The sequence below is a fragment of the Oncorhynchus tshawytscha genome, linkage group LG28 (genome assembly GCF_018296145.1).
Source record: "Oncorhynchus tshawytscha isolate Ot180627B linkage group LG28, Otsh_v2.0, whole genome shotgun sequence".
In the NCBI taxonomy this organism is placed as follows: domain Eukaryota; kingdom Metazoa; phylum Chordata; class Actinopteri; order Salmoniformes; family Salmonidae; genus Oncorhynchus; species Oncorhynchus tshawytscha.
The window spans coordinates 6,378,101-6,434,707 of NC_056456.1; the positions used below are offsets into that span (position 1 = coordinate 6,378,101).

Below are 56,607 nucleotides of genomic sequence, written 5' to 3' on the forward strand. Positions count from 1 at the left end.
GATACTAATTCTATTCATGGTAACGATGGGGGAAAGGACTGAACTGTTTGTGAAGTTCACTAAACGGTTTAAAAATCAAAATTCAAAGAAATTAATGTATGCATGCATGAACTAAGTTTCATTGATGTTGAGCTCAGTCAAAGAAATCTTCCGTAAAAGGAGGGTCTGAGGCATAAATAGGATGTACATAAAATCAGATACAAAAAATACGACTATTATCTCAATGTGCATCCCAAATTGTTACTGGGAATTCTGCAGACCCCTCTGACCATCTAGTCCTCAGAATTCATTCATCCTGTCCCATATTCTGTCCTCTCCCTGGCCATGACCCGGGTTGCCTAGGAAACAGCGGGGACCTCACCATGCAAGGGAACAGGCCTGAGCTCTTCAGTGCCACCTTGTGGACAAGATAGATTTCATCCTAGGGACTGGTGAAGTGGCAACTAATCTGAATACAGTATGAGCTCTATTTGTATTTCTTGTGACAACACCCATAGAAGGAAATAGAATTCACTCAAGCAAATGTACCTCCCCTTTTCCAGAAATTAAAAGGACCCTACAACTACACATGCATTGTCCTATTCAGGACATTGTGGAATTGGTAAATAAAGTGTCTTAGTTAGAAGACATTACTTCAGTTATAAAAGCAACCGTAGCAATTAGGTACTGTTATAACACCTTTATTAATTTGAGCTTAAGAATATACACAAAAAATGAAATACAACTCCAAAAAAGAAAAGAAATAAACAAACCCAATCCCCCAATGCTCAGAGTACCACGATTTTTTCGTTCAAGGCGATCTGTGCTTGAGTCAGATTCGATAGATAGGTCACCATCAACAGGTCCTGCAAATAGTAAAAGGTATACATTTACACAAACGTCATGAGGACTAGGGACAAATACAGTATGTTTTAGAGCTGTTCAACTGAATCAATTCTACAGCTCAGGTGCTGTACGTACTGAGTGTCTCAGAGTCGGAGTGCTGATTTTAGAACAGCTCCACGCAGTCCATGTAATCGTATTCATTCATTGTGATCTAAAAGCCTAAACTGATGCTAAAATCAGCACTCGTACTCTGAGACACTTGATAAAAACAGGCCCATATCCAAAGGAGGCATACTCACGTTGATGTTGGAGTTGAGCATGGTCTCAAAGTCCTCTGCTGTGATCTTAGGAACTTTGTTGACCAGATCCATCAGGTAACGCCCAACACTGTTATCGGCTGTCTGTTTACCAGACTGAAACAGCCACAGAGAGAAAAGTATTTCAGAAAACTAAGCTATGTAAACGTCACTGTAAACACTACCCAGAGCTGTCTATAACATATCATGCAGCTGACATCTACACACAGATCACTCCAATAGCAATGCAAACAGAGACTACTGACTGAGAACCCGAGCACTACGGGCCCTAGTCAAAAGTAGTGCACAACATAGGGAATAGGGTGCAATGTGGCATCCCCATTTATAGGCTCTGTGTATGTACTCACCAACACATCCTCTATGTAGGTCAGTACCGTGGCCAGCATGTCCTGAACCCGGCCAGCAGCCCCGCCAACCTGGCAGAGGTCAGAGGTCAGTCCATTGGTGGTGTTAGGAGCATCTCTCGTCCTCTCGAGAAGGTCAACTGAAATATAAAGACCATTATTTACCATTTATCAAGGGGTGTTCCATTCCACCTCCAATGTAACATATGACATAAAAAATAAACTATGTCCAAGAAAGGCACAAATTGGGACATAGAAAAGTTAAATGGACAGAAAACATGGCAAAGAGAGAACATTCTTACTGCCTATCCTCTCGGTGTCGTAATACTTGTATTTCACACTCAGAGGGGTGAACATCACACCGACTGTCTTTCCCAGCACACCCATCTGGGCACTGTCAGAGGAAACAAAGCAACGGAATAATAATTATTAATTTAATGTATAAAGCAGGGATCCCCTTTGTGAAAGCAAATTCATCAGGAACCCCCTCAATCAGAACAACTCAAGTGATATAAAAAATATCATAAAGGAGTTTTACGATGACCCTGTGCAGTGCATTTTTTTCAAACCCATTTCCTGAAATTCTACACATTTTGTCATGGGTAGAGATGTTTTGTTGTTGCAGCTTTCACATTAATATCCAGCAATTCTACACATTTTGCCATGAGGACAAGAGAAAACATTGCAGTTTTAAAGCTTAAATGGGAGAATATATTAATTATTGAGTTGAAATATATATAATTGGTGGAGTACTGTGGATACCAATACCCTTGTGAGCCTCCCAGACCATGTTGAAATTAATTGCGTCAGCAATAGCTTCTATTGGACAAACAAGTAATGAGACAGCAGTGCGACTGGTTGTGAGGGAAGTCACTGACCTGAGGTAGGCGCGGATGTTCATCTTGCCACTCTGCAGGGCCGTGTCCATGGTCAGGTGAATGGGGTTTGTGGCCTCTCGGCTGTAATACTCATGGATCAGCACAGAGTGTTCCGTAATCTCAAAGCCAGTGGCATACCTGATGAAGGAGAATGGTTTCACTTTGGAGCAGAGTTCTAACTCCAGCATAGGCTTTTGGACACAGAACCACATTTTATTTTAGGGAATGTACCTATTCCATTAGATTGAATACATTACATTGGGTCATTAATTGTTAGTACTGGCATGAGACAAAAGCTTCACTGGATGGGAGTAGGAAAACATTGGCCTACTCACCATCCGACGATGACCTCGCTGGGTGACACCCTCTTATGGAGCTCATACATGTTCTTGGCGAACTCCATGTCAACAGCAACCTGTCACCATCACAAAGAATAGAAGTGACACTTCTAGTTTCACATGTACCAACTTTACTAATTTCTATGTTACAGAGATCGATAGATAGCATCCGTTTCTACTCACCTCATCTTCAGACTCATTGTGGGGGACAGAGAAACAGTTGGTGACCTCAACAGAGTGCTTGTCAATGGTACCTTAGTGACACAAGAATGCAACAAGTTATCATACTATTGTGTTTATGGGGACAAATAAGTTCAACTACTTCAAGTCCTTCTGTTCACCTGACTTAGAATTCCTCACAATCAAATGTCAACTGCATTATCTACCAAGAGAATTCTCTTCCGATTATAATCACACCCTAAATTCTATCAGCATATCGATTGTGCTACCAGGGCCGGTAAAAACCCTGGATCATTGTTATATGCGTCGCGGAAGTTAGAATAAGGCCCTCCCCACCCTCCTTTTGGAAAAGCTGAACATGACTCCATTTTGTTGCTCCCTGCCTTTAGACAGAGACTAAAACAGGAAGCTCCCGCGCTCAGGTCTGTTCAACGCTGGTCCGACCAATCTGATTCCACGCTTAAAGATTGAAGCAATCACGTGGATTGGGATATGTTCCGCATTGCGTCAAACAACAACATTGATGAATACGCTGATTCGGTGAGCAAGTTTATTAGCAAGTGCATCGGCGATGTCGTACCCAGAGCAACTATTAAAACATTCCCAAACCAGAAACTGTGGATTAATGGCAGCATTCGCCCGAACCACTGCTTTCAAACAGGGCAAGGTGACCAGAAACATGACCGAAAACAAACCGTGTAGCTATTCCCTCCGCAAGGCAAACAAACAAGCTAAGCGTCAGTATAGATACAAAGTAGTCCCAATTCAACGGCTCGGACAATAGTAGTATGTGGCTGGGTCTACAGTCAATCACTGATTACAAAAAGAAAACCAGCCACGTCACGGACCAGGATGTCTTGCTCCCAGACAGACTAAACAGCTTCTTTGCTCGCTTTGAGGACAGAGCCACTGATACGGCCCGCTACCAAAACCTGCGGACTCTCCTTCACTGCAGCCGACGTGAGTAAAACATTTAAACGTGTTAACACCCGCAAGGCTGCAGGCCCAGATGGGATCCCCAGCCGCGTCCTCAGAGCATGCGCAGACCAGCTGGCTGGTGTGTTTACGGACATATTCAATCAATCCTTATCCCAGTCTGCTGTTCCCACATGCTTCAAGAGGGCCAGCATTGTTCATGTTCCCAAGAAAGCTAAGGTAACTGAGCTAAACGACTACCCCGTAGCACTCACTTCCGTCATCATGAAGTGCTTTGAGAGACTAGTCAAGGACCATATCACCTCCACCCTACCTGACACCCTAGACCCACTCCAATTTGCCAATAGGTCCAAACGACACAATCGCACACTATCCTAACCCATCTGGACAAGAGGAATGCCTATGTGAGAATGCTGTTCATCGACTACAGCTCAGCATTTAACACCATAGTACCCTCCAAACTCATCATCGCCCTGTGCAACTGGGTCCTGGACTTCCTGACGGGCCGCCCCCCCAGGTGGTGAGGGTAGTTAACAACATCTCCACCCCACTGATCCTCAACACTGGGGCCCCACAAGGGTGCATTATGAGCCCTCTCCTGTACGCCCATGACTGCGTGGCCATGCACGCCTCCAACTCAATCATCAAGTTTGCAGACGACACTACAGTGGTAGGCTTGATTACCAACAACGACGAGACAGCCTACAGGGAGGTGAGGGCCCTCGGTGTGTCAGGAAAATAACCTCACACTCAACGTCAACAAAACAAGGAGATGATCGTGGTCTTCAGGAAACAGCAGAGGGAGCACCCCCCCTATCCACACCGATGGAACAGTAGTGGAGAGGGTAGTAAGTTAAGGTTCTCAGCGTATACATCACGGACAAACTGAATTGGTCCACCCACACAGACAGCGTGGTGAAGGCGGCGCAGCAGCGCCTCTTCAACCTCAGGAGGCTGAATAAATTTGGCTTGTCACCAAAAGCACTCAAACTTTTACAGATGCACAATCGAGAGCATCCTGTCGGGCTGTATCACCGCCTGGTACGGAAACTGCTCCACCCACAACCGTAAGGCTCTCCAGAGGGTAGTGAGGTCTGCACAACGCATCACCGGGGGAAAACTACCTGCCCTCCAGGACACCTACACCACCCGATGTCACAGGAAGGCCGTAAAGATCATCAAGGACAACAACCACCCAAGCAACTGCCTGTTCACCCCGCTATCATCCAGAAGGCGAGGTCAGTACAGGTGCATCAAAGCAGGGACCGAGAGACTGAAAAACAGCTTCAATCTCAAGGCCATCAGACTGTTAAACAGCCACCACTAACATTGAGTGGCTGTAGCCAACATACTGACTCAACACCAGCCACTTCAATATTGGAAAAATTGCTGTAAAATTTGTATCACTTAATATGTTTACATACCCTACATTACTCATCGCATATGTATATACTGTGCTCGATACCATCTACGGCATCTTGCCTATGCCGTTCTGTACCATCACTCATTCATATATCTTATCTAAGGTAGTTGTGAAATTGTTAGGTTAGATTACTCATTGGTTATTACTGCATTGTCGGAACTACAAGCACAAGCATTTCGCTACACTCGCATTAACATCTGCTAACCATGTGTATGTGACAAAAAAAATGTGATTACTAACTAGCTAGCAACGTTTCAACTAAAAAACATTTGTAGCATAGAGAAGCTAAAACATTAGAATAAATGAGCTTTGGTAGCTAGTTAGGGAGCTATAATTGTCAAGATGTGAGACTGACAGGCACTAGCTAGCGAGACATGCCGCTGTAGCTAGCAACTAGCTAGCGAGACATGCCGCTGTAGCTAGAAACTAGCTAGCGAGACATGCCGCTGTAGCTAGAAACTAGCTAGCGAGACATGCCGCTGTAGCTAGAAACTAGCTAGCGAGACATTCCGCTGTAGCTAGAAACTAGCTAGCGAGTACCTAGGTATCTGGCTAGACTCAATGCCATACAACACTCCTTCCGTGGCCTCCAACTGCTCTTAAACGCTAGTAAAACCAAATGCATGCTTTTCAACTGTTCGCTGCCAGCACCCGCACGTCCGACTAGCATCACCACCCTGGATGGTTCCGACCTAGAATATGTGGACATCTATAAGTACCTAGGTGTCTGGCTAGACTGTAAACTCTCCTTCCAGACTCATATCAAACATCTCCAATCTAAAATCAAATCTAGAGTCAGCTTTCTATTCCGCAACAAAGCCTCCTTCACTCACGCCGCCAAACTTACCCTAGTAAAACTGACTATCCTACCGATCCTCGACTTCGGCGATGTCATCTACAAAATTGCTTCCAACACTCTACTCAGCAAACTGGATGCAGTTTATCACAGTGCCATCCGTTTTGTCACTAAAGCACCTTATACCACCCACCACTGCGACTTGTATGCTCTAGTCGGCTGGCCCTCGCTACATATTCGTCGCCAGACCCACTGGCTCCAGGTCATCTACAAGTCCATGCTAGGTAAAGCTCCGCCTTATCTCAGTTCACTGGTCACGATGGCAACACCCATCCGTAGCACGCGCTCCAGCAAGTGCATCTCACTGATCATCCCTAAAGCCAACACCTCATTTGGCCGCCTTTTGTTCCAGTTCTCTGCTGCCTGTGACTGGAACGAATTGCAAAAATCGCTGAAGTTGGAGACTTTTATCTCCCTCACCAACTTCAAACATCTGCTATCTGAGCAGCTAACCGATCGCTGCAGCTGTACATAGTCTATCGGTAAATAGCCCACCCATTTTTACCTACCTCATCCCCATACTGTTTATATTTATTTACTTTTCTGCTCTTTTGCACACCAATATCTCTACCTGTACATGACCATCTGATAATTTATCACTCCAGTGTTAATCTGCAAAATTGTAATCATTCGCCTACCTCATGCCTTTTGCACACAATGTATATAGACTCTTTTTTTTCTTCTACTGTGTTATTGACTTGTTAATTGTTTACTCCATGTGTAACTCTGTGTTGTCTGTTCACACTGCTATGCTTTATTTTGGCCAGGTCGCAGTTGCAAATGAGAACTTGTTCTCAACTAGCCTACCTGGTTAAATAAAGGTGAAATAAAAATAATTTAAAAAATAAAATTAAAAAACCTGCCGCTGTAGCTAGAAACTAGCTAGCGAGACATGCCGCTGTAGCTAGAAACTAGCTTGCGAGACATGCCGCTGTAGCTAGAAACTAGCTAGCGAGACATACCACAATTGGCTAGCGAGACATACCGCTGTAGCTAGCAACTAGCTAGCGAGATATACCGCTGTAGCTAGAAACTAGCTAGCGAGATATACCGCTGTAGCTAGAAACTAGCTAGCGAGATATACCGCTGTAGCTAGAAACTAGCTAGCGAGATATACCGCTGTAGCTTGAAACTAGCTAGCGAGATATACCGCTGTAGCTAGAAACTAGCTAGCGAGATATACCGCTGTAGCTAGAAACTAGCTAGCGAGACATACCGCTGTAGCTAGACACTAGCTAGCGAGACATACCGCTGTAGCTAGAAACTAGCTAGCGAGACATACCGCTGTAGCTAGCAAGACATACCGCTGTAGCTAGCAACTAGCTAGCGAGATATACCGCTGTAGCTAGACACTAGCTAGCGAGATATACCGCTGTAGCTAGACACTAGCTAGCGAGACATACCGCTGTAGCCAGAAACTAGCTAGCGAGACATGCCGGATTCACTGCGCTTCGAATACATTTTCTTTATAGCTACGTTTCGGAATAAATGTAATGTACCAAGCAAGGTTCCAATCACACGACTCGCTCCCTCATTTCTCCGTTCGTATGAGTCACCGATGGAGGCGAGAACGACAGGGTGAATTTTCACCACTGGTCCGTACACCGACATCTTGAGAAATAAAATAAAATATTACACTTACGGTAGTTTTATATGCAAGTATTGAAAGGTGCGTCACCTGCTGCATTGGAGTTCGCATTGCACATAGAGGCGACGCAATATGAAAAAACACTTAATTAAAGTAGTAGACTATAATACATGTGATTAACAATTAAATGCATCGGAAGACCAATTAATTTAGAAAAATACTATCGATTCGTTTATTTTAAATGATGCTAGGCAATGTGGCTGTCCAGGAGAAAAACATAGTTTGTTTCACATTAAATTGATATGAATTCATTAATTTCCTAAACGTCATCCTCCACAACACGAACACCCGTATGGTCTTCTGCAAGCCTATTGAAGAATAGTGACGGTGATGACGACAGCATCCCCTCGACCGTCACGTCCATGATCTAACACCTGCACAGTTTAAGTGCTTAATACAACTCTATCGGACGCGGATCGTTGGTGCTGCTTGCACTGTCTATACCCAATGATCTGTATAGACGAACTGCCACCATCTTAAAATCTTTGAAAACAAAGTAGGAAAATACAATAATTGGCTATTTGTCAATACTAAAGGGATTTTTCTATAATTAGCCCGCTTCCAATTGAGGATAACATCTAAAAAATAAAAAACAGTCGTTTGGTTGGGGTTGCCTTTGTTTCCTGGTGAGAGAGGAAAGACTGAACTGATGCTTCGTCGAACACCCGATCATCAGAGTTGATGGTAAACATAAAAAATGGGTAGAATTGAACCTAAGCGGACGATCTCCGAGGCTCACTATTGGACCATCGACTCATCTATCTGTAAGGTCCTTATAAATAAAGCGATGGGATAAAATATATGATTATATCTTGAAGGTAGCGCTTTAGGCATCCATTTTAACATGAAACACGATGATTATTCATATTAGAATGACATTTGCCTGATTGCTGTTTTGTGTTCTTATAGCTATGTATTACAGAATACATTAAAAGTGGCATTGTACATTTTCTGAGTAAGAATAGCCTTCTTACTCCGTCAAAATATTCCTGTAATTCATTGTGTCCCATAACAGACAGACATCTATGACACACACAGACACACACACACACTCCCCTCCCCATTATAGTATTACCTATTCCATAAATATAGATTATTAGACTGAAAGTAATGGGATAGGTTGAGTAGATAACGTAGATAAGGACAGACATCCCAGTATGCAAAATGACGTTGAAAATACTTATTTTCCAGACATTGAAGTTACGCTCATTTTAGGTTCTGAGTGGAAGGTGAAAATACGCATTTTCCGGATGTTGAAAATACGTATTTTCTGGATGTTGAAATGAGGTTAATTTTTGGTTCAGAATGAAAGTTGAAAAGACGTTAATTTACAAACATTGAAAATACTTATTTTTTGGTCATTGATTCTATGGCCAAATTTCAACTGCACACACATTCTCAATGAAGTAAACATTATAGCCCAATAAGAATGTTTAAATCCATGACGAAAGAGGAGCCAATTGAAGATTGTAATGTAAAATATTAATTATTGCTCCTGTTTGTTAGCTTATTCTAAAGCTTTAAAACTTGCCACGATTGTGTTCAAAGGAGTCTAACCTAACAAATAAACCAACAGACCACGGACTAACAACATTCTGAGTAACGGTTAACAAAAAAATATTGCTATGACTGTGATATGTTGTTTGTTCAATGCACTGAGTCGCTCTGGAGTGTCTGCTGAATGACCAAAATGTCAATGTGAAAACAGAAAAAATCTGTCCTAATCATAAACATCTAGTGTTTCACAAATGTAAATAGCACAGTACAGTTCAGTACAGTAGAGCACAGTGCGGTACAGTAAAGTAGAGTTTTATCTAGTATAGTAGAGCAGTACAGTAGAGTTTAATTCAATACAGTACAGTAGAGTTTAATTCAGTACAGTATAGTACAGTACAGTTTAGTTCAGTAGAGTACATTCGACTAAAGTAGTGTACAATACAGCACATTATACCGTACTATACTCTAATATGCTCTACTGTACTGAGCACAGTAGAGTAGACGTCTATGATTGGTTCATATTTTGTCCGGTTTAAAAAATAAATAAAAAAGACGGCCGGTCTGGACAGGACCAAAATAAGATGCCCAAAAGACATCGGCGTTGGTCAGTACTTATGGGTTGGGTATTGAGGACAATTTAGTGAGGGACATATTCTGCTCCCCAAATGGCACCCTCCCCAAATGGCACCCTAGCTCCTTTTTACCCTAGCTCATAGGGAATAGGGTGCCATTTGGGATACAGTTAATCAGTATAGTGAAGGACATCAGTTCTGCTCAACACTAGCCCTACAGTCCCTTTAGAATTTTTTTACTGAAAGCAGAGCACTTTAAATACCCCACTATTCTATGATCTCACAATAATAATTTGAATCAATTTCCCCATCCTTGTTTTGTTTCCCAGGACCTTGACAGACAGAACCCGATTGATTAAACAGTCAATAACCATCAGACAGAGTCTGCCATAGGAATACATCGAGGACCCAGGAACACAAACACACACACACACCATCATTCCTGATGGCGCTTGAGAACTCTGTTTTCACCTTGAGCCCCGAGTCCCTCTCTCCCCCCGTGGTGGAGAAAGGGAAGGTGCAGGTGGAAGAGGCTTCCGAGGTGATGGTGTCCACCGGAGTGTTTCATGTGTCCGAGGAACTGGGCCATGTGGTTACGACAGATACCGCCCATCCCTCCGCTAACAGATCGTGGAAGTCCAAGCTGGCAGAGAGGCAGGCAAATGCAGCATCTGATGAGTATGTTAAGAAGCTGCCTCGGGTGATGGAGAAGGAGAGGGGCAGATTTGGCTGGGGTGAGTAGTAGTGCTGTTAACTTTAATTGTGTCCCATATGGCACCCTATTGGCATCCCATAGGGCTCTGGTCAAAAGTAGTGCACTATATAGGGAATACGGTGCCACAGTAGTCTGCAGATAGGGGGTTATTGACTATGCACTCTACTATTTTTCTCTCCCTCCCCCCTTCACACTTACACATTGCGTATTGGCCGAACATGTGTATTTTCTCCCTCCCTATTCTCCTTCCACAGTTTCACCTCCTCCTCCAGCATCTCTTCCTCCTACTCCTGTGCAAAATGGCTGTTCCTTTGGTTTCTCCCTCAGTGATTTGGATATTCTCACAACAACCCCTCTGTCTTCTTATTACTAAGTCCCTTTAGTTCTACTGTCGATATGTCAATGTAGTCTTTCTCATCTATCTGACTCTCTCTCTGTCGCTCTCTCTTTCTCTCTGTCTCTTCTCTCTCCAGCTAAGAGACGTAAGAGGCAGCGCTATGTGGAGAAGAATGGCAGATGTAACGTGTCGCATGGCAACATGAGGGAGACGTACCGTTATCTGACAGATATCTTCACCACCCTGGTGGACCTCAACTGGCGCTGCTCTCTCTTCGTCTTCGTTATGGCCTACGCCATCACCTGGCTCTTCTTTGGAGCCATCTGGTACCTGATAGCTTACCTCAGGTGAGAGAGACAGAAAGCAGGCTAGGACAGCACTCATACGGAGCATGCCAGGGGACACTTGGGATGCGTCCCAAATGACACTCTATTCCCTATTATCCGCTCAGACTCACACACTTTTTAGTATGAGTCCCAAATGGCACCCTATTCTCTAAACACCCTATTCCCCTATGGGCCCTGGCCAAAAGTAGTGCACTAGGGAGGAGGGTGCCATTTCAGACACATCCATGGTATCTCTGTCTGAGAAAATCACTCTAGATCAGGGGTCCCCAATTACATTCAGCTGTGGGCCGATTTGTCTTTGAGCGGACAGTCTGGAGCCCAGAACATAGTGATAAATCATTTGAACACTGCAAATTTACCGCAAGAATCCCAAACAGATAAAGTATTTGACAAAAACAGTATAATTTCAAACCTTGATTACATTGGGAAACAATCACATACAGTATGCATTTAGGCGTACAGTCTTTTATGTCCAACAATGAAAATTATGAAAAATAATAATTCCATTTTGCTCTGAAAACTTGAGGGCCAAATAAAATCACTGCCTATTGGGAAACCCTGCTCTAGATGATGCAATGTCTTCTCTGTAAAGCAAGTGGAAGTATATTAGTCAATGGATAGTTTTTTCACATCCTACATTTTTGTCACCTCTTTGCTTCTCCCTCTCTCTCCCCTTCACTCTCCCTCCTGCCTCCCACCCAGAGGGGATCTAGATCATCTGGAGGATGAGACATGGACACCGTGCGTCAACAACGTGAACGGATTCATCTCGGCCTTCCTCTTCTCCATCGAGACAGAGACCACCATCGGTTACGGCTACCGTGTCATCACTGACCAGTGTCCAGTGGGCACCATGCTGCTCCTGCTCCAGGCCATACTGGGATCTATGGTCAACGCCTTCATGGTGAGACTCATGGACTGCATCTCAAAGGGCACCCTAATCCCTATATAGTGCTCTACTTTTGACCAGAACCCTATATAGTACAATAATTTTGACCAGAGCCCTATGTAGTGCACAAATTTTGACCAGATCCCTGAGGCTTCCCCTCAAAACATTTGAAGAAAAAAAGAAACAATTATTTATGTGTCGTTTCTCTTTGTTTCATGATTTTCATTCAATTCACAAGAGGCTGAATGTATCTCATCAGATAAAGCATCCAAGCGAGCGAAGCAGCGCCCCTCTGTCTCTGTATTTGTAGCCCATCTATTTGAAGCTGTTTGGTCAAAAAGGGTAGAACATTGTTGCTGCCCATTTTTTTATATATTTTTTTATTTCACCTTTATTTAACCAGGAAGGCCAGTTGAAAACAAGTTCTCATTTACAACTGCGACCTGGCCAAGATAAAGCAAGGCAGTGCGACAAAAAACAAAAACACGGAGTTACACATAAACAAATGTACAGTCAATAACACAATAGAAAATCAGTGTGTGCAAATGTAGAAGAGTAGGGATGTAAGGCAATAAATAGGCCATAGAGGCGAAATAATGACAATTTAGCATTAACACTGGAGTGATAGATGTGCAGATGATGATGTGCAAGTAGAGATACTGGTGTGCAAAAGAGCAAGAGGGTAAATAACAATATGGGGATGAGGTAGTTGGGTGTGCTATTTACAGATGGGCTGTGTACAGGTGCAATGATTGGTAAGCTGCTCTGACAGCTGATGCTTAAAGTTAGTGAGGGAGATATAAGACTCCAGCTTCAGTGATTTTTGCAATTCGTTCCAGTCATTGGCAGCAGAGAACTGGAAGGAAAGGCAGCCAAAGTAAGTGTTGGCTTTGGGGATGACCAGTGAAATATACCTTCTGGAGCGCGTGCTACGGGTGGGTGTTGCTATGGTGACCAGTATGCTGAGGTAAGGCAGGCTTTACCTAGCATAGACTTGTAGATGACCTGGAGCCAGTGGGTTTGGCGACGAGTATGTAGTGAGGGCCAGCCAACGAGAGCATACAGGTTGCAGTGGTGGGTAGTATATGGGGCTTTTGTGACAAAACAGATGGCACTGTGATAGACTAGATCCAGTTTGCTGAGTAGAGTGTTAGAGGCTATTTTGTAAATTACATCGCCGACGTCAAGGATTGGTAGGATAGTCAGTTTTACGAGGGTGTTTGGCAGCATGAGTGAAGGAGGCTTTTTTACAAAATAGGAAGCCGATTCTAGATTTAATTTTGTATTGGAGATGCTTAATGTGAGTCTGGAAGGAGAGTTTACAGTCTAACCAGACACCTAGGTATTTGTAGTTGTCCACATATTCTAAGTCAGAACCGTCCAGAGTAGTGATGCAAGTCGAGCAGGAGGGTGTGGGCAGCAATCGGTTGAAGAGCATGCACTTATTCATTTAAAAGCAATTGGAGGCCTCGGAAGTAGTGTTGTATGGCATTGAAGCTCGTTTGGAGGTTTGTTAACACAGTGTCCAAAGAAGGGCCAGAAGTATACAGAATGGTGTCGTCTGCGTAGAGGTGGATCAGAGAATCACCGGCAGCAAGAGCGACATCATTGATGTATACAGAGAAAAGAGTCGGCCTGAGAATTGAACCCTGTGGCACACCCATAGAGACTGCTAGAGATCCGTACAACAGGCCCTCCGATTTGACACACTGAACTCTATCTGAGAAGTAGTTGGTGAACCAGGCGAGGCAGCCATTTGAGAAGCCAAGGCTATTGAGTCAGCCGATAAGAATGCGGTGATTGACAGAGTCGAAAGCCTTGGCCAGGTAGATGAAGATGGCTGCACAGTACTGTCTTTTATCGATGGCGGTTATGATATTGTTTAGGACCTTGATCGTGGCTGAGGTGCACCCATGACCAGCTCAGAAACCAGATTGGATAGTGGAGAAGGTACGGTGGGATTCGAAATGGTCGGTGATCTGTTTGTTAACTTGACTTTCGAAGATTTTAGAAAAGCAGAGCAGGATGGATATAGGTCTATAAGTTTTGGTCTAGAGTGTTTCCCCCTTTGAAGAAGGGGATGACCGCGGCAGCTTTCCAATCTTTGGGTATCTCAGACGATACGAACAAGAAGTTGAATAGGCTAGTAATAGGGGTTGCAACAATTACGGCGGATAATTTTAGAAAGAGAGGGTCCAGATTGTCTAGCCCAGCTGATTTGTAGGGATCCAGATTTTGCAGCTCTTTCAGAACATTAGCTGTCTGGATTTGGGTGAAGGAGAAGCTGTGGGGTGGGGCTTGGGCAAGTTGCTGCAGGGGGTGCTGAGATGTTGGCCGGGGTAGGGATAGCCAGGTGGAAAGCATGACAGCATAACAAAAGCATGAAAGCATAACATTGAATGCAAGGGAAGCCAATGAGCATTTGGTGTCCCTTGATAAAAAAATAAAAAAAATAATAGCCAATCAGAGTTAAGCTAAACTGAATGAGCTCAACTGTGAATGGTCCTGGAACAAAAAAAGTGTCAAGGGAAGCCAGTTTGGATTTGGCTTCACACCAGTCACATCAAAAGCAAAATGTCATTGACAGAAACACTTGAAACACACATCTCGTTGTGTTGCTGTCCTCTGGTGGCTAGCTACCTAGCTAACATGGTCCCTTTCCTAAATTAGCCATGAGTTAGGGATTTGGACTTGTGGAGTTATAATTAATTCTCCGTTCTGGCCAATGATTATAACGTTGGTTACCCCTGGCCTGAGAGGATGGAAATTCATTATGTAACTAGATGTAGAAGGCTAATGTTAGCTAGCTGGCTCATCGTTGCCCATGAAAGAAAGCTAGGCTAGCGAGCAAGCATGTAGACTAGGACAACAAAAACTAAAACCGTGTACTGTATGACAGAGTCATAGACCGTTTCATCAACATGAAATGGAGGAGGATGGCATTGGCGTTTCTCTACAATTAGAGTGAGTCAACGTGTTTTTCTACTTGCACGAACACACACACACAGAAATCAGAAACATGGACAGCCACATCATATTTAGCTTACGTTAATTAGACTAAATTGTTTTTGGTATCTTTTAGCTGTTATTGTATAAGACAAAGTAAATGATGTTGAAGATGAAATGGTGCTGGTATAATGGATGCAACTTCTGTTTTCTTTGTGACTTGTGGGAATTCCCTATTGTTCTAAATCAATAGTTGTTTAACAGTCCTAAAATGTCAGGAACATTAACTTGCTTGACCATGCTGTAGGTCATGTAACTGTTTGTCACGTGCAATATGCTTTGTGGACTCCACTGGACAGAGGTTGCTCTCCGGTTTTGTGATGAAACAAAGGTATGGTTGACTTCATTCTTCCACGGTGTCTTCTTATTTTCTTAGCCTTAGGCTTATATATCACAGTGGCAAGGCATATGAACTAACAGGTTATAGAGTAAACAATGCAATTATCACAACACGTAGGTTGTGTGTGGGGGGTGTGTGTACTAAACTAACATATGGAATTGTTTTAAGATGGTTATACCATGGATCGTGTTATATTTTATCAAAATTATTTCCGATTTTTATCAAAAATATTTAAGAAAATATTGAACTTTGCCTTCACTACTATAGCCCATAGATACGCATTGAATAACACATTCATAAATAGTCAAAAAGACAGTCAAAGTATAATAAGGAATAAGGTTTTGAAATGTCTGTCTGATATCTAGGAGATATTAGCAAGCTCAGAAAATATTTTATTTTTTTGGACACATATTTAACCCCTTATTTTGGTGGTACAAAACTACCTCCATACTTCCATTCATTTGTATGGGTTTCCTTCAAAATGGAGAACAACATCGTGTTCGTGAGAGTCTCCCCTTTCCATAGTGGGTCATATTAGTTTGTAGCTCAAAAAGTTTGGACGCTACAGACAGAAGTTGGCACATCAGCGTTACCGACTTAAGACGAGTCCTGTGACACTTGTGGGCGTCGTAGAGCAAAACGGATAACACCATGTCTCATTGTCTGACAAACACAGCTGAAGCTGGGTCACCTTCCACTGCAGAAGGCCGACATAGGCAGATGCTGTGGATTGAGACACAGCCCATGCAAAAAACCTGATACAGTATCTCTAGCTTAAACTGACGGATTATGAAGGATTTGTTTTTGTTATGTTACTTAGATTGACTCACGTGCATTAATAGACTCTTAAGGTTGAATTTCAAATCATTTCTGGGTAACAATTAAGTACCTTACTGTGATTGTTTTAAATCAAAATGCTCAAAAAGAAACCAAAATAGCTTCTTAGCAAAAGATACATTTCTCAAGCTAGAATGTTGCTAGGACTGTCTGGGAGTGGTCTTATTGGGGAGGGAAAATTAAAACTAGCTGTTATTGGGAGAGAGTTTTGGAACTCTCTTTTTTATTGGTCTATTAACTGATTTACCGCCTGGTTATGACACCAGGCAGACCAAAACTTCATCCCACCAAAACAGGCTGAAATTTTAGTCTGTCTTTTCAAAGAGCATTATCATAATGTTTACAATTTCATAGTATTATTCCAAACTCAGAGTCAGTGGTGTAGTGGAAGGTTTACGCAGGTATATGCCGTAGACCCACTTTTTTTGTGGGCATTACGTATACCCATTTTTTAATCCCCACGATGCGTATCCAAGTAGTGTAGTGGAGGTATATGCAGCATCAACGAATAAGGCTGATGGAACAGATCACAATGTTTTGCTTAAAATGTGGATAAATTATTATTTCTTCACATTTTAAGCACAGCAATTTGCACACGGAGGTAGGCCTTTGTGCAAATGTTCCAAAATACAATGTGCAGGAAAATGCGCGCTATCATGGACAGAGATGGGAATATCATTAAAAATATAGAAAGAGCGGAGATCTAAAGATGCAACAACTATCATGGACAGAGATGGGAATATCATTAAAAATATAGAAAGAGCAGAGATCTAAAGATGCAACAACTATCATGGACAGAGATGGGAATATCATAAAAAATATAGAAAGAGCAGAGATCTAAAGATGCAACAACTATCATGGACAGAGATGGGAATATCTTTAAAAATATAGAAAGAGCAGAGATCTAAAGATGCAACAACTATCATGGGCTGCTAATCTGACAAGGATAATGCCTTTGGATGCTAGACAAGGAAAGAAAGTTGATTTGAAAACCAATAGAACAAGAGCACATATGAGGAAATATTTATAAAATAATTGCTTCCACGTTTCTATGGTTGAATTTTGGCTATAGGCTACTTTGTAACAAGAAGTAAAACATGCCTCATAATATGAGGTAAAACGCCCAGGTTTCAAACAATTAAGGAACAGAAGAAATATAGCGATGCTAACAGTAAGCCTAACCATCTTCTGGTAGATGGAAAGGCTTTTCCAAAAACCTTCTCAATTAAATGTTAAAGGGAAACTTAAAATGTTAACTTCATATGTGAAAATGGCGCATTTCTATGCTTTGTAGTAAAAAAAGATAGAGGACAATAAGTGTTTTCAATGAGATCATCAAACAATTAGGAGATAATTAGGAGGAAATTAGTAGGCAATGCCTACTCATAATTGGTTAAAATCACACGACTCACACCGATGATGTCATTGGAAACACACCTTTCTCTATCTTTTTTTACTACAAAACATAGAAACGCGCAATTTTCACCTACAGTACCTTATGTTGATGTTGGGGTGGTGCTGGCAGAATCATATTGTGATTGTTTGCATCAAACCAGTGACCATGTGTTTTGCAAACTCCCTCTCATGTGCGCTACAGAAACACAGCAAACCAAACAACAGTGCTACATGCCTGCACAGTTGAATTAAATGGTAGGCCTAACTACAATCAAAAATGTACATTTCTTAGATTTTCCCAGACCTCAAAAGTGGTCTCCTGATGTGGTTTAAACATTGTTGTGGACAAAGAACATCCTATTTAGTTTTTTTTCTATATTACAAAGTGTAACATTGAAAGCGAAAACCTTAAAAAATTTGAAAATCTGTGAGTATCTGACTCAGTTGATAGTCTCTATTTCAATAGTAGACCACTATTAGCCTACAAAATCAGTGGAGGCTGTTGAGGTTGGATGGCTAATAATAATGTCTGGAACGGAGCAAATGGAATGGCATCAAACACATGTAAACCATGTGTTTGACGTATTTGATACCATTACACTTATTCTGATCCAACCATTCCTCCCCAATTAAGGTGCCACCAACCTCCTGTTGCCTACTTGCACAGTATTGCTTGGGTTGGCCTGGCTGTGAAAGACCAATATGGGATTTATCATTTTAGGTCATTCAGAGTGTATGTCACTATTTGTCATTTTTTTTATTTTTCACACAGGGCACCTTTCCTTCACTGGACTGGCCGTTTGGGGTTTTTGGGGCAAAATTTGAGAAGTATACCCACGTCTCCAGGCACCACTGCACCACTGCTCATAGTGTGGAAATATACATTGAGTGAACAGAACAGTAGAAACACCTTCCTAATATTGAGTTGCACCCCCTTTTGCAGCCTCAATTTGTTGGGGCATGGACTACAAGCCTTCAAAGGTGTTCCACAGGGATGCTGGCCCATTTTGACTCCAATGCTTCCCACAGTTGTGTTAAGTTGGCTGGATGTCCTTTGGGTGGTGGACCATTCTTGATACACACGGGAAACTGTTGAGCATGAAAAATACAGCAGCATTGCAGTTCTTTACTAACTCAAACCAGTGCGCCTGGCACCTATAGCCATACCCCGTTCAAAGGCACTTAAATATTTTGTCTTGCCCATTCACCTTCTGAATAGCACACTATTACAATCCGTGTCTCAGTTGTCTCGAGCCTTAAAAATCCTTCTTTAACCGGTCTCCTTCCCTTCATCTACACTGATTGAAGAGGATTTAACAGGCGACATCAATAAGTGATCATAGCTTTCACCTGGATTCACCTGGTCCGTCTATGTCATGGAAAGAGCATGTGCTACTAATGTTTTGTACACTCAGTGTATATAAAACACAGGAAATCACTTTTTGACTGCACTGGACCTTTAAGTAATCTTTTTCTTCATCTTTTGATCAGGTGGGCTGTATGTTTGTGAAGATCTCTCAGCCCAATAAGCGAGCAGAGACCCTGGTTTTTTCTAAGAATGCAGTGATCTCTCTGAGAGATGACAAACTGTGTTTGATGTTCCGGGTGGGGGACCTGCGCAGCTCCCACATTGTAGGGGCCAACATGAGGGCCAAACTCATCAAGTCTAAACAGACTCAGGAAGGTGAGGCTAACATACCATCCATCGCCATACAAGGTCTGCATCCCAAATGGCACCCTATTCCCTATATAGTGCACTACTTTTGGTCAAAAGTAGTGCACTGTATGGGGAATAGGGTACCATTTGGGATGCAGGTATATCTTTTCACATAATCTGTTTCTGTATATTATGGAAGCTTTTGGAAAGTATTCAGACCCCTTTACTTTTTAAATTTTGTTACGTTACAGCGTTATTCTAAAATTGATTAAATTATATATTTTTTCTCATTATTCTACACACAATAGCCCATAATGACAAAGTAAAAACAGGTTTTAGAAATGTTTGAACATTTATTGAAATGAAAAAAACTGAAATACCTTATTTAAGTAAGTATTCAAACCATTTGCTATAAGACTCAAAATTGAGCTCAGGTGCATCCTGTTTCCTTTGATCATCCTTGAGATGTTTCTACGATTTGATTGGAGTCCACCTGTGGTCAATTCAATTGATTGGACATGATTTGGAAAGGCACACACCTGTCTATATAAGGTTCCACAGTTGACAATGCATGTCAGAGCAAAAACCAAGCCATGAGGTCGAAGGAATTATCCGTAGAGCTCCGAGACAGTATTGTGTCGAGGCACAGATCTGGGGAAGGGTTCCAAAACAATTCTGCAGCATTGAAGGTCCCCAAGAACACAGTGGCCTTCATCATTCTTAAATGGAAGTAGTTTGGAACCACAAAGACTCTTCCTAGAGCTGGCCGCCTGGCCAAACTGAGCAATCTGGGGTGAAGGGCCTTTGTCAAGGAGTTGACCAAGAACCAGATGGTCACTCTGACAGGGCTCCAGAGTTCATCTGTGGAGATGGGAGAACCTTCCAGAAGGACAACCATCACTGCAGCACTCCACCAATCAGGCCTTTATGGTAGAGTGGCCAGGCAGAAGCCACTCCTCATTACAAGTCACATGACAGCCCGCTTGGAGTTTGTCAAAAGGCACCTAAAGGACTCACAGACCATGAGAAACAAGATTATCTGGTCTGATGAAACCAAGATTGAACTCTTTGCCAAGCGTCACATCTGGAGGAAACCTGGCACTGCTCATCACCTGGCCAATGCCATCTCTATGGTGAAGCCTGGTGGTGGCAGCATCATTCTGTGGGGATGTTTTTCAGCTGCAGGGACTTGGAGACTAGTCAGGATCGATAGAAAGATGACCAGAGAAAAGTAAAGAGAGATCCTTGATGAAAATCTGTTCCAGAGCGGTCAGGACCTCAGACTGGGGCGAAGGTTCACCTTCTAACAGGACATCGACCCTAAGCACACAGCCAAGACAACGCAGGAGTGGCTTCAGGACAAGATAGAGGAAATCTGCAGAGAAGAATTGGATAAACTCCCCAAATCCAGGTGTGCCAAGCTTGTAGCGTCATAGTCAAGAAGACTCGAGGCTGTAATCGCTGCCAAAGGTGCAACAAATTATTGAGTAACGGGTTTGAATACTTATGTAAATGTGATATTTACATAAGAATTAGCAAAATGTTATAAAAAAGTTTTTACAATCCTGTCTCAGAGCTCCGCTGGGAATTCCTTCGACCTCATGGCTTGGTTTTTGCTGCACTGTCAACTTTGGGAACTTATGTAATGTTTTCAACCTCGTGTTGCGTTTCAGGGTCACGACTAGTCATAAACCTTGGCTGCAGCGTGTTTTATACCCCAGGGTAGGAAGGGCATTCCCATCTTTATGACACGTTCTCTGGGTTCCCTGGGGCGTAGCTAGTTACGAGGCAAGGTATTATAAATTGCTATGATCTCGTTTAGACAACTAAAATCAGTCTTATCGTCACTAAAACATTCTCTTTTATCTGGATATTTTCTACACAACAAAGTTTGTAAACATCACATACACATTATGAAAACTCTTCAAGTTAGAATGTTTTCGTTATAAGGTCTTCATTTAACTTTTAATAACATAACAAAATCAACATTCATTTTCATATTACATCTATCATTGTCACCACCATTTTGGCTGATGAAATATAACGTCACAAAGTTCATTTATTGCATGTTACAGTTCTGAGGTAGATTCTCCATAAGGCCCAAACAGACATTCCAGTCCCAAACAGTCGTGTCCCCCCCCCCTCATCAAGGCAAAGGGTGGCTACTTTGAAGAATCTCAAATCTCAAATATATTTTGATTTGTTTAACACTTTTTTGTTTTGTACATGATTCCATTTGTGTAATTTCATAGTTTTGATGTCTTCACTATTATTCTACAATGTAGAAAATAGTCAAATTTAATAAAAACCCTTGAATGAGTAGTTGTGTCCAAACTTTTTACTGGTACAGTATATGCATATTTCCTGGTCACAGATTAATCCTAGTCCTGGACTGAAAACCTAGACCTGAAGGTCTTATAAGTCACTTCTCACCTGCTCTCTCGTGCTCCCTCTCTCCTCATCTCGCCCTGCCTCTCCATTTCTCCCCCTCTCGCCCGCCTCTCCAGGTGAGTTTATCCCTCTGGACCAGACAGACATCAGTGTCGGTTTTGAGACAGGGGACGACCGCCTGTTCCTGGTGTCTCCACTGGTCATCTCCCACGAGATTGACCACCACTCGCCCTTCTGGGACATGTCTCAAGGCCAGCTGGAGAAAGACGACTTCGAAATGGTCGTCATCCTGGAGGGAATGGTGGAGGCCACTGGTTAGTCCATGATCATGTTCTCATGATCTATTATGAGACTGTGGTATAGTGTGGTGCACACACAGAGATCCTGCAGACACACACACACACACACACACACACACACACACACACACACACACACACACACACACACACACACACACACACACAGTGAATTATATGATACCTATGGGTGCACCATGCTTTGAAAGTGGAAGTGACTTCACCGCCCACTGAGAAAATATTTGCTTAGTCATCATAGTAGCTGAAGGTGAGCTGCCAGGGAAGGTTAATACAGTATGTGTTCTCACTATGGGGGTGTGTGTGTGTGTGTCTGTGTGTGTGTGTGTGTGTGTGTGTGTGTGTGTGTGTGTGTGTGTGTGTGTGTGTGTGTGTGTGCGCCCCAGGTATGACGTGCCAGGCGCGGAGCTCTTACCTGGCAGATGAGGTCCAGTGGGGTCACAGGTTCAGCCCTATGATGTCACTGGCCGAAGGGTTCTTTGACATCGACTATGGCGCCTTCCATCAAACCTTAGAGGTAAGAACACACAAACACACGACACTCCAGAAAGAGGAAAGGCTGAAAGCAGCAAGGGCCGCGGTGTGTTGGGGCTCCCGAGTGGTGCAGCGGTCTAAGGCACTGCATCTCAGTGCATGAGGCGTCACCATAGTCCCGGGTTCGTATCCAGGCTGAATCACATCTGGCCGTGATTGGGAGTTCCATAGGGCGGCGCACAATTGGCCCAGTGTCGTCTGAGTTTGGCCAGGATAGGCCATCATTGTTAATAAGAATTTGTTCTTGACTGACTTGCCTAGTTAAATAAAGGTTAAATAAATAAATAAGTGTTAGCGATCACATGCTGGATGCGGTGGCGATTCAACATGTGGAAATAAACCGCTGCTTTTAATCATGTACCTGGCTATGTGCATCACTACCACTAGAACAAAACAATACAGTTTAACCGTTTGCCCCTCTGGTGTGTTTCCTCTTTTACTCTTGTCATGTCACAAATTATTTTACCCTGATTTTGAAAGTCTTCTTTCAAGTTGTGTCTGATAACTGCAGCTCATACCTATTTTTCCCTTAGGTGGACACACCCTCCTGCTCAGCGCACGAACTCTCATTGGCTGCGGCCCGATTGGAGGCTCATCTGTATTGGTCGATCTCCAGTAAACTGGATGAAGAGAAATGGGAAGGATCTTCTCTGACCAACCAATCAGGAAAGCAGCTAGACAATGGAAAAGGAGGGGTTGTTGGTCCCACATTTATTGTCGGAGAGATCACTAGAATACAAGAGCAGTCAGGACCAGGAGAGTTGAATGGTTGTGTCACCACCGACCAGTCAGAATCGGAGGCCTAAAGTAGATCTGGTAGAGTTCCAAAATGGCACCCTATCCCCTATACAGTGCATTACTTTTGACCAAAGCCCTGTACTATATAGGGAATAGGCTGCCATTTGGGACATACTTTCAATCAATGTCATGACAGGAGGACCCACAACTACAGTACTGTAAATGATTTTTAGCTAATGTATAATATACAGCCATAGAACATTTGTTCCCAAGGGAGAGATGGGTGGTTTAGAAAGGCTCATTGTTACTTCATTGCTTTGTTTAATAACACTGACTAGAAATGACAAATTATATCAATTACATTTTGTCTTTATGATATTTAATTCTTACCATGAGCATCTGTGCTACACTAGAATTATATTATATCTTCTATTGTTATTGCTCTAATCACCTCTGCCAATATACATGATATTAATTAATACACTGTTATTTCAAAGAATGAAGTATTGACAATTCTTAGTCAGGAAATAGGATGTTCAGCCAGGTAGGATACTGAAATGTTCAGAGACACAGAAAGAGCAGCTTGTTTTGGAACATTCTGGAATGTTCAGAGGCAGAAAGAGAAGCATGTCATGTGTTGGCTGAATGGGAGAGACAATGTTTAAAAAGGAAAGATGTATTACAGACAATGGGATAGTGTGATAGAAGAGACCACGTATGTTTTTCACTTTAACGTGTATAGAGGATACAAAGGAATAGATTGAAATGGTATCTCTAAATCTGTATCTCAAAAACAAAACAAGGATTGTTTTAAAAGATATATAGACGTGTACATTAAGAATGGATGACGTTAAAACAACCTCCGTTTTGTGACTCTAATAGATGTAAAATAATTTCTGTGTTCACTTAAATGTTCACATCACAAGTACTTTAGCTTTTCACTGACCCCATCCCAATAGGGTGAGTAGTGGAAGTAGTCATCTGACAAGTTTTGAGATAAAACCAAGCATTTGCTCTCTTGGGAATGTTTCAGTGCGCTTAAGTGGCACAATGAAATATCTTCTTTCGCCAGCCTCATAGGATTTAAGCACAACAATGTCCTGCTCAGCTCAGCCCAACCTCCTGCTTCTGCTGCTGTGTACATTTGTGAGCATTTTTAATATTGAAAAATTCATTCTATAAGAATTAATAAACTATATTCCACACCAACTTTCTTCATCTTTGCCCCTCACTTTTATCAATGTGGTCTTTATTGTACTTTTTCACTGTTAATCCTTTGGGGTATACTGTTTCACTGAACAATTTCACTTCTGTCTATCCATTTGTCCAACAATTTGTTTTGTGTGAGACAATCTGGGTTAGAGACTATTGGCAATACTTGACAAATCAGATGTTGCCAGTTCACTCAATGTGGCACAGCATCTGTGAGAAGAGACTAGTGTACCAGTTCACCAATCCCTAGGATGAAATCCCTATCTTGTCCTCACGATGGAACTGAAGAGCTCAGGCCTGTTGACTGGCACAGTGAGGGGTCCCCGCTGTTTCTTAGGCAACAGGGTCATGTTCAGGGAGATGGTCATCACTAGTTACCACAGCCACAAAGTTAGAATTATGGCAAAACACCACCTATTTGTACAATTTCTATTCTTAAAATATGATTTGAAAACGAACCCTAACCACACTGCTAACCTTAAATTAAGTCCAAAAAGTTTTTGTTTTCATTAAGTTTTATGATATAGCCAATGTTGACATTGTGGCTGTAGTAGCAAGTGACAACCCAGTGAGAGAGAAGAACATGGGAGACGAGAGGATGAATTCTGAGGACCAGAGAGTCAAATGAAATCTGAGGACCAGAGGCTCAAAGAGAGGTGTGCTGAATTCCCAAGAATTCATAAGCACTCCTGTATATCTGAAAATAATACGTTTAACAAATATGGTATTTGCGTCACCTATCTTATAATTTCAGATTTGAGTACGAGTGCCAGTCTGACATGTTCTGTTTTACTCATATAATTAGAACGTAATAGTATCGTTCTATGCTTCTCGCCACTCCCACTCGTCTAAAAGGAGATGCGGTCGTCACGGTCTCCATGGCATCGACAAAAATCTGAGCAACCGTCTCCCAGGAAACAGCAATACGACCAACACATTCCCCGTTTTTGGGACTGGCACATCATGCTGTCGCTGTGAACGTATTTTATTTAGACAAAGTTGATTCGCCTATTTTAAGAACACTGAGGTGATATTAGCCATCAAGTTTAGCTCGAGTTTAGCGCGATATTGTTTGTTACAACATGCTAGCAGTAACTGACTTTGCCAGGGAGCCTTTGCTCGAGCACGTGAATTATTTCACAAATGGGGGGGGTGTCATAATTCCAGAATCTACAAGACCTCTCTGCCCTCTTATCCACGCAGGACGAGGATGATGAAGATGATTGTAAGGTAAGGCATTGCTAACGTTCATCATTGAGATAAGCTGCTAAAACCACAGAGATCCTATTCAATTACTAGAGGGGCTATGTCATAAACCATAAAAGTTCCAGAATGCGGGGAAAATAGAAGCCATTGTTGGGGAGAAATCCAAAACCAGTCTAAATTAGGAATGAATGGCAGTAGAGGCATAGGTGATGCATTTCCTGATTTTACTTATGCAGGAAAATAAAAGTAAGGCATGTGTTATATCAGAAATTGTGTAATTGACAATATTTCTATCTAATAACAAAAAAAAACATAATATTGTCATATCCTTATACAGTTAAATGGGTTTTATGCCATTTTTTTCTGTATAAATAGCATCTAAAATCTACAGAAACAGACCATACATTTCTCAATTATTGTTTTATTGTAGAGCTGTGAGTGTTATTAGGCTACATGATACAATATCAGTACTTGTTTCATTTACAATTTAAGTCAAATCAAAATGTATTTGTCACATGCACATGGTTAGCATATGTTAATGCAAGTGTAGTAAAGTGCTTGTGCTTCTACTTCCAACAGTGGAGTAATATCTAACAAGTAATCAAACATTTCCCCAACAACTACCTAATACACACAAATCTAAAGGGGTGAATGAGAATATGTACATGTAAGTATATGGATGAGCGATGGCCGAGCGGCATAGGCAAGGTGCAATAGATGGTATAAAATACAGTATATACATGTGATATGAGTAATGTAAGATATGTAAACATGATTAAAGTGGCATTATTTAGAGTGCATTGTATAAGTGACTAGTGATTAATTTATTAAAGTGGCCAGTGATTGGGTCTCAATGTAGGCAGCAGCCTCTCCGAGTTAGTGATTGCTTGAGCAGTCTGATGGCCTATCACTGATTTCAGCCAGTGTATGACTGTTGGCATAAAATGTTGGCATATTGGCAGTTAATTTGAAACATTTATGGAATGGCTGGCTAGCTAACTAACAAACATACATTCTTCAAATTCATTGTTTTACACAGTATTTTATCACAGCACTTACAAACAATGGTTGACCAACTTACCAAAATGGCTTATATCAGGGCAATAACAACCTCTTAAGTGACAAAAAGGCACCCCATTCCTTATGGGCACTACTTTTGACTGGGACCCATAGGGCTCTGGTCAAAAGTAGTGCACTACATAGTGCATTGCTTTTGACTAGAGGCCTATGGGGCCTGGTCAAAAGTAGTGCACTATATAGAGAATAAGGTGCCATTTGAGACATAGACAAGTTTGCAGTCATCAAGAAAAATAAAACAACATTCAAGACAAGACAGTTACCACGTCTCACTGATCATTGTGTTTGTTGTTGGCTCGCTTGTGTACACTTTCTGTGTGTGTTTGGCAAAGGGTGGCTACTTTGAAAAATCTAATTTGATTTGTTTAACAAATTTTTTGTTACTACATGATTCCATATGTGTTATTTCATAGTTTTGATGTCTTTAATGCAGGGAAACTTACATCCGTTTTACCTCATTTCCACCAGCATGTTAAATGTGCAACCAGAGGGAAAAAAAACTCTAGACCACCTTTATACAGAGACGTACAAAGCTCTCCCTCACCCTCCATTTGGCAAATCTGACCATAATTATATCCTCCTGATTCCTGCTCACAAGCAAAAACTAAAGCAGGAAGCACCAGTGACTTGGTCAATAAAGAAGTGGTCAGATGAAGCAGATCTTAAGCTACAGGACTGTTATCCTAGCACAAACTGGAATATGTTCCGGGATTCTTTGGATGGCATTGAGGAGTACACCACATCAGTCACTGGCTTCATAAATAACACATCAGTCACTGGCTTCATCAATAAGAGGATCGTTGATGTCGTCCCCACAGTGACCGTACGTACAGTTGAAGTCGGAAGTTTACATACACTTAAGTTGGAGTCATTAAAACTCGTTTTTCAACCACTCCATATATTTCTTGTTAACAAACTATAGTTTTGGCAAGTCGGTTAGGACATCTACTTTGTGCATGACACAAGTAATTTTTCCAACAATTGTTTCAGACAGATTATTTCACTTATAATTCACAGTATCACAATTCAAGTGGGTCAGAAGTTTACATACAGTAAGTTGACTGTGCCTTTAAACAGTTTGGAAAATTCCAGACATCATGACATCATGGCTTTAGAAGCTTCTGATAGGCTAATTGACATCATTTGAGTCAATTGGAGGCGCACCTGTGGATGTATTTCAAGGCCTACCTTCAAACTCAGTGCCTCTTTGCTTGACATCATGGGAAAATCAAAAGAAATCAGCCAAGAAAAAAAATGTAGACCTCCACAAGTCTGGTTCATCCTTGTGAGCAATTTCTAAACGCCTGAAGGTACCACGTTCATCTGTATAAACAATAGTACGCAAGTATAAACACCATGGGACCACACAGCCGTCATACCGCTCAGGAAGGAGATGCGTTCTGTCTCCTAGAGATGAACGCACTGTGGTGCGAAAAGTGCAACTCAATACCAGAACAACAGCAAAGGACCTTGTGAAGATGCTGGAGGAAACAGGTGCAAAAGTATCTATATCCACAGCAAAACAAGTCCTATATGGACAACCTCAAAGGCCGCTCAGCAAGGAAGAAGCCATTGCTCCAAAACCGCCATAAAAAAGCCAGACTAAGGTTTGCAACTGCACATGGGGACAAATATCGTACTTTTTGGAGAGATGTCCTCTGGTCTGATGAAACAAAAATACAACTGTTTGGCCATAATGACCATCGTTATGTTTGGAGGAAAAAGGGGGAGGCTTGCAAGCTGAAGAACATCATCCCAACCGTGAAGCACGGGGGTGGCAGCATCATCTTGTTGGGGTGCTTTGCTGGAGGGACTGGTGCACTTCACAAAATAGATGGCATCATGAGGGCGGAAAATTATCTAGATATATTGAAGCAACATCAGTCAGGAAGTTCAAGCTTGGTCGCAAATATGTCTTCCAAATGGACAATGACCCCAAGCATACTTCCAAAGTTGTGGCAAAATGGCTTAAGGACAACAAAGTCAAGGTATTGGAGTGACCATCATAAAGCCCTGACCTCAACCCTATCAAAAATTTGTGGGCAGAACTGAAAAAGCGTGTGTGAGCAAGGAGGCCTACAAAATTCACCCAACTTATTGTGGGAAACTTGTGGAAGTCTACCCAAAACGTTTGACCCAAGTTAAACAATTTAAAGGCAATGCTACCAAATACTAATTGAGTGTATGTAAACTTCTGACCCACTGGGAATGTGATGAAAGAAATAAAAGCTGAAGTAAATCATTATCTCTAATATTATTCTGACACTTCACATTCTTAAAATAAAGTGGGGATCTTAACTGACCTAAGACAGGGAATTTTTGCTAAGATTACATGTCAGGAATTGTGAAAAACAGAGTTTAAATATATTTGGCTACGGTGTATGTAAACTTTCGACTTCAACTGTAAGTATGAGGCCGTCCCTGAGCAAGTGCGACACTGACGTGTCTAAAATAAATACCCTAGGCTCCTAGGTGGACTCTGCGATGCAACAGAATAACACATGTAGGTACATTCTTAAAATAAAGTGGTGATCCTAACTGACCCAAGACAGGGAATTTTTAACTTGGATTAAATGTCAGGAATTGTGAAAAACTGAGTTCAAATGTATTTGGCTAAGGTGTATGTACATACCCAAACCAGAAGCCATAGATTACAGGCAACATCCACACGAAGCTAAAGGGTAGAGTTGTTGCTTTCAAGGAGCGGGACTCTAACCCGGAAGCTTATAAGCTGTTACGGACGACCGTATGATCACGCTCTCTGTAGTCGATGTGAGTAAGACCTTTCAACAGGTCAACATTCTCAAGGCTGCAGGGCCAGACGGATTACCAGAACATGTACTCCGAGCATGCGATGACCAACTGGCAAGTGTCTTCACTGGCATTTTCAAATCAAATTGATTTATATAGCCATTCGTACATCAGCTGATATCTCAAAGTGCTGTACAGAAACCAAGCCTAAAACCCCAAACAGCAAGCAATGCAGGTGTAGAAGCACGGTGGCTAGGAAAAACTCCCTAGAAAGGCCAAAACCTAGGAAGAAACCTAGAGAGGAACCAGGCTATGTGGGGTGGCCAGTCCTCTTCTGGCTGTGCCGGGTGGAGATTATAACAGAACATGGCCAAGATGTTCAAATGTTCATAAATGACCAGCATGGTCGAATAATAATAAGGCAGAACAGTTGAAACTGGAGCAGCAGCACGGCCAGGTGTACTGGGGACAGCAAGGAGTCATCATGTCAGGTAGTCCTGGGGCATGGTCCTAGGGCTCAGGTCCTCCGAGAGAGAGAAAGAAAGAGAGAAGTAGAGAATTAGAGAACGCACACTTAGATTCACACAGGACACCGAATAGGACAGGAGAAGTACTCCAGATATAACAAACTGACCGACACATAAACTACTACAGCATAAATACTGGAGGCTGAGACAGGAGGGGTCAGGAGACACTGTGGCCCCATCCGAGGACACCCCCGGACAGGGCCAAACAGGAAATATATAACCCCACCCACTTTGCCAAAGCACAGCCCCCACACCACTAGAGGGATATCTTCAACCACCAACTTACCATCCTGAGACAAGGCTGAGTATAGCCCACAAAGATCTCTGCCATGGCACAACCCAAGGGGGGGCGCCAACCCAGACAGGATGACCACATCAGTGAATCAACCCACTCAGGTGACGCACCCCTTCCAGGGACGGCATGAGAGAGCCCCAGTAAGCCAGTGACTCAGCCCCTGTAATAGGGTTAGAGGCAGAGAATCCCAGTGGAAAGAGGGGAACCGGCCAGGCAGAGACAGCAAGGGCGGTTCGTTGCTCCAGAGCCTTTCCGTTCACCTTCCCACTCCTGGGCCAGACTACACTCAATCATATGACCCACTGAAGAGATGAGTCTTCAGTAAAGACTTAAAGGTTGAGACCGAGTTTGCGTCTCTGACATGGGTAGGCAGACCGTTCCATAAAAATGGAGCTCTATAGGAGAAAGCCCTGCCTCCAGCTGTTTGCTTAGAAATTCTAGGGACAATTAGGAGGCCTGCGTCTTGTGACCGTAGTGTACGTGTAGGTATGTACGGCAGGACCAAATCAGAGAGATAGGTAGGAGCAAGCCCATGTAATGCTTTGTAGGTTAGCAGTAAAACCTTGAAATCAGCCCTTGCTTTGACAGGAAGCCAGTGTAGAGAGGCTAGCACTGGAGTAATATGATCAAATATTTTGGTTCTAGTCAGGATTCTAGCAGCCGTATTTAGCACCAACTGAAGTTTATTTAGTGCTTTATCCGGGTAGCCGGAAAGTAGAGCATTGCAGTAGTCTAACCTAGAAGTGACAAAAGCATGGATTAATTTTTCTGCATCATTTTTGGACAGAAAGTTTCTGATTTTTGCAATGTTACGTAGATCGAAAAAAGCTGTCCTTGAAATGGTCTTGATATGTTCTTCAAAAGAGCGATCAGGGTCCAGAGTAACACCGAGGTCCTTTACAGTTTTATTTGAGACGACTGTACAACCATTAAGATTAATTGTCAGATTCAACAGAAGATCTCTTTGTTTCTTGGGACCTAGAACAAGCATCTCTGTTTTGTCAGAGTTTAAAAGTAGAACGTTTGCAGCCATCCACTTCCTTATGTCTGAAACACATGCTTCTAGCAAGGGCAATTTTGGGGCTTCACCATGTTTCATTGAAATGTACAGCTGTGTGTCATCCGCATAGCAGTGAAAGTTAACATTATGTTTTCGAATAACATCCCCAAGAGGTAAAATATATAGTGAAAACAATAGTGGTCCTAAAACGGAACCTTGAGGAACACCGAAATTTACAGTTGATTTGTCAGAGGACAAACCATTCACAGAGACAAACTGATATCTTTCTGACAGATAAGATCTAAACCAGGCCAGAACTTGTCCGTGTAGACCAATTTGGGTTTCCAATCTCTCCAAAAGAATGTGGTGATCGATGGTATCAAAAGCAGCACTAAGGTCTAGGAGCACGAGGACAGATGCAGAGCCTCGGTCCGATGCCATTAAAATGTCATTTACCACCTTCACAAGTGCCGTCACAGTGCTATGATGGGGTCTAAAACCAGACTGAAGCATTTCGTATACATTGTTTGTCTTCAGGAAGGCAGTAAGTTGCTGCAAACGTAATAAAATGGTGGTCCGATAGTCCAGGATTATGAGGAAAAACATTAAGATCCACAACATTTATTCCATGGGACAAAACTAGGTGCAGCGTATGACTGTGACAGTGAGTGGGTCCAGAGACATGTTGGACAAAACCCACTGAGTCGATGATGGCTCCGAAAGCCTTTTGGAGTGGGTCTGTGGACTTTTCCATGTGAATATTAAAGTCACCAAAGATTAGAATATTATCTGCTATGACTACAAGGTCCGATAGGAATTCAGGGAACTCAGTGAGGAATGCTGTATATGGCCCAGGAGGCCTGTAAACAGTAGCTATAAAAAGTGATTGAGTAGGCTGCATAGATTTCATGACTAGAAGCTCAAAAGACGAAAACGTCATTTTCTTTTTTGTAAATTGAAATTTGCTATCGTAAATGTTAGCAACACCTCCGCCTTTGCGGGATGCACAGGGGATATGGTCACTAGTGTAGCCAGGAGGTGAGGCCTCATTTAACACAGTAAATTCATCAGGCTTAAGCCATGTTTCAGTCAGGCCAATCACATCAAGATTATGATCAGTGATTAGTTCATTGACTATAATTGCCTTTGAAGTAAGGGATCTAACATTAAGTAGCCCTATTTTGAGATGTGAGGTATCATGATCTCTTTCAATAATGACAGGAATGGAGGTGGTCTTTATCCTAGTGAGATTGCTAAGGCGAACACCGCCATGTTTAGTTTTGCCCAACCTAGGTCGAGGCACAGACACGGTCTCAATGGTGATAGCTGAGCTGACTACACTGACTGTGCTAGTGGCAGACTCCACTATGCTGGCAGGCTGGCTAACAGCCTGCTGCCTGGCCTGCACCCTATTTCATTGTGGAGCTAGAGGAGTTAGAGCCCTGTCTATGTTGGTAGATAAGATGAGAGCACCCCTCCAGCTAGGATGGAGTCCGTCACTCCTCAGCAGGTCAGGCTTGGTCCTGTTTGTGGGTGAGTCCCAGAAAGAGGGCCAATTATCTACAAATTCTATCTTTTGGGAGGGGCAGAAAACAGTTTTCAACCAGCGATTGAGTTGTGAGACTCTGCTGTAGAGCTCATCACTCCCCCTAAGTGGGAGGGGGCCAGAGACAATTACTCGATGCCGACACATCTTTCTAGCTGATTTACACGCAGAAGCTATGTTGCGCTTGGTGATCTCTGACTGTTTCATCCTAACATCGTTGGTGCCGACGTGGATAACAATATCTCTATACTCTCTACACTCGCCAGTTTTAGCTTTAGCCAGCACCATCTTCAGATTAGCCTTAACGTCGGTAGCCCTGCCCCCTGGTAAACAGTGTATGATCGCTGGATGATTCGTTTTAAGTCTAATACTGCGGGTAATGGAGTCGCCAATAACTAGAGTTTTCAATTTGTCAGAGCTAATGGTGGGAAGCTTCAGCGTCTCAGACCCCGTAACTGGAGGAGTAGAGACCAGAGAAGACTCTGCCTCTGACTCCGACTCGCTGCTTAATGGGGAAAACCGGTTGAAATTTTCTGTCGGCTGAATGAGCGACACCGGTTGAGCGTTCCTACAGCATTTCCTTCCAGAAACCGTGAAAAAGTTGTCCGGCTGCGGGGACTGTGCCAGGGGATTTATACTACTATCTGTACTTACTGGTGGCACAGACGCTGTTTCATCCTTTCCTACACTGAAATTACCCTTGCCTAACGATTGCGTCTGAAGCTGGGCTTGTAGCACAGCTTGTAGCATTCGCCGTAAGGCGAGTACAGCGACTGCAATTAGAAGGCATCATGTTAATGTTACTACTTAGCTTCGGCTGTTGGAGGTCCTGACGAATCGTGTCCAGATAAAGCGTCCGGAGTGAAAAAGTTGAGGGGAAAAAAATATATATATATAAACGGTAAACAAAAAGTAAAAACCGTAAAGTTGTCAGGTAGCAAAATAGGTTGGCAACAAAACGCACAGCAACTCGAAAACAAGTCTGCAAGTTGTGACCGGAAATGACGTCACCAGTATCGTATTTTCAACCTATCTGACTGAGTCTGTAATACCAACATATTTCAAGCAGACCATCATAGTCCCTGTGCCCAGGAACACTAAGTTAACCTCCCTAAATGACTACTGACCCATAGCACTCACGTCTGTAGCCATGAAGTGCTTTGAAAGGCTGGTCATGGCTCACATCAACACCATTATCCCAGAAACCCACTCCAATTTACACAGATCCACAGATGATGCAATCACTATTGCACTCAACACTGCCCTTTCCCACCTGGACAAAAGGAACACCTATGTGAGAATGCTATTCACTGACTACAGCTCAGCGTTCAACACCATAGTGCCCTCAAAGCTCATCACTTAGCTAAGGACCCTGGGACTAAACAACTCCCTCTGCAACTGGATCCTGGACTTCCTGACGGGCCGCCCCCAGGTGGTAAGTGTAGGTAACAACACATCCGCCACACTGATACTCAACACGGGGGCCCCTCAGGGGTGCATGCTCAGTCCCCTCCTGTACTGCCTGTTCACTCATGACTGCATGGCCAGGCATGACTCCAACACCATCATCAAGTTTGCCAATGACACAACAGCGGTAGGCCTGATCACCGACAACAATGAGACAGCCTATATGGAGGAGGTCAGAGACCTGGCCATGTGGTGCAAGGACAACAACCTCTCCCTCAATGTGATCAAGACAAAGGAGATGATTGTAGACTACAGGAGAAGGAGGACCGAGCACGCCCCCATTCTCATCAATGGGTCTGAAGTGGAGAAGGTTGAGAGCTTCAAGCTCCTTGGTGTCTACATCACCAACAAACTATCATGGTCCAAACACACAAAGACAGTCATGAAGAGGGCAGGACAAAACTGTTGAGCTAAGCAGTTCCCGCTCAGGAGACTGAAAAGATTTGGCATGGGACCTCAGATCCTCGAAAGGTTGTACAGCTGCACCATCGAGAGCATCCTGACTCGTTGCATCACTGCCTGGTATGGCAACTGCTCGGCCTCCGACCACAAGGAACGACAGAGGGTAGTGCGTACGGCCCAGTACATCACTGGGACCAAGCATCCTGCAATCCAGGACCTCTATACCAGGCGGTGTCAGAGGAAGGCCCTAAAATTGTCAAAGACTCCAGCCACCCTAGTCATTGACTCTTCTCTCTGCTACCGAACGGCAATCTGTACTGGAGTGCCAAGTCTAGGTCCAAAAGGCTTCTAAACAGCTTATACCACCAAGCCATACGACTCCTGAACAGCTAATCAAAGGGCTACCCAGACCCCTCTTTTATGCTTCTGCTACTCTGTTTATTATCTATGCATAGTCACTTTAACTCTACCTAAATGTACATATTATCTCAATTACCTCGACTTAACCGGTGCCCCGCACCTTGATTCTGTACCGGTACCCCCTGTATATAGCCTCGCCATTGTTATTTTACTGCTGCTCTTTAATTATTTGTTACTTTTATTTTCTATTTTTTACTTATCTCACACTCATTTTTCTTAAAACTGCATTGTTGGTTAAGGGCTTGTAAGGAAGCATTTCACTGTAAGGTCCACACCTGTTGTATTCAGCGCATGTGACAAATAACATTTGATTTGATTCACTATTATTCTACAATGTAGAAAATAGTCAAAATAAAGAAAAACCTTTGAATGAGTAGATGTGTCCAAACTTTTGACTAGTATTGTATATTAACTTTTTCCCCATCCTCAGGTGAAAATCCAACTGCCAGACACCAAAGCAACAGATATAGTCCTGGATGGATGTGAAGGAGAAAGTCCTTGTTCTGCAAACACCATACTTCTAAGTTGCTTGCCTGTCATCTTTCTGCAAAGAGTTCCAGGATATCAATCCACAGCCAGAAAACTCTTTGCTACAATTTGCTGACCTCCTCTCATGCTCCTTTTTTCTTCATAAGGAGAGAAGTGTTTTATCTCTATCTACAACATCTGTCATCTCAGCCATGACTGAAAATCCCCTCTTTTCCTCTCCCTTTGTCCAGATGAGCATCGGTGGTCCGAGGTGCAGGCTTCAAACCTGTAGCTGCTTATCGGCAGAGTGGTTCAATTCCACCTTTCGGGCGTAAATTCTAAGCGCTCAAATGTATAGACTTTGATCCCCTTATAATATTCATAGGAATTCGCTAATAGATGTTCTAGGCTAAAACAACAAAATCATTTGTAATAGTGCTCATGGAAATAAATAGCTACTCTTGTTGAAACTACACATCTGCTCGTTGTTTTGTTTGAAAGTTTTGGGCTCCCGAGTGGCGCAGCGGTCTAAGGCACTGTATCTCAGTGCTAGAGGTATCACTACAGACCCTAGTTCGATTCCAGGCTGTATCACAACTGGCCGTTATTGGGAGTCCCATTGGGCGGCGCACAATTGGCCCAGCATGGTCTGGGTTAGGGTTTGGCGGGGTTAGCCGTCATTGTAAATAACAATTTGTTCTTTAGCGACTTGCCTGGTTAAATAAAAATACAACATCTTCTGTCTGACTGTCTGTTTGACACAAACACACAATTTCTCTGTCTCACTCTCTTTTCCCCTCCCAACTCAAAGAAAAGCCCAGTTCTACAGTGAAAGACAGGGGCTGGAGGTCACTCTACCCATGAACCGCTTCATGGATCAAAGCAACCTGCAATGAATGACATAGCAAGTTAGGGTGGAATACCCAATATTATACAAACTGCACTACCACATTTTTTCTGCATTTCCAACAAAGGACTTTGCACCTGTGCTTGGCCTAAATATGCAGGATTTTGTTACCAATGCATGCAACAGGCTTGAGTTGAGAGGAGTAGGTAGGAATGTGCACAGGTGAGTGCAGAGCTTCCATCTTCTGTTATGAAGCAGAAAAGATGGGTATTGTCATTACTGCCACTATGGATTAGAGTTCCATGGTTTTCATTATAAAGTCTTGACTCTGTTCATGGAATATATTTGGTCTGTTACATGGAATATTGTTTGCATTTCAAGAAATACAATTATTCAACCTGTGTTACACTCGTGTATTTGTGGTTTGTTCTCATTGTGCTACATTTACCAACACCCTCTTTGCTATAGCTTACCATTATTGTTTGTTATTATTCAATATTGTTTTATTATAAGGAAGTTGTGGCCGTGGGCTGTGTTGATCAATTATTATGAGGGAGTAAGTACATGGTCCGACAGAGTCGCAGTAGCGAACTCGTGATCATGTGACGCATACGTTACTTTCCCGGCACAATCCCAGACGCAACGGCTCCATATCATCGCTTTACACAGTCCTACTACCCCCACGCCTTGCTTTCGGTATGGCGGACGGAGAGAGGTCCCCGCTACTGGCAGATCTCGGAGATGGTGGTCTTGGGGGTGGTAACGGCGGAGTGTCACCTGGCTCGGCTCCTTATGGTTTACCAAATAAGCCACAAAGTGAGTATACATGCCATGGATGTTCTCCAACCTAGCCAAGGCAGGCGACTGGTTAGCTAGCTGACAACTCATCGGTTCCTATGATAGCCAGAGCCCAAGTTGCTCTCTAGCTAGGAACATGAACAGCGCGTATTTGGTAAAACATAGTAACGACGATGTTGTGTCTGCACTGATTATCTGAGGAATATATTGTGGGTGCTAGCCAGCTAGCGGTTGACGCAAGCATCCCGGTTAGTTAACTTAGTTGGCTGGCAATATTTCTCTATAACCTTAAAGCATTTTATGCATTTATCGTTTAGGCATCAAAGATGAACGGATGTAACTAACAAAACACTATGTTGAGTTGTGTGCATGGAGCTAGCTAGCTAGTTGTCTGCTGCAAGATTTCTAACTAGCTAGCCTCGCTATAATCCATTTCTCAATACAGAATATGCAAGTTACCATATCCTGATGATCCACGTGTTATGTTATAGTGTCCTGCAGAAATAAAACATGTCAGTAATATTTGTATCACCATTTGAAGATATACCGCCAGTATGTTCACGCTAACTAGCTAGTGTGCTAATCTCGTTTGAGGCGTGTACCGAAGCACCTGATTTGATTGGCACCGCTTTGGGCCATTCAATAAGCTTATAATTACTGCAAGATAAGACGTCGACCAATTACTGTTGTCTGGGGAGGGGCTACTGTATCTACGGAAATATCAGAACAGTGGCATGAGTTGCAGTAACACAGGTGTTTGTTCACATCATAATACCTTAAATTCTTTGTTTTTGAAATATTACAATGGTAATTGCATATTTCCGCGATAATAGTACTAATACACACAGAGATAAGCCCCTGCAGTCCTTTTAATAAAGCTACTTTTCTGTTGGAACTCAAATCTCAATCTTCTTAATCCTCATTTAAAAGGTAAAACACGGAATAGTACTTTCGTGTAACCCTTTCATGGTTCAGTGCACTACTTACTCTATCTGTATTATTCTGTCAGTCAATCTGCAAATCCGTGGTTCTAAAACACCAGATATATGCAATAAAAACAATGTTATCAAAAACAAAAGGGCTGATTTTAAAAAAGCATTTAAAAATAACTAAATATGTACAAATGTATAGGAGCTCTGTGCTTAGGGTGCCATGGCAACTAGCAGCGAAATCAGGGCTTTATTGAAGAATGTTTTACTTGCGATGACTAATATGTGGTTGTCTTTCCTACCTTCATTGCATGCACTGATTGTAAATCACTCTGAATAAGAGTGTCTGCTAATTGACCAAAATGTTCATGTTCACCCCCCCCAACCCCTCTGCATTTCAGGCTTTCCTCCCTTCCCCAGCCCCACCCAGCCCTCAGTGCTTATGGGGAGGACCCTCCTCCGTACTCCCCTCTCACCTCCCCAGAGAGTGGCAGTGTGCCAGGCATCAGCTGTAGAGTGTGTCAGAGCCTCATCAGCGTGGAGGGGAAGATCCACCAGCATGTGGTCAAGTGTGGGGTCTGCAACGAGGCTACGGTGGGTGACACATATCTATCTGTAGTGTCATCACATCTATAGACATAGTCATACAAGTTGTATACAGTGGGCAGGCTGGGTGGGTGACCTACCACATAAACCTGCATGTCAGGGTTAATTCCATTTCAACTCAGGAAGTAATCTGACATTGGAATTTCCCTCATTGCTTCTCTGAACTTGAATGTGGAATTTCAGTTTACTTCCTGAATTGACCCTAGGTTTAAGATAAAAGGTTAGGACAAGTTATAATTCCATGTGGAAGCTTTTTGAAAATAAACAGATTTATGGGACCAGCGCCGTTGCCAACGGATTTATTTGAAATGGAATTGAACTTGTTAACCATTCTGTGTCCCTCCCCTTTTGTCTCTGTCTCCCTCTGTAGCCCATCAAGAATGCGCCTGCAGGGAAGAAGTATGTCCGCTGCCCCTGTAACTGTCTGCTCATCTGCAAAGTCACCTCCCAGAGGATCGCCTGTCCCCGGCCCTACTGGTAAGAGGGAGGGAAGAGGGTTGAGTGAGAAGGAGTGTGTGGAAGAGAGACTGGATGCATCCCAATTGGCACCATATTTACTATTTAGTGCACTACTTTTGGCTAGATGGGCCCTGGAAATAGGCTGTCATTTGGGATGTAGCCACATAATCAAAGAGGGAGGAAGACAGACAACAACGGTTATATGAGAAATGATTCCGTCCCCTCAAAAAACAACATTACCTGGCAGCAGCAGATGCAACTTCAGTCAAAGCAACAGTGTCTCAGGGCATATATATATGAGTTGAAGTCGGAAGTTTACATACACCTTAACCAAATACATTTACAGTCAGTTTTTCACAATTCCTGACATTTAATCCAGGTAAAAATTCCCTGTTTTAGGTCAGTTAGGATCACCACTTCATTTTAAAAATGTGAAATTTCAGAATAAGAAAGAGGGGATTTATTTCAACTTTTATTTCTTTCATCACATTCCCAGTGGGTCAGAAGTTTACATACACTCAATTAGTATTTGGTAGTATTGCCTTTTAAATGGTTTAACTTGGGTCAAATGTTTAGGTTAGCCTTCCACAAGCTTCCCACAATAACTTGGGTGAATTTTGGCCCATTCCTTCTGACAGAGCTGGTGTAACTGAGTCAGGTTTGTAGGCCTCCTTGCTCGCACATGCTTTTTCACTTATGCCCACAAATTTTCTATGGGATTGAGGTCAGGGCTTTGTGATGGCCACTCCAATATCTTGACTTTGTTGTCCTTAAGCCATTTTGCCACAACTTTGAAGTATGTTTGGGGTCATTGTCCATTTGGAAGACCCATTTGCGACCAAGCTTTAGCTTCCTGACTGATGTCTTGATGTTGCTTCAATATATCCACATAATTTTCCGTCCTTATGATGCCATCTATTTTGTGAAGTGCACCAGTCCCTCCTGCAGCAAAGCAACCCCACAACATGATGCTGCCACCCCTGTGCTTCACGGTTGGGATGGTGTTCTTGCGTACGATTGTTTGTACAGATGAACGTGGTACCTTCAAGTGTTTGGAAATTACTCTCACAGATGAACTAGACTTGTGGAGGTCTACAATTTATTTTTATTTTTTTCTGAGGTCTTGGCTGATTTCTTTAGATTTTCCCATGATGTCAAGCAAAGCACTGAGTTTGAAGGTAGGCCTTGAAAAACATCCACCGGTACACCTCCAATTGACTCAAATGATGTCAATTAGCCTATCAGAAGCTTCTAAAGCCATGACATAATTTTCTGGAATTTTCCCAGCTGTTTAAAGGCACAGTCAACTTAGTGGATGTAAGCTTCTGACACATTGTGATACAGTGAAATCTGTCTGTAAACAATTGTTGGAAAAATTACTTGTCATGCACAAAGTAGATGTCCTAACCGACTTGCCAAAACAATAGTTTAACATGAAATTTGTGGAGTTGTTGAAAAACGAGTTTAAATGACTCCAACCTAAGTGTATGTAAACTTCGACTTCAACTGTACAAGTAATGATTACTCTGAACTAGGACTATGTAGGACATGAATTACAACAGGTCCCCCAATGTGTATTCCTGTGTAACTAAGTTGTCAAGATATATAACTTTCAAACTACAGAAATAATGCCTGTATGATGCATTTTTTTAATGCTGCGATTTGCATCATATGAGGCGTACCGGCTGTCTTTCTCTATATTGAAAGTTATATATCTTGTAAACTGGATTGTTGACATGCAAAACATTTTGGGACCCTATCAATAATGGACTTTTATGAAACAAATACCAAAAGATAGTTTCTGGGTGGAGTTTTCCTTTAAGGGCTGCATTAGGCTAACCCAGATAGCCTAATGCAGATAAGTTAGGTGACTTGTATGGAACTTACGCTCGGTAGCATTTAAACCTAGCTAAGAATACTGACTTGTAGACTGAACAGTGAGTTATGTGGTTGCTGTTTTGCCATCCTGGCACTGATTCTGCTGATAGCAGCTATTTCGAATAAGGGTCTACTTGTGCTGTGAGGTTGTTTTCCCTTCTAAACATGAATGCACCAACTGTGACTCTGGAAAAGAGCGTCTGCTAAAATGACTTAAATGTAAACATTGTAGTTGACAGGTATGGTAACGCTCTGTTGCATTTAAATCTAGGAATACTGGCTTGTAAGACTGATCAGTGAGCTATGTGGTCGTCTTCCCCCAGTAAGAGGATAATAAACCTGGGTCCGGTCCACCCTGGTCCAGCCAGCCCTGACCCCCAGCCGGCCGGAGCTCGGGTCTCCTGTGGACACTGCAGCAATACTTTCTTGGTACGACCCTTCCCTCACCTCTCTCACAGCCATCATATACAGTAGGTTGCATCCCAAATATCACCGTATTCCTGCCAAAAGGGCACCAGGGCCCAACTGTTTGTGTCTATAGGTAAATGAGGTGTGTGTGGTTAAGATTTAGAAACATTGTCCAGTTTAAGGCTTATTGGGTGATTAGGTAATCAAATAAGTGTAAATTCTTTCCAGATTCCAGTTAAAATAAGGGTTGCAAATATAACCCTATTAAATCAACAACAAACAAAAAAAAGTTCTCCAAGAATCAATCATTTAGTGCTATGCACACGAGTGCAACATAATCTGATTAGTATTATTTACTCTTACATGAACAACAAATACACTGGCCAGTTTATTTGCCTCCATGACAGCCTGAATTCTTCGGGCATGGATTCTACAAGTCGAAACATTCCACAGAGATGTTGGTCCAAGCTGCCGCGATGGCATCGCGCAGTTGCTGCAGAATGAACAGTGGTACACCACCGCCACCAGCCTGTACCTTTGATACCAGGCAGGATAGGGCCATGGATTGCTGCTTACACCAAATCCTGACTCTGCCATCAGCATGACGCAACAGGAACCGGGATTTGCTGGACCATTCAATGTTTTTCCACTCCTCAATTGTCCAGTGTTGGGGACCGCGTTCCCACTGGAGCCACTTCTTGTTTTTAGCTGAGAGGAGTGGAACCCGGTGTGGTTGTCTGCTGCAGTAGCCCATCCGTGACAAGGATCAACGAGTTGTGCGTTCCACGATGCCGTTCTGCACACCAATGTTGTACTGCATCGTTATGTCTGTTTATGGCCCGCCTGTTGGCTTACGTGATTCTTGCCGTTCTCCTTCGACCTCATCCACGAGCTGCTTTCGACCACAGGACTGCCACTGACTGGATGTTTGTTTGTCGAAACATTCTCGGGAACCCATAGACACTGTTGTGAGTGAAAAGCCCAGGAGGGCGGCAGTTTCTGAGATACTGGATTCGGCGTGCCTGGCACCGCCGATCATATCACGCTCAAAGTTTTGCCCATTCCAACATTCAATTGAATGTCTGTCTGTCTGCTTTATATGGCAAACCACAGCCATGTGACTCACTGTCTGGGAGTGATCCATTTTCGTGAATGGGGTGGTGTACCTAAAACTGGCCAGTGTGTCTGTACAATTAATTAAAACAAACTATTACCACATTTAAAACCACAGACAAGTTAATGTTACATGGTTAGATTGTGTCTTTGAATATGCAGGTAGTGTGTATGTATTCTCTTCACTGACTGTTTCCTCTCACCCTGACAGCATCCAAAATGGTACCCTACTCCTTATTTAGTGCACTGCTTTTGAGTAGAACCCATATGGCTCTGGTCAAAAGTGGTGCGCTATTTAGGCAATAAGGTGCCATTTGGGATGTATACTCTATCATATTGACATAAGTGTCTTGTAATGTGTTTCAGTGGACAGAGTTTACTGACAGGACACTCGCCAGGTGCCCACACTGCAAGAAAGTGTGAGTTTCTATCTGTCCACACAGTACCCAGTCAATAGAGGAGTCCATTTAAAAGGGATTATACAATATGCTAAAAATAATGTTCTCCAGTGGTGGCTGGTGGCAACGTTATATCGGAGGACATGCTCATAGTTGTGGCTGGATGACTGTACCATTAGCCTGTAGCATTAGGCATCAGGATAAGCTCCTTACTAACTTGTGTGCAACCTCTCAAGTCTGAGCTGTTACTCTTACACAACCTTTTATTAGTAGGACTTGCTTCAGCAACTAACAAATTAAACCTATGAAGTTCTTTTGGACAGCCGAAGCAAGTGGGACAATTTTTCTCCAGGAAAATTACCCTTTCTATTTAATGTTTACAGTCCATTTTTCCCTCTCTTTTGCCACACCCTTCAACATGCAGCTCCTCTATTGGTCAGAGGTACCCTCGAAGGCGGAGCTTGTGGTGTTTTCTACTATGCTTGCTTTTCAGCATCTCCACTGCTGGGCTGGTGGTGAGTACACCCTCGATACTGTCCACTCTACATTACTTGACAAACCCATATCATAGATGTATCAAACATTGCCATGTCCACCGCCTAAGCCCCTTCATGAGGCAGGAAAAACCTTTGTTAAGTGTTCTCTCTCACTCTGTTCTGTGTCTGTAGGACCCATCTCACTACTAAACACATTGCAAAAAAATAAAAATGTTACATGCTCTCCTTTTTCTTTCTCTCTCTCTCTGTAGGCTGGTACGTGGGTGAAGGCCCAGGAATATGGGGGTATCTATGCCTCCTGGGCCGTGCTGATCCTGCTGGTACTCCTTACCCTGGGCCGGGCTCTGTACTGGGCCTGCATGCGTGTTAGTGAGCCCCTACAGAACTTCACATAGACACACACACACACACGTGTAGGTTGAAGTTGCCCCTAGATGCTGATCTTGGGTCAGTTTCGCATTTCCCCCTTTAAATGGCTATGGTTAAGATTGTGGGATGGGAAGCTGATCTCCTAGATGTGTACCTAGGGGAAACTTCACCCCAAAGCCACACAAACAGGGGAGAGGAGACCCGCAGGAGCAAGGGGGGGGAGCTTTTAAAATAATATTTATTTAAACTGGAAATTAAAAAACGAAGTTTTCCTCCTCCTTCCCTTTAGTCTGTTCAATGTGTTTCCAAACTGGATGAAGAACATTTACTTACTCCCGAAGGAGCAGTAGGGTGACTGCTGCATTACTAGTTCAATTAGTTTTAACATGTTCAACTACTGTCCCTTCCCTGTTTTTAATCACTCAGGCCCTGGCATGGCTCAGTGGAAGAAAGTCTTCAATTATGACATGACCCTCGGAAAAGACTGCTACTTCGCAACACTGATTTCATGTTCTGTTTTTGGGCATTTTACATGATTTATTTGTTTTGGTAAACCCTTGAAGCATTTTAGAAAGGCAAATTAAGCTAAAATGAGGCCAGTGCAAAGTGAACGCCACCCAAGTTACCCTCCCCTCCCTTGCCCGTCATGGTGCATAATCTGGGACTGTCTCTTTGATCCAAAGTAGCTTGGAAGCCTTAAAAGCAGTTTATTTTTTATTTAACCTTTAATTTAACTAGGCAAGTCAGTTAAGAACAAATTATTATTTACAATTGACGGCCTACCCCGGCCAAACTCGGATGACGCTGTGCCAATTGTACGCCACCCTATGGGACTACCAATCGCGGCTGGATGTGATACAGCCTGGATTCGAACCAAGGACTGTAGTGGCGCCTCTTGCACTGAGATGCAGTGCCTTAGACGCTGCGCCACTTAGGAGCCCAGTTAGAGAGAGAGCTTGAGATGAGGCTGTTCAATCTTACTGGACACACACAGCCCTTCTCTCTCTTACACACACACACACACACACAGAGCTAATAGCTTAGATGTAAGCTGTCAGTGTAACCCATAGATGTACACTGTACTATAGAGCCTCAAAATGATGAAAGCCCTCAGTGGTGCTGCCCATGTTAAACAGGCTTTTGGCCAAGTGTGCCCACTACCCAGCTATGGTCAAACTACAGTACATCTTTGCCTGGCTACCCGTCTAATGTTTCTTCTCCACAATGAGTCGGGATTTGCTTTCCTCCCTGACCCTTTGAAAACGTGTCAACATTTTGACTGTTCTGATTGGTCCCAGAAACCGATGAGTTGGGCCTGATATGAATCATGTCATTTTGACATCCGCACAAATGACTAGGATGGCAGGTTCAGACTGACATGTGGAGCGATCCATAGAGCAGCGGAATTAAATTGGGGTTGAGTCGTCAAGCAAAATCTACCCTCCATGATCAAAATGAGTCCTTGATGACAGAAGCAGGCTGTGGTTGTTGTAGACCCTGTGCCTCGGCGAGGCTGTCCTTCAGGTTGGGATTACGTCCCAAATGGCACCCTATTCCCTATATAGAGCACTCCTTTTGTCCAGAGCCCGTATATGTCTCTGGGCAAAAGTAGTGCACTAAATGGGGAGTAGGGTACCATTTGTGATGCTGTCAGGGTGAGGAAACAAGTCAGTGAAGAGAATACACTACCTGCATATTCAAACAGTCAAACTAACCCTATAACACTAACTTGTCTGTGGTTCTGATTATGGTAGTTTATATTTTTTTTATTACAGATGTTAGTTTGTTTTAATTAATTGTACATATGTTGTTCATGTGAGTAATTATTACTAAGCAGATATTCTGTTGAACTCGTGCATAACACTACATGACTGATTCTTGGAGAACTGTTTTGTTGATTTAATAGGGTTATTTTTGCAACCCTTTTTAATGGAATCTGGAAAGTTGTTACTGATTTGATGACCTACTAACCCATTAAACCTCTGGACTATGTGTCAATCTTAAATCGCACACACACACTTAATTTACATAGACAAACAGTTAACCACAATGTCCACATTAATTGCATAATTTTACACATACAGCTCTTTGAGATGGTTACCCTGCTTGACAGAACTGTTACAGTAGCAGTGAGTTATTTTAAAATGTTATTTATTATGATCATGTTTTAATCATGATATTTATGTACAATATTGATCATGTTAATGATACCAATGATCAAGAACCTGGCTGATGCGCTCTTCAGTTTGTTTACACACAATAAAGACGTATGAAAATATCAGAATGCTTTTTAGGCTGTTTTGTAATTGCTTTTAAGACAGTTTACAATAACAGACAATACAATAATCAAAACCAAACATAAGACAAAACAACTACTTAGTGGTGAGTAGTCCAGATACTCGGACACTTTCACAGGTTGTTATACACTGCTCAAAAAAATAAAGGGAACACTAAAATAACACATCCTACATCTGAATGAATGAAATATTCTTATTAAATACTTTTATTTACATAGTTGAATGTGCTGACAGAATCACACAATTTATCAACCCATGGAGGTCTGGATTTGGAGTCACACTCAAAATTAAAGTGGAAAACCACACTACAGGCTGATCCAACTTTGATGTAATGTCCTTAAAACAAGTCAAAATGAGGCTCAGTAGTGTGTGTGGCCTCCACGTGCCTGTATGACCTCCCTACAACGCCTGGGCAGGCTCCTGATGAGGTGGGCGGATGGTCTCCTGAGGGATCTCCTCCCAGACCTGGACTAAAGGATCCGCCAACTCCTGGACAGTCTGTGGTGCAACGTGGCGTTGGTGGATGGAGCAAGACATGATGTCCCAGATGTGCTCAATTGGATTCAGGTCTGGGGAACGGGTGGGCCAGTCCATAGCATCAATGCCTTCCTCTTGCAGGAACTGCTGACACACTCCAGCCACATGAGGTCTAGCATTGTCTTGCATTAGGAGGAACCCAGGGCCAACCGCACCAGCATATGGTCTCAAGGGGTCTGAGGATCTCATCTCGGTACCTAATGGCAGTCAGGCTACCTCTGGCGAGCACATGGAGGGCTGTGCGGCCCCCCAAAGAAATGCCACCCCACACTATGACTGACCCACCGCCAAACCGGTCCTGCTGGAGGATGTTGCAGGCAGCAGAACATTCTCCACGGCGTCTCCAGACTCTGTCACGTGCTCAGTGTGAACCTGCTTTCATCTGTGAAGAGCACAGGGCGCCAGTGGCGAATTTGTCAATCTTGGTGTTTTCTGGCAAATGCCAAACGTCTTGCACGGTGTTGGGCTGTAGTAAGCACAACCCCCACCTGTGGACGTTGGGCCCTCATACCACCCTATTGGAGTCTGTTTCTGTCCGTTTGAGCAGACACATACACATTTGTGGCCTGCTGGAGGTCATTTTGCAGGGCTCTGGCAGTGCTCCTGCTCCTCCTTACACAAAGGCGGAGGTAGCGGTCCTGCTGCTGGGTTGTTGCCCTCCTACGGCCTCCTCCACGTCTCCTGATGTACTGGCCTGTCTCCTGGTAGCGCCTCCACGCTCTGGACACCACGCTGACAGACACAGCAAACATTCTTGCCACAGCTCGCATTGATGTGCCATCCTGAATGAGCTGCACTAACTGAGCCACTTGTGTGGGTTGTAGACTCCGTCTCATGCTACCACTAGAGTGAAAACACTGCCAGCATTCAAAAGTGACCAAAACATCAGCCAGGAAGCATAGGAACTGAGAAGTGGTCTGTGGTTATCACCTGCAGAACCACTCCTTTATTGGGGGTGTCTTGCTAATTGCCTATAATTTCCACCTGTTGTCTATTCCATTTGCACAACAGCATGTGAAATTTATTGTCAATCAGTGTTGCTTCCTAAGTGACAGTTTGATTTCACAGAAGTGTGATTGACTTGGAGTTACATTGTGTTGTTTAAGTGTTCCCTTTATTTTTTGAGCAGTGTAGTTAGTGTAATTTCCCAAAATGAGTGCCTTTTGAGACCCGTTGATATTTTGAATAAAAATTTTGCACCAATATTTATTTTTAAAATACTTATTTTAGACATGCTCGAACTTTGGCATCTTAGTATTTTTTTAAACTTCCAGCTTTGGGCTGGATGTGTCAGTTGTTAATTTAAGCAATAGGGCCTGCAGGGTGTGGTATATGGCGAATATACCACGGCTAAGGGCTGTTCTTAGGCACGACAACACGATTACAAAATGGTTACCAACGTAATTTGAGTAAAAAAATAAATGTTCTGATATACCATGGCTGTCAGCCAATCAGAATTTAGGGCTTGAACCACCCAGTTATAAATATGCTAAATCTATGAGCAGAATTATTGTTTTACCTCAATTAGCCACACAATCCCTAGCTTGAAAGCAACTTTTTTCTGGAAGCTGTGCTGCACCAATTCCCCTACATTTCCCCCCCATGTGGGCCAGCCCCCAAGAAATTTGAGTTCAACCAATGGGCTTCAGTCCCTCGCCATATGAATGACAGCTAGCATGATGCACACACAGCAGAGCGCGAAAGAGAGCAATGACGGGTGCACATGTGACATAGTACACCATTTTCAGGGACCACTTTTGGCTCGTGAGTGCTGCTTTCAGAACTACTGGCTAAAAAGTATAAACAAGTACCAGAGAATCCCTTTAAAATTAAGTGCCCTTTACAATAGACAATATTGAGAATTCAATAAATCAGATTTTGTTTTACATGAAAAGGCTTGCTTATTAAAGTGCAAAAATTCTGCATTTTGACATGTCCCTCCCTCTGTGTCACTTCTAGGAAGATTTTAACCCACTTAATCCAAAAATGTATCCAAGTTTCACCATCATTTTAAAGCCCTGGTTATTTTGTTGCTTTGACAAAGTGATTTCTGAAGATTGATTTATTTCATGTGATTAGTGATTAATTTATGTCTGTACCTCATGTTAACATCAACCCTGTTACATGAACTGAACTATTTTTTAATAAATGGCGAAACTATTCCTTTTTAAATATAATTTTCAAAACAAACATTGAAAATCTAATAGTAAAATCAGGTGAGCTGGTTCTACTCTTTTTGGGCATTTTGTGGTGGAAAACTGAGCTGGTCGAGCATAACGTCAACCACAGGAGGTTGGTGGCACCTTAAATTGGGGAGAACGGGCTTGTGGTAATGACTGGAGTGGAATCAGTGGAATGGTATCAAACACATGGTTTCCAGGAGTTTCATTCCATTCCATTTGCTCCGTTCCGACCATTATTGTGAGCTGTTGTCCCTTCAGCAGCCTCCACTGTCGTCAACCCTGTTACCCATAGATAGGCTAGAAATGTTCAATTAAAATGTTTTGTGAAGCTTGCATTACATTTCCACTCTGTTGCACACAACCTTGGTTCCAATCACGCTGTGACAAGGGGATGTATGGCTGATTTAAGAAGAAGTTGTCAACCCTGTCAGCTAACCCTGCTACTTTATTTGGCACTTACTATAGTTATTTTTTTATTCAACCTCTTGAGATGGGGAAAATGTTGTTTATGAACATGAGCTCCCGAGTGGCGCAGCGGTCTATAAGGCACTGCATTTCAGTACACTACAGACCCTGGTTTGATTCCAGGCTGTATCACAACTGGCCGTGATTAGGAGTCCCATAGGGCGATGCACAATTGGCCCAGCTTCATCTCGGTTTGGCCAGGGTAAGCTGTCATTGTAAATAAGAATTTGTTTTTAACTGACTTGCCTGGTTAAATAATAATAAAAACATTTTATGACAATGTTAAAATGAGGTAATCTTCAATATTATTATTTTTTTTAACAGTTACACTTCTCAAACGGCACCAAATTGGAGGAACGACCCAGTTACATTCTATCCAAATTAAAAGTTTTGAGCAGTTCCATGCCAGTTCTATGCCTTGTGATGTACACCAGTGAACCAAAGGTGCACACATTTTTTATGACCACACACACACACACACACACAGTCACACACCTAACCTAGCTCCTTTTGGGCTCTTCTTGAGTTTCATGCGGATATATTTTTTCCCCGACAAAGAGATGGAAGGATTAGGAACATCGAGAAACCTTTCAAAAACCACAAGCTCCCTGGAGAGAGAGTGGGAGAGGGAGGGTGAGAGAAGAGTCAGCAGGAAAAAAGACAGACAAGTGTTTTTTGGGGAGAAAAGGTGTGCATCCCAAATGGCAACCTATACCCTATGTAGTGCACTACTTTTGACCGGGGCCTGCACTATACATGGAATAAGGTACCATTTGGGACACATTCAAGGAAAGAGGGAGGAAAAGACTATTGGTCCTGTAACCTTCTGGGTTTAAGTGGCTTTAGCTCAGAGGGCATTAGCAAAAAAAAGAGTGGGGCGGTAATCTGGGTCCTGTTCAACACACACGTGTTTGTCACAAATGGCAACCCATTCCCTATATAGTGCACTACTTTTGACCAGGGCTCTTGTCAAAAGTAGTGCACTGCATAGGGAACATTGTACCATTTGGGATAAAGCCACAAACTTACACTTTCCATTCTCACATACACACATGATGAGAACTGATGTTCCCACTAAACTCATTGCCATGACTGAATACTAGGCCCTGAAAAAACACTAAAACCTTCATCCCTCTTACTCCTAACAGGATTTGACCCTAAGACCTGCAGCATGACCCTCATCCCACACAATACCATCATCCTGTCTCCCATACAGGCTTCAGCATCCCAAATGGCATCCTATACCCTTTGTAGTGGGCCACTTTTTCCCAGGGCCCATAGAAAATAGGTAGCCATTTGGAACGCGACCACACTTTCTTCTCTCATACATACTATGGGATCATCAACCTGTATCATAAACAGTACTCTCACCATATCCCTTCACTCACAAAACTATCTCTGTCAGTGAAAGGAAAAAAGAGGAGAGTGGGAAAAAAGGAAGAGAAATTGGGTGAGGAAAGGATTTAAATGGACGGTTTGAAGGGAGAGAGAGGAGGAGAGGACGGAGGCATGAAAAGTTGCGGAAAGAGATTGAACAGAGGCTAAGCTAAGTAGCAGATTAAGCTTCTGGGTCGTCAGCTGTAAAACAAACAGTAGTCCTTTTAGAAGAAGGTAATCCTTATTTAGCCCCCCCCATCCCATTCATGCACATACATACAAAACACTATGATAAGTTTAGTCACAGTGGACATATTCAGCATCTGAACTGGCCCCCTATTCCTTTATAGTGCACTACTTTTGACCAGGGCCCATAAGGCTCTGGTCAAAAAAAGTGCACTATGTAGGGAATAGGGGGCCATTTGGAATGCATCCAGTACATACAATTGAAAGAGGAGAAGAAGCTCAGAGCAAGTTGTTGTAAAACCAAATTCCTGTGTGCAAGTTGGGTTTTCTATTGAGAATTGCAATGTTGACGACTGACTGGTCCAATAGCATGCGGAGTCAGAGGGGGAAAAAACAAGGAATTTTACACCAAACTGAAACATATTTTTGACACCCCCAATGATGACTTCAATGCCTCTTGTATCTGTAACTCTGTGTGTGATCTATGTCCACCGTAGACTGTGTCACCAGTGTATCCCTTTTGGGCTGCCAAGGGCTCTGTATGTGTGTGTGGGGTGCATGCATGTGTGTCTGGTTTCAGGCGATCCACCCGCATGTGACCCGGAGTCCCAAGACTGCTCAAAGCACAACATTCAACTCAATTAGCAGCATGCATAATTGATGTCTGTCTGGAAGAGTATTTGTATTTACACTGGAATTAAAAGCCTCCGGTGTCAGCTATCGTATCTGAGGGGACAGCGGGCGGGAAGGGTGCACTGATTCCACACCTTTATCAAACCATTGCTATATCGAGAATAAAGTGCTCTTCAGCAACCATTGCTGCATTAGAAGTGTTATTGTAAATCTTATTTTTAACACTTGAAAAGGACAGAGGCCCGGACACAGTATGCGCCTAATCACCTTTGACGACGTTTCAATGAAACACTCATGTATACTGCGATTGAGATAGCCAGTATCATCAGAGCCCATCTCCCCCTAACTTTAATTATACTGGCTGCCTTGTTGTTCCTTGATCAAAGACACTATTCATAGGTGAAAACAGACTGCGTCCTAAAAGGAACCCTATTCCCTATACAGTGTACTACTTTTGACCAGAGCCCATATGGATTGCTTGGATGTTCCCGACTCTTATGTTGTTAGATACTGTAGGACCAACGGGACATTTCAACTCTGATGTAATATTATCCTTATATTGTCTATTGTTGTATATTATGATTTGTTATATTGTATATATTAATAGTGTGCTGTATCGTAGCATTGTAATGATGTATTGATGATTGTTTTCTGCCCAGGGACTACAGATGAAAAGGAGCGATCTAGCTAAATCTGGTGCAATGGCATGTTGTACATGGTCCCTGACAAACAAATAAATAAATATGTACATTTTGACATAATTTTCACCACACTGGCAATCATAGCGATCTCTTTAGTTTAACTCTAGATCATGGGACGGTAGGAAAGAAGAACAGTGGAAGGCGTGGAGTGCGAGGAAGGAGGAGGGTAGGAGAGAAAGGTAGATGGGATGGGGGTATAAGCTTGATTCTGACAGACTGCTGTCCCTCAATCTGTCCAGACTTCATCAAGGGGACTAACAGACAAACTGCTCTTCTCTGCTCATCTGGAGAAGCATCAGCCTACATTTCTGCAACACTGGCCACAGAGGTAACTATAGCACCACTCTTATATCACATTTCCTCCTCTGCTTGTGTTTGTTTATTTTTTAACCACTCCAAAAAAATAAGAAGTTCACTCAAGGGAAAAATAAAGTTATTTGATTCTATTCTGTTCCTGAAATTGGAGGAATCGTATAGGTTGTTTAGTAAAAACATCCTCAGTTCAGCTGTGTGCTGTGATGGGCGATTCTGCTTTCATGATGCGATTGTTTGTTTTGTTCTTATAACTGTACTGTATATCTATTTGCTAAGAAGTTGTAACAAAACTACAAATTACATGAAATTGTCTGCTTTACTTTCTAAATGTGAGCATTTTACAAACAAACTAATTACATTTTAAGAGACGGTGTGTTTTATTTGTCCCATGATTAAATGCACGTTTCAGTCTAGGTTGGTGGAATGGTATTTTTGGAGGCCATCAACAATGATGATGCAATCATATTACTTCAGTGTGAAGAGGAATCAGCTGCTTAGGATGACATTGGATTTCTATTGTAACATCTTAACATAAATATTTGCATTTATAGAAAAAAAATCTTTACACATTTGAAGTTTTCTAATATTATTATTGACTGCATTTCTGCTGTGACTGTTACTGTCATTTGTCATCAAAGAAAGATGAAAGAAAGTGATTTATATACCTTATTTCAATACCTTACTGTGGTAATGAAGATAATCAAACAACTTTACAGATGTTCTTGAAAATATGACTTCATTGTGGTAGTGATGATGATAATGATGATTATGGCGACGAAGATAAAGATGACGATGATGATATTTTACAGATGCAGTGTAACTGTCACGCCTCTATAGGATCCCTTCCCTCACCATATTGGAGCAGAAGTAAGGGTCCCACTTTATACTGTGTCCCTAAAACATTTGAGTAAGTAATTACATAATTTAGGCACTGGGCAGGTACAGTGTGCACGCACATTTTACAATGCATTTGCAATCATTGCAAATTGAGGTTTGCGTGGTTTCCGTAGGTGTCTGTGTCTATGCATTTCTCTCTGCAAGCAAATCTCAATCGTATTTCCTTGATTTGCTCGCATCCTCTCTCCTCTCGTCCTTCTCAAAACTAATTGGAGACGAAGGTCCGAAGGAAAGGACCTCTGACCTTCTACTACAATACGGTTGAGAAGTAGGTGAGGAGAGAGGATGCAAGGAATGGAAGAAAAACAAACTGATAAAGAGCCTGTGTGTTTAATCTAACGATTCCTCCTGTCTCTTCCTGTTAGCAGTGTTATTCCCTGATTGGGCATACAAGCCTGCATGGTCACCTGGCTCCAGACAGGTGCAGCTGTGGCACTTCCTGTTGGAACTCCTTGGGCGGGGTGAGGGCGGGGCGATCGGATGGGGGGGAGAGTGGGGGGAGTTTGTCATCAGAGACCCTGAGAGGCTGGCGAGGCTGTGGGGAGAAAGGAAAGGCAAACCCCACATGAACTATGACAAGCTGAGCAGAGCACTGAGGTGAGGTGACATAACACACTCAAATGGTGATGATGATGAGGATGTTTTACAGATGTAACTGTAATTCCACAAACACACAAGTCATGCACGCACGCACACACACACAGACTCTTACGCTAAGCTCACATACAGTCGCCTCGTTCAACCATCCTGATCTCGCGACCTTAGTGAAGTCAGGATAGTGGATCAGGCTACATATCACATGAGGTTGGTGGCACCTTAATTGGGGAGGAAGGGCTCGTGGTAATGTTTGGAGCGGCATCAGTGAAATGGTATCAAACACAAACACATGGTTTGATGCCGTTCCATTTGCTCCGTTCCAGACATTATTATGAGCCGTCCTCCCTTCAGCAGCCTCCACTGCTACACATAGTGTCAATACTACTGTTGCTCCTTCTTTGTTACCAACAGGTACTACTACAATAAGAGGATTCTTCATAAGACCAAAGGGAAGAGATTCACCTACAAGTTTAACTTCAGTAAACTGATCCTGGTTAACTACCCAGGGTACCCACCTTGCCACCAGGTCATTATATCCCCCGTTTATCTCAAGGTGTGCATCCCAAATAGCACCCGGTTCCCTAGAGCTATGGGCAAAAGTAGTGCACTATACAGGGAATAGGGTTCCATTTAGGACACAGATAATTACACATATCCTACCATACCAACCTCTTTGCATATAAGGATGTAATGTTATGAAAACACCTTCTCTTTTTGACCATCTCCATACCATCCCTGTCCCTCCCAGCTGGTACAGAGTGCCCCTCTTCCGTTCCCCCTCCCTGAGGGTGGGGTGACTGGGGCCCCACTGTGTGGAGGAGGGAGAGGGGCCATGATGGACAGAGGTAAGAACCCAACCCTCCCTCCCATAAAACCTCATGACAACACACCCCACCATATTGATGATTGATCATATCATTCCGCTTCAATTGATTTGACGTTACTCAGTGCTCATTTTGGGCTCCAAGATTTCAGGGGCTGTATGTATCAACCTTCTCAGATTAGGAGTGCTGTTTTGCCTTTCAGATTACAATGAATAAGATTATATGGACAAGAGGGAACTGATCCTAGATCAGCACTCCTACTCTGAGATGCTTAATACATATAGCCCCTTGTCCTCAAGATATTTGTGCCATCGTTTGATGTAAATCAATGTGTATGTGACTGACTGACTGTGTGTGGTGTCTGTGTTTCTTTTGATTGACAGCCCTCCAGTGTGTCACACACCCTCTCCTGCTTCCGTACTGCCTCCAGAAGCCCATCCCGTTCCCTCAGTCCCACTATCTTCAGGGACACTTACCTTTCCTCTCTGTGCCCCCTCCTCCTGGGAGCTCTAACCCGAGTGAACTCTCAGCAGTCCTTCCACCTTCCACCACTGCTGCTTTACACCTCCACCCCAGCGGCTGGCCAACCAAGGTTGGCTCAGAGTGGGGTTTGAACAATGTGAACAGAACCACCACCCTTCGTGTGGGACTGGGAGTGAAAGAGAGTGGGATCAAAACAGGGGAGAGAAATGTGGGAAATGTTGATGGAGAGTAGAGTCAGAGGAGGAGAAATGCAGGAGAGAATTTCCTCTTTTGACATTATAATAGGTCTTTGTCTGTAGTTTTTTGCTGAAAAGGCTGTTATTGAAGTTACAATTTTGTAATAGTATTGTTCCTATTGAGTTCGTTTTATGTTTGTGTAACAAAGCACTTCATGTATAGAGCAGATAAATTGCAACTGTATGATATGTATGATGAATTGTATGAGCAGTGAACTTTCTACAATCTTCAACAGAGATGTAGTTTATGTATTATCAAATATTTCACTTGTCAAATTGTTGTCCTGTGCTTTATGAATATAAAAAAATACAACTATTTGGTCTACCTAAAGACTAATAAAGCATCCCCATAAATCACCAGTATCGTGCTGTAGCTATACGACTCCACTCCAGCTGGAGACAGTATCACAGCTGCTAATGGCTCAAAAAACATTTCCCCGGGAGAATCGTCTGAAGTCACTTTGGCACCGAACATTTCAATCGCATTTCTGCACAGGTAATGTCTGTGTGGTGTTGGTTTAATTTCAGTGTTAAGCAAGGAATTTGCATTTAAATACAATTGACCACAACGGAAAACTGCAAGATAACATGCAGCGAAGCATAGCGTAAATAACTTTAACGTTTTAGTACAGCCAGTCTCTTCGACATTATCCAAGTAACTTCAAGTGCACTCGAATGTTGTGCTAATTAATGCACAGGTCAATGTGACGGAGCCTTTTACAAAAATGGGACCAACAACACAGGTGAACTGAGATTAACAAACAAAAACTCATATCTCAAGGAGGAACGACCAATCAACAAGACATTTTCAGAGGTTATACAATAAACGATATCGACCTACTCGCAGTAAATATGATCGCTTCAACAATTCCGCATGCAAACTGTT

The 56,607-nt window shown here is 42.8% G+C and overlaps 4 protein-coding genes, 1 long non-coding RNA gene and 1 other non-coding gene across 8 annotated transcripts; 5 read left to right on the top strand and 1 right to left on the bottom strand.

Moving 5' to 3' along the window:
- Window positions 1-664: 664 nt before the first annotated feature.
- Window positions 665-7,744, bottom strand: LOC112226564 (eukaryotic translation initiation factor 3 subunit F). The gene is made up of 8 exons (XM_024390964.2): window positions 7,597-7,744; window positions 2,886-2,956; window positions 2,700-2,779; window positions 2,365-2,502; window positions 1,789-1,880; window positions 1,490-1,626; window positions 1,125-1,238; window positions 665-845 (listed from the first exon to the last, which is right to left on the bottom strand). Exons 1-8 carry the CDS (start codon window positions 7,706-7,708, stop codon window positions 768-770), a joined length of 822 nt encoding a protein of 273 aa, XP_024246732.1. The 5' UTR covers window positions 7,709-7,744; the 3' UTR covers window positions 665-767.
- A 270-nt stretch (window positions 7,745-8,014) lies between these two features.
- LOC112226562 (G protein-activated inward rectifier potassium channel 3) lies at window positions 8,015-24,526 on the top strand. 3 transcript variants are annotated; one of them, XM_024390961.2, is made up of 8 exons: window positions 8,015-8,509; window positions 10,144-10,548; window positions 11,003-11,213; window positions 11,916-12,117; window positions 19,172-19,364; window positions 21,845-22,042; window positions 22,432-22,562; window positions 23,113-24,526. In XM_024390961.2, exons 2-8 carry the CDS (start codon window positions 10,260-10,262, stop codon window positions 23,383-23,385), a joined length of 1,497 nt encoding a protein of 498 aa, XP_024246729.1. In that variant the 5' UTR covers window positions 8,015-8,509; window positions 10,144-10,259; the 3' UTR covers window positions 23,386-24,526. The 3 variants fall into 3 exon arrangements, with proteins under 3 accessions (XP_024246729.1, XP_024246730.1, XP_024246731.1); XM_024390962.2 differs by having other exon boundaries at window positions 8,015-8,429; XM_024390963.2 differs by having other exon boundaries at window positions 8,015-8,241.
- Window positions 24,527-25,384: 858 nt separating this feature from the next.
- On the top strand, window positions 25,385-36,163 carry LOC112226441. The gene is made up of 2 exons (XR_002949732.2): window positions 25,385-25,759; window positions 35,651-36,163. It is a non-coding gene; the product is annotated as an uncharacterized LOC112226441 (long non-coding RNA).
- On the top strand, window positions 35,934-36,020 carry trnastop-uca. Its single transcript has one exon. It is a non-coding gene; the product is annotated as a tRNA-Sec (tRNA).
- Window positions 36,164-36,395: 232 nt separating the features above from the next.
- Window positions 36,396-46,271, top strand: LOC112226565 (type I phosphatidylinositol 4,5-bisphosphate 4-phosphatase-A). The gene is given in 8 exon segments (XM_042308093.1): window positions 36,396-37,351; window positions 38,664-38,705; window positions 38,708-38,856; window positions 39,239-39,345; window positions 41,529-41,634; window positions 43,093-43,145; window positions 43,549-43,639; window positions 43,873-46,271. Coding segments are annotated over 8 exon segments (810 nt in total). The 5' UTR covers window positions 36,396-37,233; the 3' UTR covers window positions 44,017-46,271.
- A 6,284-nt stretch (window positions 46,272-52,555) lies between these two features.
- Window positions 52,556-56,065, top strand: LOC112226442 (ETS domain-containing transcription factor ERF-like). The gene is made up of 6 exons (XM_024390822.1): window positions 52,556-52,697; window positions 53,494-53,551; window positions 53,947-54,178; window positions 54,590-54,704; window positions 54,927-55,023; window positions 55,386-56,065. The coding sequence occupies exons 2-6, from the start codon at window positions 53,494-53,496 to the stop codon at window positions 55,715-55,717; spliced, it is 834 nt and encodes a 277-aa protein (XP_024246590.1). The 5' UTR covers window positions 52,556-52,697; the 3' UTR covers window positions 55,718-56,065.
- The last annotated feature ends 542 nt before the right edge of the window (window positions 56,066-56,607 follow it).

What these genes read in the sequence shown, in the direction of transcription:
- LOC112226562 (XM_024390961.2), top strand. Translation starts at nt 10,260, where the DNA reads ATGGCGCTTGAGAACTCTGTTTTCACCTTGAGCCCCGAGTCCCTCTCT. An exon ending in TACCTGATAGCTTACCTCAG is followed by an intron (nt 11,214 to 11,915) that starts GTGAGAGAGACA and finishes CCTCCCACCCAG; the next exon opens with AGGGGATCTAGATCATCTGG. An exon ending in CTATGGTCAACGCCTTCATG is followed by an intron (nt 12,118 to 19,171) that starts GTGAGACTCATG and finishes TCTTTTGATCAG; the next exon opens with GTGGGCTGTATGTTTGTGAA.
- LOC112226442 (XM_024390822.1), top strand. Translation starts at nt 53,494, where the DNA reads ATGCAGTGTAACTGTCACGCCTCTATAGGATCCCTTCCCTCACCATAT. An exon ending in CTCACCATATTGGAGCAGAA is followed by an intron (nt 53,552 to 53,946) that starts GTAAGGGTCCCA and finishes TCTTCCTGTTAG; the next exon opens with CAGTGTTATTCCCTGATTGG. An exon ending in GGTACCCACCTTGCCACCAG is followed by an intron (nt 54,705 to 54,926) that starts GTCATTATATCC and finishes TGTCCCTCCCAG; the next exon opens with CTGGTACAGAGTGCCCCTCT.
- LOC112226564 (XM_024390964.2), bottom strand. Translation starts at nt 7,708, where the DNA reads ATGTCGGTGTACGGACCAGTGGTGAAAATTCACCCTGTCGTTCTCGCC. An exon ending in TGTGATTGGAACCTTGCTTG is followed by an intron (nt 2,957 to 7,596) that starts GTACATTACATT and finishes TGTGTCACTAAG; the next exon opens with GTACCATTGACAAGCACTCT. An exon ending in ACAATGAGTCTGAAGATGAG is followed by an intron (nt 2,780 to 2,885) that starts GTGAGTAGAAAC and finishes TGATGGTGACAG; the next exon opens with GTTGCTGTTGACATGGAGTT.